Source organism: Rattus rattus, chromosome 10 (genome assembly GCF_011064425.1).
Source record: "Rattus rattus isolate New Zealand chromosome 10, Rrattus_CSIRO_v1, whole genome shotgun sequence".
Taxonomy (NCBI): domain Eukaryota; kingdom Metazoa; phylum Chordata; class Mammalia; order Rodentia; family Muridae; genus Rattus; species Rattus rattus.
Genome location: NC_046163.1, coordinates 30569456 through 30641544, shown reverse-complemented (window position 1 = coordinate 30641544; position 72089 = coordinate 30569456). Strand labels below are relative to the sequence as shown.

The 72089-nt window shown below is 42.4% G+C and overlaps 1 pseudogene; it reads right to left on the bottom strand.

The window, feature by feature from the left end:
• Nucleotides 1–40415: 40415 nt before the first annotated feature.
• On the bottom strand, nt 40416–47127 carry LOC116911623 (annotated as a pseudogene).
• Nucleotides 47128–72089: the final 24962 nt, after the last annotated feature.

Genomic DNA, 72089 nt, shown 5'->3' with positions numbered 1-72089 from the left:
CGTAGAGTTGCTTTGGTGTCGATTTCCAATTTTCTCTGGATAAATGTTATTTACAGATTCACGGCTGTCTCCAGCAGGTGTGAATGGTTCTATGTCCCGTGGAGGAGCAAAATGTCATCTCTGAGGTCTGTGTTAAAACTTCCTGATAGATCCTTTGGGGTCGGGGTGGGGAAGGATCAAAAGGTCCTGCTCACTGCAACAGTGATCTGTGTTGCCAAGGCTTCGAAGTTGAAGGGCAAGGACGCTGATGCGTGTTAGTGGGGGCACCAAAGGCTTTGCCCCTGCACTGACTAGTCTCTGCAAGGTTTGCATTAGCAGTCTGTAGATACGATTGCCATTCTCTGAGTTCTCCAGGAGTCATAACTGGGAACGACCCACTGGGATTCCTTTGTTCAGTGACATTTCTCCTCAATAATACAAAATTGTTTCCAACGGAATGCATTTTGCATTAAGTATCGCTGTTAGTTTCCAGAATGGGTCTTTCAGGTTCCGTGCTAAGCGCTACTTCACAAGGTGCTGTGTAATGACCTCACCCCAAGCTCTCATTACTCCTAAAGGGGAGCTTGGTACCCGGCAGGCAAGTCATCTTATGCCTCAGCAGAAAAGATCTACATTTCTTAGCAAGAACTATTAGTCTTCACCTGATCTCCAAGGCCCAGCAAAGATGGGCACTCACAGTGGCTTCTCTTCCCCTAAATCAACACCCATTCATCTCCCAGCTCTGGAGTTCAGAAGTCTGAGCTGGCCTGGCTGAACTCTCAGGGTCTCTGAAAGCCAATTCAATGTGTCCAGAGAGAGACTGCTCATAAGAAATACCGTCTCCTATCTTCGCTGTTGATTATATATAGCAATACATGTCTTAACAATAGACTATAACCCTTGTCTTTTTTTTTTTCTTTTCTTTTTTTTCAGAGCTGGGGACCGAACCCAGGGCCTTGCGCTTGCTAGGCAAGCGCTCTACCACTGAGCTAAACCCCCAACCCCTATATCCCTTGTCTTGATCCTGACATCTGACACTTTAGCTATGGTGATTTGAGAAGAACCTTTTGCCATCGCATGCATTTGACGCAGCTAAATCTCAGTTTATCCCAAAGCAATCACTTTTTCTCGCCCCTGACATTTGTACGTGATGTGCTTAAACATACTCGGTTTGGCTTAAGCCGCTGTCTTGAAAGTAGGAATACTCAAATTGGGTGTTTAGCTCTTTCATCTACGAAATGATTTTGTTTTTTTTTTTTTTTTTTTTTTTTTTTTTTTTTGCTTTCACTTTTCCTCAATATTGTCCAGGTCTTTCAGGTTCCATGCTAAGCGCTACTTCACAAGGTGCTGTGTAATGACATCACCCCAAGCTCTCAATACTCCTAAAGGAGTATGCATAACTCCTTAACTGTATTTTGTTTAGCAAAAGGCTTGCTCAGCAGAAGCCTAATGAATGACACATAGCTTCTTTAAAGTTTTGTTCTTTACAGCTTTTTTATTAGCATATGCTCATTATATATAATAATAGATTTCTTTATGGTATTTCCATAAAAGCCATTTGCGTGTCCCTCCCATTCTACTACAACATAACTTTGTTGTTGTTGTTGTTGTGTGTATATGTGTGTATGCATGTGCACATGTGCCACAGTGTGCATGTGAGGTCCAGGGACAATTTTTGAGAATTGTCACCTTTGACCTTGTTGAGGCCTGGCCTCCCTTGTTCCTGCTATTATCTAGTTAGATGCTCCAGGCTAGCTGGTTCCCAAGGTTCCAGTCAATTTTTTCCTCTACTACCCAGGTCACCATAGGAGTGCTGGGATTACCAGGGAACTTCACTGTGTTGGCTTTTTTACATGGATTCTGAGAATTGAATTTAGGTCATCAAACTTATATAGTGAGTGCTTTTACCCCCAACCCAGCCATCTCCCTGTACACCATTCTTGAACTCTTTTTCCTAAGCCATTGCTCATCTGAGACATTCACATGGGGAATGTAACCTCGTCATAAGCCTGTAATGTAACCTGAATGGAACGTCTGTGTGAGCCCTGTTCTTTCTTCCCATCAGTTCACTGGGTACCTGGTCCAATATGGAAATGTGTATTATAGCCATAATCTTTAAGCAGGAACATGAACCATCCATTAAGTCTCAATTTTGTATTCAAAGTTCTGTGTGGTAAATATTGTCCTTTCTATTCTTACAAGCTAGATATGTAAAATTCAGGGTGCAAATTGACTTGTTCAAGGTCACACAAGATAGAAGTCAGCACTGGAACTCAAGCCTTCTTGACTAAATTCAGTGCTATTTCTACAGCACTGCAGCTGAGCCATAAGAAGAGGGTAAGCCCCACAGAATGAGCGGCTGACATCTCAGACAAAAGGAATGACTTTAGTTTTAGACAGTCTCCTTTCTCGCATTGTTCTGATTACAAATTTTAACCCTAGAATCCAAATAGAATATTGTTAGCATATTGAGGCAGTCTTGCTCAACTGGCAGTGTTTGCCCTAGAGAGTAGATAGCTCACTTAAGAAAGTTATTTACAGGGGTTGGGGATTTAGCTCAGTGGTAGAGAGCTTGCCTAGCAAGCGCAAGGCCCTGGGTTCGGTCCCCAGCTCTGAAAAAGAAGAAGAAGAAGAAGAAGAAGAAGAAGAAGAAGAAGAAGAAGAAGAAGAAGAAGAAGAAGAAGAAGAAGAAGAAGAAGAAGAAGAAGAAGAAGAAAAAGAAGAAGAAAAGAAAGTTATTTACAGCAGAGACCATCTGTAATACTCTCTTACAGTTAAGGGTCAACCCCTTTAACTACCCCTCACTGGCCTTGACCATTTACAGCTTTAGTGCTGTGACTCACTAACTAGCACCAGAAGTTGAAAACGGGGACCTCTCTTATAGGGCTCTCAGCTGAAGCTCTTTAAGACTATGTCTTTGCGACTTTGTGGCCCTCCTTTTTCCAGAAAAATCAGTTGAAGAACTTCACACAAAGATTTCTATACTCATCAAGGAATCAGTTCATCGTTAGGGTTGTCTCTTTTTCCCACGCCAAATCAATAATTCATGCACTAGTCCTGGAAATAGCTGATTTAAAAGCAACATTGTATGGTGGCTAAAAGGTATGGGTGTGAGACCAGCCTACCAAATGGAGATCTAGGTCCTGCCATTAGCAGCTGGGAGATCTTGGCAAACAATTTAGCTAAGAGGTGGAGAAGATAACCGGATCCACCTAATAGGTTCCCACCTATTAGGGATCATGGGGTTCCTGTAAGTGCTGATAAATTATTGAATGCAAAACACTTGAACATTATCTGCCACTGTGCTACACTCTTTTTTTTTTTTTTTTTTTTGGTTCTTTTTTTCGGAGCTGGGGACTGAACCCAGGGCCTTGCGCTTCCTAGGTAAGCGCTCTACCACTGAGCTAAATCCCCAGCCCCTGTGCTACACTCTTAAATGTGTCCTCCATGATGTCTGCCCTGGAGAACCTGGGAATATGGTACAATATCCCTCCTGTGTTCATGCACAGTTGATTTTAAGGTAGGGAGATTACCTGGGAGAGGTCACTTTAATCACGGGAGCACATTTAAAAGCAGAATGTTTCCTTCTGTTGCTGGCCGAAGAGGAAATCAAAAATTCACAGCTTGAGAAAGACTTGAAGTGCTGTTGGTAGCTTTGGAAATGGATGGGCCAATTGAGAAGGAATTCGAGGATCCCTCAGAGGCAAATAGAGACCCAGGCTGGACAGCCAGCAAAGAGATAGAAATAACAATTCTAGAATAGCAAGGAACTAAGTTGGGCTAGCATCCTGGATTAGCCTAGAAGCCACCTCTTCCCAGATCCTCTGGATAAGTGCCCAGCTAGCTGATCTCCCACCCTTTGTCTCATGGGACTGTGAGTCAAGAGCCTAGACTGTTGAACTACAGAGCTACCAGATACTGAACGGGTGTTGACCTAAGCCACTGAGCTTACTGTAAATAGTCATGCGGCAATCAAAGACTGACATCACTACAAAGAAGTTCTTAATAAATAATCACTATCATTTTACATCTATTATTAAACGCCTTAAACAGATGACATAGTGCATGAGGGACCAGGAACACAAGATTGGACAAGCCATGAGAGAGCAGGCTATGGGTAGTTTATAGTCAGGGGGAGTCATTAGCCCATGTGTGAATTTCAGAATCTATGAACAACCACTGTTAGACCTTGCACACACTCATTCTTCCCTTTCTTTTATTTCTTTTATTATACATGCTTCTTTTGTAGGATAGCTTTCATTTATCCTTTGATGATTTCATACATGTATAACCACGCATAAGTGCTTAATTTTTAATTCTTTCATTTTTAGCCAGTGGGTAGGCTATGTTCAACCACCAAGGGTAATCTCTAGCCACAGAGAACTGGAAATTGATTTATTGTTTTCTCTGTGTATAACCATTAGGCTGTCTGAAAAGCTCCTGGTGTGTAGGCACAGAGGTTGTAAGCTATATAACGGGAGTGTCTGTTTCTAACAAAGGATCTATACAACCCTTTATCTCCTAGGATGCACCACCTGGCGTCCTCAACAGCCCTGAGCACCGAGCAAGTCCCAGTTTAATCAAACTGGAATACAAAAGGAGCAATGGGGTCTCAGTGTGAGATCCCTTGAAGTTATTCCAAGGGAAAGGGACCTTTTGTTACAGAGACAGCTCATTTTAGAGTTCAGTGGCCTGTGACACTTTACCAGCTGGCAGCTCAGCAGGGACTTTCTGATGCTTTCCTAGACTTGAAAGTCAGTTTTTGGTAGGAAGAGCAGTGAGGCTATCATTAAGGAAAACTTGGTGGGAGAACCGTGGGAGCAAAGGAGAGACTGGGGAAGAGTTATGGAAGCAATTTCATGACTTATTCAAATGCTTGCCGACTTCATTCTTCTTTTTTCCCCCTTTGTCTCTGCTTCATGATAAGATTAGCAGATGTTTGTATGTTTAATTGAGGTAGTTGTGACGATATTGTTGGTTTTTAATTTAACATTCATTTTAAAGGCTCTTAGATTGGCTCTGGGTGGGTGGAGGAAGTTATTCATTACCCAAAGACATTCTGAAGCAGCTAGTTGCTTCCCTGGGTTGGAAACGGTCTTTCTCTTGCTGTGAGCCCCTCCCGTGGAAAGAGGTGAGCCATTGCAGAAGCCATTTCAGTTTCCAAATCAATCGGATACAAAGAAGCCCAGGATGTAAAACTGATACAGATCTTGGAGTCATCAGGTCTAAGCCACCAAAGCTGCACAGGTAGGCAGGACACACGTGACTTCACTGTGGGAGGTCAACACTTAAGTAGGAAGCACTCTCCGGAGCAGGCTGGGTCTGAGGGATTGTCTTGGAATCACCCTCTACCACTTCCCACAATGGGACCTTAAACAAGATGCCTGACTTCCTACTTCCTGATTTCTTCAACTAGTAATGAAGGTGAAGTAACCTCCTTCATTAAAGATTAAAAGGAATAACCAACGTAAACTGACTCTGTGTAACTTCCGTGACATCAATTACTACAAGAAATAGTGTGAGCAGATACTTGTTAGCCTACAGGTTGGAGGGTAGAGGAAGGGCAGGTCTTAGACTGAGTTGCTTAACTCTGGATCCCATGCCCAACCACCTTCTTGGTATTTCCTCCCACCTATCTAGTGGGCATTTTAGATTTAGCAGATTGCCAGCAAATCTCCCAGTCTCTCTCTCACACCTGTTCCAAGTCTCAATTTCAAATAGTTGGCAATTCTATCTCATTAGGACTGGAACCAAGGACAAAGGCTGAGTGCTTATTAACATAGCAAAGCAGACTCTGGACCCTCCAGGGCAGTTTCTCCCTGTTCCAGAGTCCTGGTCCTCACTGCTTCTCACTCTGCCCTCTACCCTCTGTTATGCCCAAAGCACAGGGACCCCAAAGACCACTGAGGAGCCAATTCTGATGCAAACACACAAGTGTCTTTATTACAATAGAGCTTTCTTTTGAGGAAGGACACTTACTGTCACCATTGCATCGGGTCAGAAGTGAGAGTTCTGAGTCTAGGGGTGCAGGGTATTTATTGTGGTTACAGCAAGTGCGAGGAATTTCCATACAGGTCAGCAAGTTTTAAAAACTACCTTTCCTGGGCATATACCCAAAAGATGCTCCAACATACAACAAAGACACCTGCTCCACTATGTTTATAGCAGCCTTATTTATAATAGCCAGAAGCTGGAAAGAACCCAGATGCCCTCCAACAGAGGAATGGATACAGAAAATATCTTACATCTACCCAATGGAGTCCAACTCAGCTATCAAAAACAATGACTTCACGAAATTCATAGGCAAATGGATGGAACTAGAAAATATCATCCTGAGTAAGGTAACCCAATCACAAAAAAACACACATGGTATCCACTCACTGATAAGTGGATATTAGCCCAAAAGCTTGCATTACCCAAGATTCAATCCACAGATCACATGAAGCTCAAGAAGAAGGATGACCAAAATGCAGATGCTTCATTCCTTCTTAAAAGGGGGAACAAAAATATTCATAGGAAGGGATATGGAGGCAAAGTTTAGAGCAGAGACTGGAGGAACGGCCATTCAGAACCTGCCCCACATGTGGCCACTATATATACAACCACCAAAACTAGATAAGATGGATGAAGCTAAGAAGTTCATGTTGATAGGAACTGGATATAGATCTCTCCTAAGAGATACAGCCAGAGCATGTCAAGTACAGAGGCGAATGCTAGTAGCAAACCACTGAACTGAGAACGAGACCCCTGTTGGAAGAATTAGAGAAAGGACTGAAAGAGCTGAAGGGGCTTGCAACCCCATAAGAACAACAATGCCAACCAACCAGAGCTCCCAGGGACTAAACCACTACTCAAAGACTACACATGGACTGACCCAGGGCTCCAGCTGTATATGTAGCAGAGGATGGCCTTGTTGAGCACCAGTGGAAGGAGAAGCCCTTGGTTCTGCCAAGATTGGACCCCCTCCCCCCAATGTAGGGGTGTCGGTGGAGGGCGGGAAGTGGGGGTGGATAGGGAGGGGAACACCCTTATAGAAGAAGGGAAAGGGGAGGAGATAGGGGTCTTATGTCCGGGAAACTGGGAAAGGGAATAACATTTGAAATGTAATTTAAAAAATATCCAGTAAAAGAAAAGGAATCCTTTGAAAAAAAAAAAAAAAAAACTAAAAACTAAAAAACCCCTGCATTCCTGGCGTAATCTGCAGGAACCAAACATGGGGCAAAACCACCTGACAACAGGATGGTCAGGTCACCTGTTCTCTGCAGGGTGTCTCAGGTTATCTCCACGTACCTTGACTCTGCTGCTGTAGCCTGGCTCATTGTTGATAAGGGGCGGAGGCGGGTGGAGGGGGAGGAAGAGGGGGAGGGGAAGGGGGAGGGGGAGTTGCCATAGAATGTTTGCTCACATAGACTTTGTGGTTTTCTTCCTGGAGTTGGAGTTTAGACCTGGGTTAGATCTTGCACAAAATGGAGCTTCTCAAAGATGGAGTTGGTTAGGCTTTACACCTCAACCTCTCCAACCCCTGAGAATCACTGTCCTTCCCCCAGCTGCTCTTCCCCACAAAACCCAGCCATTTTAGCTACATGCCCCTCCTCCCTTTTTATTATTGGTTATTTTATTTACATTTCAAATGTTATCCCCCTTCCCGGTTAAACCCCTATCCCCTCCCTATCCCTCCTGCTTCTCTGAGGGTGCTCCCCCATGCACCCATCCCCTCCTGCCTCAGTACCCTACCATTTCCCTAAGCCGGGTCATTGAGCCTCCATAGGACCAAGGGCTCCCTTCCCATTGATGCCAGGTAACTGCTACATATGCATCTGGAGCCTACATGGCTCTTTTTAGTCTTGGTACTCTTGGGCTTGTGGCCTCTTAGGCCCCCTTTCTTCTCTCTTCTGTTCCTCTCACTGCCCTCTTTCTTGTGGCCTGGTTCACTTTAGACTCTTCTAGATGCCTCTACCTGTGCTCTTCCTTACATCTACAATAAAATCCTCAACCCCTGCTCAGCAGTCATGTTCTCGTTATATTGTGTTGTGCTGTGTTATATTTGTATTATATTATATTGTATTGCATTGCATTGTACTGTTTTGTGTTTATTTTCATTCATATTCATTCTTCCAGTTGTGATGACCAAAAACTTAATTCTTCTTGATTTTTCACTCTCTGACCCCATTCGTTGTGTCTGGAAATTCCATTGACTCCAGCTTCAGAGTGTGGCTCGAATCTAACCACTTCTTAACATCTCCACTGTCTCTAGCACACGCTGTCTCCTGTGTTCTTTCAGTGAAGAAATCAGGGTGATTTTGTTGAATTACAAAGTAGCTCAAATCTCTCTGACTCAAAACTTTCTGGTAGACTCTCCACCCCTGGGCCAACAATGGCATAGTAAATGGTGGCGATGTAGGTGGTTAAAGGATTTACCAAAACATGAGCAGACAAAGAGATGCTATTGAGATACACTGCAAGAACGTAGTGGAGAAGTTCCCAGTGTGCTGCTGAGAAGGGCTGGCAGTTCATCTAGGGCAGTTGAAGGGATCTTTTTTCTTTTCTTTTCTTTTCTTTTTTTTTTGGAGCTGGGGACTGAACCCAGGGCCTTGCACTTGCTAGGCAAACGCTCTACCACTGAGCTAAATCCTCAAACCAGTTGAAGGGATCTTACCTGGTCTAGTGTTATGGGACATTTGTAGGGTGTCTGTATTTAGGCAGACAGGTGCATGTCTAATTATTATTGAATAATAATTTGTTTTCCTTGAGGTTCATCATCATTACATAAGATGTCATGAGTCATTACATGTCATTAGTCATCAGGTCTGAGTAAGACATGATGGGTCAGGCTCCAAATGTCCTTGTTAAAATATAGGAATTTTGATATTTTTTGGAGGGAGGGCATTTTTCCCCCTGTACCCATCTCAGTAAGTCAGAGCCTCATAGTGGTCTACAACAGTGACACTTGGGCATTGTATACAGAGTCTGTAAACTCTTTTAGGTCAATGACACCACTGGACACATGTCTACTTTGCCTGACATCCTTAACACACACTGCTTTGCTGGCACCTGTGCAAGCCTAAGCTTGATCCAACAGGCAGTCTTGACACTCGCACTTATGAATGCCCCCCTTTCCCTGGATGCTTGTTAGTACTTGATGTTATTATCATTGCAGTTTAAAAGCCATTGGGTGAAGATGATGCACACTTTCTGCTCTAATCACTTATTTATAATTAACTAGTCACTCCCTAGTTTTGGCTCGTACGTGTGTGTGTGTGTGTGTGTGTGTGTGTGTGTGTGTGTGTGTGTAAGACAGACTATCATCATTCATTTTTCCTTTATTTAATCACTTTAAAACACAGTAGCAACATGTAGTAACTGACCTAAGAATTGTCTTTCTTTGTCTATAAAGACATTAAACAGTATGTTTTTGCTGCATATATTTTTCTTATATTTTATAATTTTTTTGAAGTTTGAAATTTCATTTGGTTGAACATGTTAGTTCTTCACTTTTTTTGTATTTTCTGTTATGTTCGGGTTTAAAATTTGTCCTTCTTTCTGAGCACGTCCAACCTTTTGTCATTGCAGTATGGTATCCATCTACAAATCTATGCTCAAAGAACCACACAAAGGAGTGACAAAGGAAAAAATTCATTAAAAAAAAAACCCTCACAATGTTTCATCAGATTCCATTTACAGTGATGACCTCAGACAGTTGCCTGTAGGTTGTAGGTTGGGCATATCTGAAAGTTTAGACTTTTAATTTCCATTGCTTAAACTTTTAAATTTACAATAAATTTTCACTTTCACAAATGTTGTAATAATGCAGAAGTCCTACATACTTTTTAACCCTAGTTCTCCAAATGCTCACATGTTACTTATAATGATGTAGCTGTCAAAACTAAAAAAATTATGATTGGTGTGGTGTTGCTAACCGAACAATTGGCTCTATCTGAACTCCGTGACTTTCTACGACTGTTCAGTGTCTGTTCCATGATTTGATTCAGGAGCCTGGATATTATTTAGCTGCAGTACCTCCTAAGTTCCTTGTGATCTATGGCATTGGTGATTTGGAATAAATACACTTCATTTTGTAGAATGCCCCTCAACTTGGGTTATTCAGTCCCTTTTCTAATGAGTATGACGAAGTAACAGAGTCCTGGTGAGACTATATCAGAAAGAGGGAAAACGTAGTAACATTTTAACACTAGGCCACTATACCTGGTAGATTCCTTCAGTTGTGCATATGGCTTTCAATGAGGACACACAGACTTTCTGCCCTCTCAAATGTATTGTTTTCCAGGGGTTGAAACTGTATTTAGTAATATGGACAATGGATCTTCTATGGTTTTTCCAAAAGGCCACCTTTAATCCCAACACTCTGGAGGCAGAGGTGGGCAGAAATCACCAAGTTCAAGGTCAGTCTAATCTACTGAGTGAGTTGTAGGCCAGCCTGCACTATACAGTAAGACTCCATCTCAAAACAGAAACAAAAGAACAAGGAAAGGAAGGAAGGAAGAAAGGAAGAAAGGAAGAAAGGAAGAAAGGAAGAAAGGAAGAAAACAGAACTGTCCTCCTCAGTAGATGAAATCAATACGTTTTATGACTGGTCATATTGATGGTGATATCTTGGTTAATAGAGTATGTGCTGGATTTCTGTACTGTAAAGGTACTATTTTTTTTCCTGAAATTTATGAATTCTTGGAGAATACATTTTTGAGAACTTGTAACTATCCCACTGTTTCCTCTAACGTTTGCCATTAATTTAGCGTACACGTGTAGATCTTGCTGAATATAATTGATGTCATTATGTTTCAGTAGTTTTGCTGTTTATCTGTTGCTTTTCTACTGTTCTTAAGCAAGATTCTTCATTAAAAAAAAAAGACCCATCCTTTCTCCTTAGTTAGCAGCTAATTAGTGTAGATTCATTAATGTTTATTTTATTTTGTGGGTTATAGACGCCTGCAACTATGTTTTGTTGCTCAAAGTGGTCCAGCTTAGAACCATTGGCTCATAAATATTTTCTACATGCTCCATTCTTTCTATTTATTTGCTTCCTATTATTATTTATGTGTATGTGCATATGTGTGTGGATGAAAGAGGGTGTCGTCAGATCCTGTGGCGCTAGAGTTACAGGCAGTTACAGATGTCTGGCATGAAGACTGGGAATTAAACTTGGACCCTCTTCAAGAACAGCAAACCCTCTTAACTGCTGAGCCCTCTCTCCTGCCTTTCATCTTTTTTTTTTTTTAATCTAGCAGTACTCTTTGTTTTTCATCACTGGTTTTTTATTCTGTCCGGTAGGCTGGTAGAGAGAGATAGAGGGTTAAGTGACATCTCACTGAGACTATAATATCTTTTAGGGTTATATGGTCTTCTGACTCACTTGAATGAAGGGGGATTTGCTTTGGGATAGTAGAGAACCCTGAGTCACAGGGTTGATCATTTGCTGTGACAACATGCAGTCCCATGACAACAGCAGGTTTAGTACATGTCATTGCAATGGTTCTGCAATGAATGCCCCATGGGAGAGATGGGAATCTCGTTTCCAGTCCAGCCCTATTTCTGTGTGCCTAAGGAGGCTTACGGCTGACTGTAACACTTCTAAGGATATGCCATCTGCTTGTCTCTCAGCTCCGTGGCTTGTAAAACACAAGGAAGGAAAGAATTGTGGAATCTTGACCCTGAGAAGTTTATTAAAGGGATCTTTTTCTGTCCCATTCTCCCCGGGGAAGGCAGAGCTATTGTCCTGCAATGAGCACTCAATGCCTTGTCAAACGGGTGTCCCTTAAGAGTCTTGGCACTGGTTTGCCTCTGTGGTATCTTAGCTCCCAGTGGCTCCCTTCCAGTTGCCACCTGATCCATCTGGCTGAGCAGCCTCTAAGTCCTGTGCTCCTATCCGTGACTAAAGTCCTTCTCTTTCTGGATTAGCCTTCAGGGATCACAGGAGAGTTTGACTACTTCCTTCCTTAGGCAATGCACTATTATTGCCAACCACAGGGACCTTGGCGTAATGTCGTGCAGGAACTTGGGAAAGGTGTGTGTGTGTGTGTGTGTGTGTGTGTGTGTGTGTGTGTTCAGGAATGTGAGTACCCAGGTTGGCCAATTAATGGGAAGAAAGACAGTCTTTAAAGACACTACTAAACGTTTAAATACTCTGGCCTTTTCTACATCTGTGCTAGGCCATTTCCAGACGGTGGATTCAGGTTAAATCAAGAAGGTTTTTTTTTTTTCTGATAGTAAGGATTGATAAAATAAGCAAGTGAGATACTGCCTAGGAAATCATGTGTGTGAACATGGCTGGCCTCAAAGGCATTCTCCATAGGTTCTTTCTTACTGTGGGGTATCTCCTCTATATTATTTATTCCTTCAGTGGCCTGTCTGTAATTTGGAAGATGAATGTAGTTGAGCCGTTCCAAATGGATACACTATTTATTTAAGCTAGTGGTGACTTGGGCCAGCTTGACAGTTCAGACCCTTGATCAAGAGTAAATCTGTAAGTTTATAAAGCTAAGAGAAGCTCTGATACCCAGGGCAGGCAGAGAACATGCACAGTGAGAGGCAGATTTTCAGTCCCCCTGGCTACCATTGTTTGTTTTTGGTTCCTTTTTTTAAATCTAATGAAGAAGTTGTATTTAAAGCCAATTACCCAGAAAAAAATGTATTATTTCAAAATATATTCACTAATCCCGTTGTTATGCATTTGGGTGCAGTGCCAGTGTCACTAGGACGATAGTCATAAGCAAAATGACTTTGACCCAATTGAGTTTAAGGTCTACCTCAAAGCTATCCAGCAGAAAAAGAATGTGAGGCCAGATAGGGGTGGGCTTGCCTGTGATCCTAGCACATTGAAGGCTGAGGCAGGAGGACTCAGAGTTTGGGACAAGCCTGGACTCCTAGCAAGACACTGTCTTGCTTTCACTAATGATAAAAAGAAATTAAATGTTAGCCTAAGTGTAACCATAACAAAGCAAAACTAAAAGCTTAATTTAATTTCATTTAACTCAATTTAGCTAAAATACGCTATTGACATGTAACTCAATAATACTAAAACAACTGAGACATTTTTATTTTCTTTTTAGCCTAACTTGGTAATAATAAATTTGGTATGGCATTAGCACCTTTGACACAGCTCAGCTTGGGTCAGCCACATGTTAAGTTCTCAGGGCTATTTGCTGCACTGGGAAAGGCATGTCTGCGAACGCCTCCATAATCATACAAGCCAACATTTGGATTTTAATGGCGAGAAATGGAACTTATGGGATGCGTTAGAGAAAGCCAGCTTTGAGCAAAGGGAAAGCAAATTCTTGGGAACAGCATGGGCGAAATCTAGGAGTTGGAAAATCAGGGGGAGTAAAGGCAGTGTGCTGAGTTTCTGGGTGGGGGGGATGGGAAGAAGAGAGGTACCAAGACAGGAAGAGGGGAACAATCCAGGAGAAATGTGGTTTCAGAAAAACAAAAAGGTTTTACTGTAGCTGTTGGTGTCTGGTACAAACAGAGACATGGGGAAGAAACAATAGAGAGGGCTAGATACTAGCTTTAGTGGCGTATGAAATGGGCGAGCTACACCAAGTCACACTGTTTGTGAATGTTCTAATGTTCGAGCTTCTCGGGGTTCACATGTTAGGGAGCTGGAGCTGCCATTGAAGTAGGAGCTGGGAAAAAATGGCCAAATAAATTGGGTGGGGGAGGAAAGACATAGCAAACATAAACTGTGTCCTAAAAAGATCAAAGGTTAGGAAGAAGACTGTATTCAGTGGTGGCAGGGGTGAGGGGACAGGAAAAAGTATTGAAGAGTTAAAGATGCTGATGTGAAGTGGTGTGTGTGCATGTGTGTGTGCGTGTGTGCATGTGCATGCGTGCGTGCGTGCGTGCGTGCGTGTGTGTGTGTGTGTGTGTGTGTGTGTGTGTGTGTGTGATGCGTATGCATAGGGAACTGAAATCAGAACACCTTCAGTAATAGGTGAGCCCCAGCATCCTTAGTCGCCTGCTAGCAGCCTAATAGGTGGTAAATAAACCAGGTTTACTGTAGAGACGACGGGCCCAGCATTAAACAGTTGCCGTTTTACCATTTCGTTTATACACTGTGTACAAAGTTCCTGTCAGTGACAGTTACATATGTTATTGTATATAAGGTATAGTCCAGATCCTAAGGACCTCTCCCTAGCCTGTGCCATGTGAGTTCTTGTGAATACTTTCTGTGATATTTGCACAATGGCCAAAACTAGCTAAGGGCACCTTTCTTGGAATGTTATCACCATGGCCAAGAAATGTGTGACGACACTTCTACACGCTAAGGATTTTGGAGGGAATAATCCAGAGATTTAAAAGAGGTTCTGGAAAATAGGCCCATTCCTTAAAGGACCGCAGCACTGTACTGAGTCAGGAGAGAAGCCATGTCTGTCTGGAGGCTGTGGAGAAAGCCTCCTGCTGTGTTATTTCCCTTACTCTTGCCACCTGGCATGTGTGTTCTAGTCAACAACCGTACTTAAAACACACACACACACACACACACACACACACACACACACGTACAAATATTTAGACCATCTTTTCTTTTTGCCTTTACCTGGCACAGAACATCCATTGTTTTGTCTTTCTGTGTCTGACAATTGCAGTTAGCACAGTGTCTTCCGACTCTCAACACTGCAGCCAATAATATGATTTCCTTCTTTATGGCTGAATACTACTCCTTCGTGCCCACGTATCGATTCTCTGTAGTTAGCCATTCGTAGCTGTCTGGACAGGTTCCACATCCTACTGTAGTAAATCGTGCTGCAGCAATGCACAGAATGGAGGTCCCTGGCACGCTGGGTTTAGTTCCTTCAACAATCTTGGATTTTCAGCGCGGAGATTGATTTGCTGAGACCCGTGAGAAAGGCTGATTCATGACTTCCTGGAGCGTGTGTTTCCCGGGAGCTCACCTGGAATGCTGAGACAGCAAGAGGCTTTCACAGCCACCTTGAACACTGACTTGGCAGTCGCTGAGGTGGGCAGCAAGGTTGCTCACACACCCAACTGAGACGGACCGCTGCAATTTGAAAGGTGCAAGCCTGTCTGACAGACTGGAACCCTCCACGCAAGGGAGGATGGGCAGGGTTCTCCAGTGCTGTCCAGTAGGGGGCCTGCTTCTCAGGGACAGCTGATTTATGAAGGATACTTAATGTCTGCTTTCCCTCCCCACGGCAGGCATCAGGGGTTAAGAATAGTAGGTGCGTGGGTCATAAAGACGGTCCCGTATATGATGGGGTGACCACAAGCCAGGACTGAAGGAACGACTCTTAATCTAGGCTTGTTAAAAAACAGCTGTACGTCTACATTTATTATGTCGATTAAAGGGAGATGAAGAGCTGTGCTCAGTGTTTCTTGAGTAATATAGACATTTAAAGAAGCAGGTATATTAATAGAAATATGACTAGATCTTTCATTGTACGGTGTCCTGGATGACAGAGCTCTTGAAGCCTTGCGTGGGGGATGGCAGGGGAGGTGGGGAGCTGGGTTTGGTCTGAGGCGTTGACACTGGAGGACAGGAGTAGTTTGCATTTTCTTCTAAGAATGATGGGAAGAAGCTGGGGACATTTTGTGTTGTTCTTCAGGAGCATATTTACAAGATGTGACGTGTGTTCTTTATGAGCTCTCTTTGGCTGCATTGGGACTGACCAAGAGGAGTCTAGAGAAAAAAATAGATTCTGATTCTGGTCATGAAGCTGCTGCTAAGACTTGACTCTCAAGTGACCAAGCAATAAACAGAAAGAGCTCACAGAGACATGAAAGGATCAGGCCAGCCACGCAGGAAAGAGCCCCTTCAGCCACATTTCTTGCTGGCTTGGTAACGCAGCCCGAATCAAAGGAAATAGATCATACCAAAAGCTTCTTTGTAGTTTTGTTTAAAGGGAAGCCATGCTTGGGAACAGGCTCGGTGAATGTGGAGAGCATTCTGATGAGCAGGCTCGCCCCTTTTCTGAGGGCAGGCATGGTTCCGGGTGAGTGGTCCAAACTTGCTGCTCCCTCCCCCCCCACAAGCCTTCCCAGTTTTCTGGGGAACTCCCTCCCCTGAGAGGAGGCGGCAAGGACCCTTGAAGCTGACCCTTCATCCCATGGAGACAGACTTCCTCTTCCTGTGGGCTGTTTTTTCTTCTTCCCCCGGCTCCACACCTGCTCTCCTCTGATCCAGGGCCTCCACCGGGTAGCTGAGGCCTCGTGCTGCTTACAATTAGAGGGACTTTCAGCAGCTGCTTGCATGTGATCCTTTCTCCCTTTGAAGTCATTTAATGATTAAGCCTTCCCTGGTTTTGACCTGTCCGGTGACTGAAGGAACCATTGTGCCTCCGTACCCTGAAGGTACAGAGGCTTTGGACTCAACGTTTGTGTTTGATCCCAGCTCTATCCTCCAGAGCTGGGGTGGGCTAGCTCACCTGACCTGAGTCTCTGACTGACCCGGACATTTTTCGAAGAGCAGCGTCCACTCTGGTGCGGATCCAGATGTATCACTTAGCTGTAGGTTGGCGGTTTTCCCTTGGTCTGTTTGAACACTAGTTGATTAGCAGCTTCTGGATTTGGGCTTTGAATGCTGAACCCAATCTGTCACTCTGCTTCCCTTAGCAAGACTTGCCTCTCAAGCCACGATCTCTCTTTTAGTGAAGTCCTGGATGTCTGGCTGGTCGTTCTCTGTTGAACTCTCCTCTTTTATGGATATGACACCAACAGACAGCAAACTTCCAGATCCTATCAGTCCTGAGACCTGATACTCATGGAAAAAAATGGTTCTCAAGTCATATTCCAGTGCTACTATGAAATAAACTTTACAATTTTAACAGATTTTGAAAAGTAATTCATATTTTAAAGGTCTTCTCTCTCTCTCCCTCTCTCTCTCTCTCTCTCTCTCACACACACACACACACACACACACACACACACACACACACACAATGTACTTGGTAGTGAAACCCCTAGATAAAATCTCCTACTATTAATTGTTCTATTGCTGCACAAAAACCATGAAACCATGTTTGACTTTATGTAGAATGTTAAAATCTGGGCTTGAGCAAGTGTTTGGGTGCTCTCCTTAAACCAGCAGAGCAATGTTTTCATGTGTTAGTTACTTGGGAGTCCACAGGCTTTCTTCCATCAACTGTGGAGACATCTGCTTCCCTTAAAGAGGAGAGGGAGAGAGAGGCATGTGAACATCAGGGGCACTTCGGAGGCAATGGATATTGGATTTTATGCAAATATGTTTTTTGGTTTGAGCCATGAGATGTTTGAATGCCTAGTTCACAGTCCGTTACCGGGACAACCAGTGTAGAATCAAACAAAAGGCAGGTGTAGGACACACAAGCACTTTGGCCTCATTACCTGCTGTTTAACAGTCCTCCTGGGTTTGCACTTCTACGTGTGATTAAGCTGGAAGGGAAGTTGTAATTGGAAAAAGGTCATCTAGGAGTGGCCAGTGGGTTAGTGTCCAGACATTCTGACAAATCAGGCAAGCAATCCCAAGGCCAGTATTCTTTTCCCAAGCAGTCCTTTGAGGGTGCATGTGTGAACCATGTAAGGTACAGGCCCCTCCCCAGCTCCTCCAACCTTCTTATGCTCTTGCAACCTACCCAGAACACCTTGGAAGGTCACTCTTCCAATGAGCACTTGCTCTATACCACTGGCAAGATCATGGTTTACTAATGTGTCCACAGACCAAACTGTTACAGCACAGCTCTTTTCAATTCTCTCTCACAAGAATGTTCTACAACCTCCCCCTCCCCGCCTTTTTTAAGGACACGATGTCTATTGGAGATCTATGTGTAAAATTTGGGGTTCTATAATCTGGATAGACAGATAGTTCAGAGTAATGAGAAGGTAGACCGCAGGGGCATGTGATATAATGGCATGGAAAAATGGTATCTGAGTATTTGATGGCAGAACCATTCTACTGTGGAGACAGAGAAAATCCTCACCAGGGCAGGGAACTGGCTCAGACACCTACAGGCTGAACGGTGTGGGATTTCTGTGGGGTGATTCAGCACCCCTGCCCAAGTCCTTCAACCCTTTGATCTGTCTGGCTTCATTAATAATTGATGAAATTTTATAAAGTTCTACCATTTATGAAATTAGCAAAAAACAAACAAACAAACAAAAACAAAGCCCCCAAACCCCAAACCAAACCATCACCACCACTAACAAGCAATTAATCAAACCAAACCAAACCAAACCAAACCAGACCAGACCAAACTAAAAAGCTGACTTTAATGCTAAAACACAATGCTAATGGAGGTGTGAAAAACTAGGTACGTTCATATGCTGTTCTACATTGCCCCAGTGATTCTGGAGGCCATCTTGCCCAAGTAGAAACAGGGCAATGTGGTTGATATCGTCTCCTTGTTCTGTTACTTCCCACATTATAGATAGAACTGTAGGAACTGATAAAATCACAAGAATTTATTCTAAGAGAGTGATAGGTTACCTGTTGGGTAATCAAGAAAATCACTGTCAAGAGACTTATCTATTTCATGACAGTGTTTTAAGCGCGTTGGAGAACTCTTCTAAGTGATGGATGCTGTGGCTGGTGACTGAGCCTCTTCTGGGAGTGGAAGAGTAGAGTCCATTAAAGTAAGCTGCACATAGCGTTCCTTTATTCCCGTCAACTTCTGTTGATGGAGGTGATGGGAGATCACAGAATTAACAGAGATCTTGGAAGATACTTAGACCACCAGGGACTAGAACCTCCTCTAAACAAGTTGACCACTCTTGGAAGAACTCCTTATCTAATTTGTTGGAGAGCTATTGAGAGGGTTTTTATATTAGAATAAAATCAACTTTTGCCAATCAATTTAACCTTAGCCTTCAGAGTATGGGCAGCATAATTATGATTTCTATTTAAAGTGTATGTGTGTGTGTGTGTGTGTGTGTGTGTGTGTGTGTGTGTGTCTCAGATATTTAACATATAATTTTCCTCCTGGAATTATCTCAGTTTGTGATGTTAAAGATCTGCAGAAGGGAGGCTAGGGACATAATTAAGTTGGTAGAGTGCTGGCCTCCAATCTATGAAGTCTTGGGTTTAACCCTCAGTACTGAATAAAATGGCAGCATGTTTGTACTCTGGAGATAAAGGCAGGAGGATTAAGGTCATTTTCAGCTACTTCATGGGTTCAAGGCCAGTCTGGCCTATGTGAGACTAAGACAAAAAGAAAAAAAAAGATAAAAAAATGTAAAATATGTATCTATTTTTTAAATTAAAAATACTTTGATAAAGCTCATGCTTTTATCGTGAGTGTGTACACGTGTTCACGGCATGTGTATTTGTGAGTGTAGGTTCGTACATATATGTATGTGTGTGTGTGTAAGTTTATGTGGAGCCAGAGGCCAATGCCAAGTCTTTCCTTACTTTTAGCATTAGTTCTTGAGACAGAGTCTCTCACCTTTGCGTCTGTAAGATTGGTTAAGAGCAATGAGACAGAGACTCGGTCCTTAAAACTCACAATGTAACATCCATTAGCATAAATGACATAAGCATTTGTTCCTTCCATTCACTAAGTTACTAATCACCAGGGTCTCCTATAGCTCAGTATCCCAGCCTGGCCTCAAACTCAAGATCAATGATGATTCAGCCTTGCTTGGGGATCAAAGCCAGGGCTTCATGGGTGCTAGACCAGCAGTTTACCAACAGCAGTTATCATAACCTCTCCTCTCCATCAGTAAGCTTTTTAAAAACACAGCCACCATAACCATTCTATCCCCGGTAATTTGGAAAAGTTGGAGCACTTGCAGCTGCAGAGTTGTAGGTAAACAGATATTTGGCTTAGAACATACCATCGAACAATTTCCCAAAGTTGTTATACCAATTTGTATTCTTTTTTTAAAAAAAGAAATCACTTCAAAATGTGTGTGTGTGTGTGTGTGTGTGTGTGTGTGTGTGTGTGTGTGTGTACATGTGCCCATGCTCCTGGAATACCCTAGGCCTAAACGACAACAAAACATTTATGCAAATATAATTTAAAGAGGGGGCCAGGTTCCAGCCCCAGCAGGCAGCAGAACTTGGCACTTCAGCTACAGACTTCTGGATTTAGAGTCAAGAAGGATAAAGGCTATGAAATCTTGCTTCATGGCTAAGGAAAGCAGCTAGGGCCAGGTGTATGTCAGGGGATTCTCTGCATGGAGGCCTGGGGAGGCCATTGTGTGGAGTTGTGAAGGTAAAGCCTAGATCGTGTGGGAGACCCAAGATGTTGAAGATGCCAGAGCTGTGGTGTACCTGCCAAGGAGAGCTGCTAACAGGGAGTGGAAGCAGCCCAAGAGACTGCGAAGTATGTTACAGTCAGCCAAAATGAAAGGAGTTGGAGATCTAAAGAGTGATTTGATATCAGACGTGGAAATGCAGAATTTGGTGTTTGTGCTGCTGGGTTTGTTCTTGCTTCGGCCCAGTATTTCCACACTATGTCCCCTTTCCACCATTTTGAAATGGTAATGTATGCTTTGTGCCATTTTATATTGGAAGTGTGTGATCTGCTTTTAATTTTGATTTTTATTAGAGGTTACAGTTCAGCGACTGCTTTGAGTCTCAGAAGGGACTTTAAACTTCGAGACAGTATTGAGACTGTGAAAGATCAGGGGGACTTTTGAGGATGCATTGAATGCATTTTGTATTATGATATGGAGACAAAACTCTGGAGGCCAGGGAGTGGAAGTGATAGTTTGGATGAGAATGGCCCTCATAGGCTCATATGTTTGAATCCTTGGCCTTCAGTTAGTGGAACTATTTGGTAAGGATGAGGGGGCGTGGCCTTGTTAGAGGAAGTATATCATTGGGCTTCAAAGTTTCAAAAGCCCATGCCAGGCCCAATCATCTTTCTCTCTGCCTGAGAATCAGTGTGTAAAATTGTCAGCTACTGCTCCAGTGATATACTGTCTGCTTCCTACCATGACGATCGTGGACTAGCCTTCTACCACTTTAAGCAAGCCTCTAATTAAATGCTTTCTTTTATAAGTTGGATTGGTAATGGTGTCTTTTTACAGCAATAGAACAATAATGAAGACATATGTTTTTTGCATGTGCCTACCCCCAGTGAGCTGGCATAGGTCTGACCCACCTCCTAGAAAGAAGACTGTAAAGTAGGAATTCGAGGGCCCCATAAATGTCACCTCTTACTATCTCAAGGAGCAGATTGTCTCTTGTGACTTTAATAGTGACACCCATTTTTCTGCCTTTGATGCTGAGGCTGGCATTGCCCTCAAAGACCATTGTTAAGCCAATTTTCAAATATGACAATAGATTTGGTATAGGAACAGTTTAATAGACCTTCTTATCCACACAACTTCCAAGGAATGAGAACTGTTCATAGCAAGAACACAAAGACAGAGAGAATCCCTCCATAGCTGGGAGTCCCTGTTTCAGGTCAATGTCCAACACGCTGAGAATCTCCTTTCCTTAGCTTCTAATACAAATACTCTTTAGAAGGAGAGGCATATTTAGGAACCCCTGTCTTGTAATTTACTATCAGGAAAGCATTGGGCTGTGCTTGACTTTCTTCAAAAAGTCCAAGACAAGATTCCATAATTTACTTAAGAGAAAAGACAGTGTCAGGTGGTGAGGCTATTGAACAAATGGCACAGATAAAAGGCTTGGTGGACCTGCAGCAAGAGAAGGAAATGCCCTTCTAGGGTTGATGCCAGAAAAGGTTTTCTGAAGCTGTGTTGACTGAGAGCAAATCTGGAAGCTTCGTGTTCTGAAAAAGAGCATGAGGTAGTTAAGCTCTGTGGAGGACTTTCCAACTAAAGCGTCTGCCATAGCTAGGGCCCAGGCCTTATTAGTATTTCTTAGTGACTTGGAGTTGCAGTCCATTGGTGATTGAGGGAAGAGCAGAGTGTACAAGCTAACTACGCAGTCTGAGTTGGGCTGATTGAGGACTTTATTTGTGGTTCTAGGAATGTGGTACGGGATAGAGAGCAAAGTAATGGTCAATCTGGGGAATCATTGTCTGAGTCTGACTTGGGGAAGAGAGACTGTGAGAGCCCAAAGCGAGACAGGGACAAGAGGACCACTTCTAACTCTTCTCTCACAATGCACTGGCAGCTGAAGTGGCTGGAAGCTACTGACCCTGTTCCTCCTCTGAGTCCTCTATGCGGGTGACAGTGAGTGGGACATCATCTCTCAGTAGCCGCACTTGTGATTGTCCATTGGCTAGAATAACACATGATCAGACTAGAACACACCTGGGGATAAAGTGTTCCTCCCTGGAGAATCTGTTACCCGGGACCACCACGAACTCCAGGCTGATCGTCTTCCTCTCCTGTAGCAGAGGGGGACAGATGGTGGTTGGTGTGAAGAGAAGCCATTATGTCTGGTTGCAGTCTGGTCATTCCTCAAGGGAGCGGACACCAGTGCTGCTGCTGTGGCTGCTGTGGTAATGTGACAGGGCTGCTGACTCACTATGAACTTCTGTGAGGCTAACCAAGATCTGACATTTTAATATGGCTTTGATGCTCTCAGCTTCTAAGTCACTAGAAATGCAGTTCTGGGAAAATTCATGAGTGTATTTCTTTGAACGGTATCTTCATCTGGGAAGGCAGGGAGAGAGGGAGAGAGGGAGGGGGGAGAGAGGGAGAGAAGGAGAGAGGGAGAGAGGGAGAGAGGGAGAAAGGGAGAATTTGCTTCTCCACAATTCCCTGATTTGTAGAGGACTATTTACTTCCCATCACTTACGAACATCATGCTGTCTCATTCTATACATCTTTAATGCTCACACCTCCAAAATTTACCATTCAGAAAACACTGTCAAATAGATAACTTAAAATTTTCCTTTCTGTTAGAAACGTGTCTATTAGTTATTGCTCAAAGACACATTGCATAAAGGAACTTTTTTAAACTCACAAATAATTTCTTGTGAATCCTTTCACGTCGATGGGCAGGGAAGCACCAACATTCTAAAGTTGTTGGGATACAGACAGGTGAATTAACTGGCTCATGGCCATGCCTGTAGTAAATGATAAATGTGGGCCAAAAACTCCAGCCTCCTACTTTAAAACCAAGGCAGACGGCCTGGTGTGTATTAGATCTGTGAGAACGAAGGCTTTGTTTCTTTGTCAAGTGTAAAGGAAGAAAAATATTCCATGATTTTCCTTCTTGTTAAAAAAATACATTACTTTTATTTTCAATAACATTCAGGAATTTAGAATATAGTCTTTAAAAATTAAAAAAAAAACACCCATGTGTTATAGCTGTCATCTGCACGTAGTCTGTGCACCGTGTTCATGCCTGGTATGCTGCAGAGGTCAGAAAAGGACTTAGATCTCCTGGAACTAGAGTTAGAGACAGCTATGAACCTCCACATGGGTCTAGGAATTGAACCTGGGTCCTTGGGAAGAAGAGCCATTGCTCTTAACCATAGAGACATCTTTCCTATCCAAGAATATATTCTTAAAAGTGCAAACAAAGCAAATCTTCAGTCCTGCTGTACTTTATGGAAGTAACTGCTGTTAGGAGTCTGGTATGTATTTTTTCCTAAAAATTAAAAAAAAAAAAAAACTCAGTGGTATTTTTATGTCATTGTAAAAGTAGTACGTGGCCATTACAGGAGCCAAAAGGGAAAAAAAAATCTCATTATCATGCTACTTGGAGACAAAGTTAATATTTCACTGTAGTTCCTATTAACCTTTATCAGGCATGCTTTTACAATTATGCATGTCTTACATAACTGAAGTTTTAGTGCATGTATAATTGACTGCTTTTTAAAAATTTACATATCAGGAACATTTTCTCATGCTAATAAGTTTTTGGAATGATATTTTAAAGGTAGCATATTTCTTTAATTAGGGGTGGCACAGTCATTTAGTTAACCATTTACTACGTTACTGGAAGTTTCCAATGTTAGTATAATTGTAAATGATGTTGAGGTGTGTTATCTTTTTTTTTTTTTTTTTTTTTTTTTCATAAGGAAGGAATGCTTCTTGGGCTCGAATTTCACACATTCCCTTTATTTACCTCACCGAGCATGTTGGTAGAAGTCCGGTACTGTGTTAATTATCAAATCTAATCATCTGGGGAGACCCCCCATCTCCTGGCCACTGGGCCGTTTGTACCAAATGAGTATTGGAGGAAGCAGTGGTAACGAGCATAGCTCCTTGGCCATTCATTAATGCCATCTGCTCAGCAAAACACTAATGAGCTGCACTTCTGACCCAGGAGGAGCGCTTTTAATTACAGATCTTTCTTGGTGTCTTTGCTCGATTCCACCAGTCTGCCAGAGCCTTTGAACACACTGTCTGTGCTTTGCAGCCGTGGACGAGCGCTCTGGCTTTGAGCTGATTTGAGCATTACAGTAGAAAGGGCGTGATAAAAGGGCAAATATCCCTCTGAGCTTTGGTTTTCACACCGAAGCTGTGATAAATGAGGTAGAGGTTGAAGGCTCCCATAGTTACTTGACTAATAGACCAATCACAAAAGATCTAAGCAATGAACGGTTGCCCAAAGCTTATGAGGGCTATCAAAAACATAAATACAAAGGACCTAAATAGCAATCAAAGGCATTGACTAATAATTAAAATATCACAGCATTCTGAGCTATAAAATCCACTATTTTCCAATGAAATATCCAATGTCATCATGGTATACTGCTGGCATACATAGTATACAAATGGATTCATTTGTGAAAAGCTTACTTGCCCATGAGGTTGAAAATAGATGCTATCTGGTCAACTGAGGAGTAAATATTAAATATGTCTCAAGAGCTGCCTTCTCTGTGAGGCAAGATTTATGTTTAGCAAAATATGTTTAAAAAAAAGAATTATCATGGTAGGACTCCAGCATTCTAGCAATGTTTAGTAATAAATGTTAGCTTCTGTTAGTGATAGGATTATGATTGCTGGGAGGGAGGAAATTATCAACAGTGTCACACAAGAGTCAGAAACATTTTGTCAAATTCCCGCTCCATAAGTTGACTGATGTGCTAACACCATGGTTATAGAAAGAAATGACTGTACACGTAGGCAGCTCACAATGGTCTATAACTCTAGTTCTAGATGTCAAATCTGACATCCTCTTTTGGTCCCATCAGGCATTACAGGGAGAACACCCATACACATAAAATCAAAATAAATACATTTTTATGAAAATAAGGAGACTGTTAATGGTTATATAAAAGAGTGTATTTTGGAAGCATGGTTCAGAAAAACCAATTTGGCCAGAGGAATTTGAAGATATGTTTTCTATTATTGAGACATTTGCATTTCTGACATAGTTGATCAGGGGGTGAAGCACAAGGCTCCTCCTGGTCTTCATGGTTCCTAGCTGCCTTGTCTAATAGCCAGGTCTTATAGGGTAAAGGAAAAATACAACTCCCAGTACACAAGACTTATGTAGTCTTAGTGTTTGATTCAGTTAAGGTTCTGAGTTCATAGATAATGAAAGCTTGCTTTTATCAAATTAAACAGAATAGAAAGCCACAGTTCCTACTGATACCAACACAGGACATGGTTTGCTCCCACTGGGAATGCAGCCATTTCTGCCTCTGGGAATGCACTTCATATGGTTACTGTCACCACCATTGATAGAACAGACTCTGCTGTCCTTGCTTCTGGGAATCACTTGATTCCAAAGTGACGTATTCACTCTTTAGGTCTAAGGGTCATGCAGAAAAATGACTCCAAACATTTTGTCACTTTTTAACATATACAGAAACCCCCTCTGACTTAATCCCAAATATGAAATGTGTTTGCTGACACCATAACTGATCAGAATAAGGTCAGATCTTTCTGAGGATATGGGCAAAGGCAAGACAGTGAATCTCAATGACATGCGTATGTTAACTTGTACTGTTGTATTGTTTTGATAGAAAGTCAAGGCCAGGTAGTCAAGAAGTTAGATGTGAAGTAATCAAGGAATCTGCACTTGTGTCTTGGAGCTGGGCCTCTCCTGATGGCCAGAATGCTTCTGTGGTTAAAGCAACCTTACAACTTCCTGTGAGCCTCCTGTGAGGCTCTTCCTGCTAGATCAGAGAACGCAGGCCCCTCAGGGCTTTCCTGATTGAGTCACATGCACACCAATGAAAAGTCTGTATTGACTCAGGGAAAGGAAGCAGATCAGTATCTTCCTCAGCCATCCTCAGAGAGGCTTCGTCCTGCAGCAGATGAGACAGAATACAGAAACCCATAGCCAGACATTATGCACAGTGAGAGACCTAGAAACAGCCCTAAACAGGATGTCTCCACCAAATTGCTCCCCTCAGGGATCAGGGAACTCTAACGAAGAGGAGGCAGAAAGAGAGTAATAGCCAGAAGAAGGGATGGAGGACACCAAACAAAGAAGGCCTTGTAAATCCACACGACAGACGCACATATGAACTCATAGAGACGGGGGGGGGGGGGCGGCATGCACAAGGCCCACCTGGGTCTTCACAGTTGGGTTCCAAGAACTGAAAGGAAAAAAATGGACTCCCTGACGCTATCTCTAATTGATAACCACTTGCAAATGATAGTGTACTTTTCTCCAAGAGAGTCTCACTGGGGAAACAAACTATTCTTAAGGGGGTGGGCTGCATGCCTAGCAGTAGATGCCAACAGAAAATAAACTCAATGGCATCTTTGGAAGTTCCTTGTCTCATAATGTCATGTTAGGCCCTTTTCTCTTTTAATTTTATTGTTGTTTTACTCATATGTTTTTCTTCTTCCCTCTTGTTACTTTTGAGTATATATATTGATTTCCAGCTTAGTGTTTTTATGGGATTCCTGAGTGTGCGAATAAATGGATCTCTATTCTTGTGCATTCACTTGGGCTTTTTTTCTTCTGTTTGTTCTGTTCTGTTCCAATGTATTAGTTTTTGAAAGATCTGTTTCTAATAAAAGAAAAAAATAGGAGGACAAAAAGAAATCAAAAAGGAAAGAAAAGTCTGAATCCTCAAAAGAAGTTTACTTATATGATCTCCTGCAAGACAGTCTTGCCTTCCTAACTCTGGGCTTTTAAAAGATTCAGAAATACCCTAAAAGGGAGACCCCGGTACTTCATGATTTGAGGATGGGGACAGAGGTCACCTTTTCCCACGAATATGCCATTAGTCTCAAAAGTACTCATTGAGATTTAAAAAATCCAGGAAGGCACCTCAGTGTGCTGCTATCCGTGCTTACTCTCCCTTTCAATATTTCTCTGGAGTAGATTTTGATATACTAAATAAACTTTTACTTCAAACTATCTAGGCTCCTCAGTTGAATTCTTCCCTTAAAGAAGAAAAGAAGTAGGAGAAACCTTTGCATTGTAACAAAGTGAGTTCCTAATTAAGAGCAACATTCTGATGGAGATAGACATAGTGACCGAAGCATTCAGCTCAACAACACTGTAGACAGAATAAAGGAGAAGAGAATAAAGATCTATATCAACTCATTGGTCCAGCGAGCAAATCACATCCTGCTTTGTGGTCAATGGTACCCATGGAGTCAGCTAGCTCCCAAGTATCTCCTGGCTCATCTAGGAGGTAATGTTTTCTGTGTTACAAATTATGATTGGCTGGGCAGATTCAAGGTAGTTTTATTATAAGTTTAAGTTGAGTTCATATGTATTTTATTTCCTATCAATGTGGTAATTTGCTTATGCAGCCCTGCAAACACTGGGATGCAGTGGGAGAAGGTTCTGCCATCTGGTCTACCTCCCCATTGAGGTCTTTCAGTGAGGATTGATCTAGGCCGCAGGTATTTTCACCACTTGAGTCTATGCTGAGTTATGTCCTTTCTCCAAACCTTACCCACAAATCTCTAATCTCACTCACAAATGGTCTAATATTAGACTAAACCATCAGCACATTCCAATAATTCTTGACTGATTAGAACTCAGCACCACCACTGTTGACAAGCAAATTGACTAAAGAGATCTCTAGGTTTTACTCACAAGGCTTCCCTTCTTTGTTTTCCAAGAGAAGTATTACCCAATGTGTGTGAAACATTCTAGTATCCTTCCAGCAGGTGCTAGAATATCTTATGGTACCTTTTCTAAGCCTCTGTGGTGACTGCTTTGCAGGCCAGTCTCTTTGGTTCAGTGTCCCTTAAGGAGGGGTGATGGAAGTAGCTGTGCAGGGAGTATGAACCACTTGTTTACAAAATTACAAAATGTGCTTCCAGAATGAGTTTGTACTTTGGCCTGTAGATAAACTCTTCCCTCTAAGATTAATACACAACAGGGTACACTCAGTGGTGAGGCAGCTGAGATAACCCACTCATGATGGTCTGCTGGTATCTCATGACCTGACCGCTGGTCTTTATCAAACTTCTGTAGTTAGGTGTTTCTTGTGAGGGGAACAATGACTTGCTGAAAAGGGCATGACTTTTATCCAAAACCTTAGGGGCTTCTGGGAGATTTTTGTATTATCACTTGTCTGGGATCGACTTAGCACTCTTACTCACTCATCCCGTATATCTGAGTTACAGTTTGTCCTGATGAGTCATAAAGGTTGGAAACAAGGCTGGTGGAGCTGTGGTTCCTAGAGGTGGGGGAGTTTTGTTGATTAGGGGCTCACTCGAAGTTGCAGCACAGTAGCATACAGATATAGAAAAGCTACTTTCCAAGTCCATAGATGCCCAGACCACTTTTGTCTTCTTATCAGTGGGAAGAATACAAAGTTAGTGCCTGCAAATCTCTCCATATCACTGCGTCCTCAGAAACTAATGTCATAAATCCTGACATCAATTTGGATTCCACTTCCCCACTCCCCTTTTCTGCACATTATCTTACTATGGCATTCATTTTTATTTTTGGTCACAACCACGTTTGGTAGTTTTGTAAACAACTGATTCATACTGTGTACAGCTACTTCTGACCTGCCGCCACACCTCCTAAAGCCGCACTGAATCAAGGAGACTAACCTGCAAATAGTTGACACAAAGGCTTAGAGAAAGAACTGTAAGATATTTTAGTACCTGCTGGAGAGGATACAGGACTGTTTCACATCCACTGGGTAACGCTTCTCTTGGAAAAGCGACAGATGAGATCAATCCTGTAGGATTTCCTCAAAGGATCAATTCTAGCCCAGGTCCTGAAGGTTGGCGTGGCTAAGAAGAGCGATGGAAATGTATTACCACACCCACCGGGAGAAAGCAGGGGTTTGGTGTCTGTGTACTGGTTAAACATAAAAGCATTTTTTTTTCTTGATTAGTGGCTGTCTATCACCAAGTGCAGGCCATGTTTGTTTGCTCAAGTGAAATGGCTACCTCTGGAACAATAGGTACGGTTGAATGCCAGCTTCTGCTTCTCATCTGCTGCTGTTCTGTCAGATGCGTCTGCCTGGGGCACTCTAAAGAGGCAAGTTAGAGAGGGATGAAAGATGTGCTACATTTGTGGTTCAAGTCTTTGATGGTGGAACAAGGGTTTGTATTAGTCATGGGAATTCCAGAGATTTGCTTGATATTTCCACAATAATTCTCCACAGTTCAAGGAGCTATGTAATGTGAGAATCAGCCAAGGCCCATATAGACATATTCTAACTATACATTAAGACCCCATAAAATCACCACACTGCAGCTTAGGAGTTACCTTGGGCAGCTGAACATATTGGATATTATTAGCGTCAGTTATAAATTCTATGGCACACAGACCAGTGAGATGGCTTAGCAGGTAAAGGTACTTGCTGTGTTTTAACAACCCGAGTTTGATCCCTAGGACCTATGGGAGAACGGACTAACCATAGTTGCCCTTTGACCTCTCTCACGGTCTGTGGTATATATGTACCTGTAAAACACACACACACACACACACACACACACACACACACACACATACACACACACACACAAATAAATAAATAAATAAATAAATAAATAAATAAATAAATAAATAAATAAATACATTGTGTATCATAGGGTGAGTTTCCAGGAATTAAGAGTAGAGAGGCATTTTCAGTAAAAGTCTAACAGGCTGAAGATTACCTTTTCCTTTTTCCGATTCACTACTTACCTTGACAGAAGCTTCCTATCCAGTGCTTCCCCTTGGGGAAGGATGTAGGGGGATGGATATGTAATGCCTGCTTTCATGTTGCTGCATGTCTCTTCTTCAAAAGTGGCTTTTTTCTCCTTCCAGAACTGGAAATGCCTCAGGCCACACCACTTGATGAGGAGAGTGGATTCTGAATTACCGTGGCTCAGACTGACAGATCTAGAATTTTATTTTTTAATTATAAAAATCTAGTAGGACCTTGAACTATCACTATTTCAATGCAAGGGGCTTGAATTTAGTTCCTGGCATGATCAAGGAAAGGCAGATGATCCTATTGTTAAGTTACTATATATCTGCTACCTTGAACTTGGTTATTAAACACTAACATTTATGACTCTAAAAGGCCGACATTTCTTACGACGTCAGGGAAGTGTGCTTCTATTGTATCAATTTCTGGCCTTCGGAAAATAACCAGTGAGCTCTCATAAGACTTCTAAACAATGAGGAAGTTTTATTAAAGGGGGGGGGGCTGAAGGCTTCTCTTAGCCTCAGTAGGGGCTAGATCTGATATAGTGTGAACCATCTGAATCTTCCAAGGTATCTGTATTCTAAACCTTTGGGACTCTGACTTTTTTTTTTTTTTTTTTATCATCACCATCCTTAGTTTTATCCAAGGAATTTTCCTAGACTTTCAATCTCATCACATTGCAACTTGGTAACATCTGAGGGAAATCTTTGGGTTGCTCTGGTGGAGGTGGCACTGTGAGGAATGTCATAGCCCACAGTAGGAGATTCTCCTAGGAGATATGCACGGAGGTAACTGATCATTTGTAGCTGTAACAAGTCATTTGGGATTTTATACACATCTTTCTGTATTGAGCATTCTTCTCATCGGTGTAGCCAAATACCCAACAGGAAGCAGTGTAGGAAAGGAAACTCACAATCTGGGAGAACACAGCCCATCGTGCTAGCAGAAGCCATGGCAGGAGGTGTTTGGATAGCAACAGGAGTTTGATGTAGCTTGTCATATTCTTGTGTAGTCAAAAAGAAGTAGGTGACCAAAAGTGGGTCCAGGCTCAGAAACCCCAAGGCCCACCCCTAGTTGTTCACTTCCTTTAGCTAGATCCTTCCTCCAGGCCCAAGTAGGGCCAAGAGTAACATATTACCCTTTGGGGGACATTCTGACTGCAATATTTTCTTTCCTTTTGGGCTGTTCAATGCCAGAAAAAATAGTTACTTCATGTTTACTGTCCTTGTGGTACCCCTCTCCTTCATGTGATTCTGGCTGTTTCAGAGCTTTTCTACAAGGAATTCCCCATGTAAGTGACCATGAGAATTCCATTCATTAATATCAACGGGGTTGTTATTTTGTTCAATCAGTCAGACCAGATTCTAATTTCTAAGTTGCCCCATTACCGTAAGTGTCCATACTTGGAGAGTGAGCATACCTCATATAACTACATACTTTAGGGTGTACAGGAATCGTATATCCGCCAAGGACATCTACATCCCAATTGCTAAGATCTATGAGTGAATTAGATTACTCAGCAAAGGGGAGTTAGAATTGCAACTGAAATTAAGATTGCTAGTAAACGTACCTAGAGTAAGTAGATTATCCAGACGGACTCTCCAGGATTCACAAAGGTGGAAAGGGAATGTAAAAGAAAGGAGACAATGGAGGAGAAATGGTTAGAGAGATATATCCTGTTGGTTTCCAAAGCGAAGGAAGAAACCTCTCATGTGTGGCCAAAGTGGGGACCCTAGATTCTCCTGGAGAACTCTCCAAAATGAACTTGGCTCTCATGACATCTGAGTTTTGGGCCCAGGCTTCCTCAACTGAAAGAGTATTAGTGAGTGTTGATCTTTATTACTCCATCTGTGCTCAGCTGCTAAGAGGGCAGTGGTCAGAAAACTAAGGCAGGGTTTTAGTTTCAAACAGTAGAAAATAAATGGCCATTTTAATTAGAAGATTGTTGTTAAAAAAGGTCTCTCTAGCTCATGGACTGGCCATGAGGGCTGGGGTAAGATAAGTGTTGCACAATACACATTAGAGTCACACCATGGTTTGCCCTCAGGCTTGCTTCACTGAGTTGTGGATACTTCTACATGGGAGTGGTCACGGTACCCTCTTCTGTTTGGACCAACACTGGATGTTAATATTAAACAGTGTGACTAGACCTATAGCCCCCTTCCCTTCTTGGATGTAGATGCTGCCCATGTCACCCTCTTGAGACACAGCTTTGTCTTTACTTCTTTGGGTCCAAATGAAACCTGGTTTTCTTTTCTTTTTTAGCGTTCTCAGGTGCCTTTTCAAAATTTTTTATTTTTAGTCATTTTATTAAACAAACAGTAACTGTACACATTTGAGTTACAATTTTATGTTTTAGTGTATGTTTATTTTGATTATAGGGATATGAATTTATATAATCATTGTGGAGAACTGTACGAAGATTGTTAAATATAAAACTACCATATATTTGACATCTCACCTCTGGGTACGTATGCAAAAGAAATGAAATTAGTGTGTCAAAGAGACACCTTTCTCATTGTAATGCTATTCACAAGAATGAAAATTTAAAAGCAACCTGCACATCTGTCAATAGGTGAGGTATGGTCCACATATCTTAAAGGGGATATTAGAGCAGCTTTCAAAATGCAAGGACACTCCTTTGTGACAACATGGATCTGTAGGATATTATGAGTCACGAACTTCTAATAAACACCAGGAGTCTGTGTGACTTGAGTTTCCATTTGTACTGTAGCTACAATGGACTTTGAAAGTGACTATCTGCTGTGTGACAAAATGTTTCCTGGGCAGAAGCAACATACATGTCTACTCACCCAGACAGGGATCATATGACATACCAAAGTATTGCTATCACCTGTACTGGCTGCTTTTTTTGTGTCAACTTGACACAAGCTAGAGCTCATCACAGAGAAAAAAAGCTTCAATTGAAGGAGGAAATGCCTCCATGAGATCCAGCTGTTGTAAATTTTCTCAATTAGTGATCAATGGGGGAGGGCCCAAGCTCGTTGTGGGTGGTGTCATCCTGGGCTGGTAATCCTGGGTTCTTTAAGACAGCAGAGGGAACCAGCCGAGGGAGCAAGCCAGTAAGCAGCACCCCTCTGTGGCCTCTTCATGAGCTCCTGCCAGCAGGTTCCTGTCCTGCTTGAGTTCTTGTCCTGACTTCCTCGAATGATGGACTATGATGAAAGTGTAAGCCAAACAAACCCTTTCCTTTTCAACTTGCTTTTGGTCACGGTGTTTTGTTGCAGCAATAGAAACCCTAAGACATCACCAAAGTCCAACTTTGTGAACCAATGAGATTTATTGGAGTTACTTACAAGAGTATGGGTGAGAGCTTACTTACAGGAGCAGAAATGACTGTAAGACAGCTGCATCATCAAAGCCCATCCCAGCACGGGTGACAGCTCACAAAGCTGGGAACCTGGAACACACTGTACAGTCTGCAATCAGCTCAGCAGGTTAGAGAGTATCCTTTCCAAGTGACTCAGTTGGTCTAAACCTCTTTCAGGCAGCTTGGCTGGTGTCTGTTTTTTTCTGGCTGGTGTCTGGCCTCAGAGTCTTCTTTGTAGTTTGACTTAGCTCTTCTGAGAAGGACTCTTGGCTTGATTGCTTACTCTGGCAGGGACCGGCCTAGTGAATCTGATCAGTTTCAGGGACTTCCTGAAGCTATTTTGAGTTGTTTACCTTCCTGCTTAAGCAGTTTCCCTGCATGATGGAATGGTTCTGTCTCAAAGGAAACTGTTACAGAACACTATCTGGTGCAGTTGTCTTCCTTTTTTTAAAACTATTTTTATGTGTGTATATGTATTTTTCTAAGTATGCGAGCACCTGAAGCTGCCAGAAGAGGGAGTGGGAGACGGAGATACAGGTATGTGTGAGTTGTGTGTCATAAGTGCTAGGAACTGAACTCAGGACCTCTAAAAGAGCAGCAATCCCTTTTAAACACTGAACCCTTTCCATCCCCATGACTTTTCAAATGCCTGTCTTGTTGAATGGGCTTATACTTTACTGCTGAAGTGATAGATTGCTCATACATAAGGTGTTTCAGATGTCAAGTCAGTGAAACAAATGACACAGTCTGCCGTCATACCTGCATCCTAGATGATGAGGGATTATCTGTCTCTGAGGGTATATTTCAGTCTCTGAAAGGGACTGTCATCAGCCCCTCGAGCCAATTCTGTCATCAAAGGAATGGGGGAAAAGGGAAGAAGGGTCAGGTGATAAGCCACAGTAGGAACACCATTAGCCACAGCTAGACACACAGGCAGGGTTATAACCAGTACTGCAAAGTCAGGAGACTCGAAGGTAAGAATCCTGCTCTTGGTGTCGGGTTAGTTTCCTGCCTCTTACTGGTTTTATGATTTTCTGTTCTGTTGTGTAAGAATAGTAACTATTTTATGAAATTGTGATTAATATATGAGCAATACCTTTAATGAACTTGGGAGAGTGTCTGGTAGGAAATAACAGCCAATATTAGTATATTAGTACAATTCAGATACACAAGGAACTTGGACTCACTTTCGTGTAACTGGTCTTGTTTTACTAATGCTGTGGCAGATGTGGATTGTGTGACAAGACTAAAAATGCCAAACAATAACTATTTAAATAGCTTTTTAAAAGTTTTTTAAAGGTTTTAAAAAGTGTCATTTATTTATGCTCATTCATTCATTCATTCATTCATTCAAGAATGACTGTGTGTATGTGTGCATGCACATGTCTATGTGTCCACATGACATGGCATGAGTGTGGCGGTCAGAAGACAACTGGTAGGAATCCAATCTTTCCTTTCCCCATGGAGGTCCTGGGGATCCAACATAGGTCATCAGACTCGGTTTCAGGATCCATCAAATAGACTTTTAAGGATATGAATGAAAAATTTTTAAGATCCAAACCTCTGGATATATGTATGTGTATATATATATATATATATATATATATATATATATATATATATATAGTATATGTATAAATTATAGTATATGTGTGTGTTTATCCTTAAGTTATGCTGTATTCACTCTATGTAGAAAATCTTTATCATGGCTTGTTAATAAGATAATGTATAAGACTCATACATACTTAGTAACATAAATTTTCTAGTTTTTGCTCATGAAAATTTATAACTAATTTCTCAGAGATCCTATGATGATTTTTGGCATGCGGGGGGGAGGGAGGGAGAGAGAGTTAAGTGTTTTGCATGTGTGAAATGGCATATTTTAGTGTGAAAAATCTTTAAGAGAGATAGCAGATATGTCAAGATAAAGCTGAAGAGGCTTGCCCATGCAGGAAAATGTCACACGTAAACAGTTTGGCTTGGAATTGCAAAATCTTTTTCTTACAGCTCTTTTGAACTAACCAAGGACTACCTCCCCAATCCCTATGTGCTAAGAAGACTTACACAGGTCCTCAAAGGCTGTGTGAATCCACTGCCTTCTCTGCTCTGATGAGTATGGAGAATTGTCCCATGTTAACTGTTTCTCCTGGAAGTAAGTCAAATGCTTGAGGGACATTTGAGGATTTAGATGACTAAAATGGTTTTCAGTTTTTGAGCACATTCTTTTTTTGCAGAGGATGTTCTTTAAAAACTTAAAAATCATGTATTTGAGATATAGTATTTTCAGTGTATTAAGGTGTCATCTTATTTAGAACTCCCAAGAAAATATCTTGAGCAAATATCATCCTGGGAGTCATTGTTAAGTTTAGTTACTTTTATACCCTTTTGTCATAAATATACAATGCAGAGATCTATGAGTTGTGGGCAGCCCAGCTCCAACGGCTGTATCTACACCACAGCCCCTGCATCTATGGCTCAGGGAACATTGAGGATGGGTGGGCAGAAAGATTGGAAAAGCCAGACTACTAGGAAGTCTACTATGAAACAGCCTTCTAGAAATGGTGGCATAAACAATATGGAAGAATGACAGTATCAATGGGCATGTTAACATAGGAGAGGAAAAATTTGCAGGGTCCCTTCTCTACCCCAAGAACTATAGGCAACTGGAAGGAGAGGGAGAATTAGCCTTCCCAGAGATATGACCCGTTACTGGTTGTCCAACGTGGAGTGTTCAGCCTTGAAAACACACACACACACACACACACACACACACACACACACACACACCCCAAAATGGACACAGCACGTTGTACTTATATATATTTGCATATATATACATACATACATACATACATACATACATATGTATGCATTAATAAGAATAAATAAAGAAAGCTATCTACTTGAGAGTTGGGGTATGGGAGAGTAGCTGGGAGGGGTTGGAGGGAGAAAATGATTTAGGAAGTGAGGCGACCATTTCAATTAACATATTTTAAAAGAGTCATTTGTTGCTGTCAAGCTGTGCGAAAATAGGATGAATTGACTTTTTCTGTGATTGGAAATATTCTTTTGATCTTTGTTTTTTCTGATCCAGTTGGGACATGCGGGTAGTCTCTGCAAACAACATGGCCAGCAGAGTGTGGGTCGGTGAGAGGAGGGAAGGAAATCTGGTCCAACACAATTTAGAGTTTGACTCCAGGTGGTTTGTTTTAGGCATACTTAAGAGCTGTCAATTTGTTGAAAAAATTTCCTGGTGATAATAAACTCAATCCCAAGGACACAATCAATTTAAGGCATGGCTACATCCAAGTCTTTGTAAAGTACGTGTGACATCTTCCACAAAGAAAGGTTCTATAGAATCCATAGAGCAGGCTCAAAGAAAACAATGCACACACTTAGGGGAGGATAACGCTTTCAATTGACTGAGATAAACAGACTCAAGGTAAGGGTCTGGGGTCCAGAGGAAGCCTTTGTGTCCTGGACTCACAGAGATCACCAGGCCATTAACCACCTCTGTTCCCAGCCTTCTGGGTGGAAATGTAATTATATAGGCTCTCCCTTGGAAGACAACCCAGTGTGTTTAACTTCCTGGTTTCCCAAGTGCTTATCTGTGAGCACAAAGGCCTACAGGTCTCCTGCAGAGACAGCCTTTTGTCCAAGAAAGGTTAAGACAAAAAGTATTTTTGGATAGTGTCATTAAGAACTATGGATTCTGTTTTGCTTCAACTGTCTTTATTTTGTTCTTCCCTTAGAAAGGAATTCCATAGCATCTTGATTTTATTGACTAGACTGAAAGTTCTAGTCTAGGGGCCAAGAGAATTGTTCTGTGCAACGTTTTAGATGTATGGACACAGGAAGTAGATGAGGAGGACGTGCGTCTTGACCCACAGGGCTCACGGACCCTGCATTGGGTGCGTGTATGTTCCCTGTGTGTATCCTGTGGTTTGCATGACCGTGTCTAAGAAGACCAAGGCTGTGAGGCTGAAAGACTTGCCTGTAAATATTTACCTTGTTACTGGCTTGGAGTATACACTGGACACTGGAATCTGGTTATCAATCCAATGCGCCATTTGAACTTAGAGAATATTTAGAAAGACCCCAAGATTCTGAAATAACAAATCTACAAGTACATAAATTATAGAGAACAATATTTGTCTTTTACAGCAGAATTTTAAATTTGAGAACATATGTCAAAAGAATCCCTTAAATCTTTGTCAAGTACAAATTCGATTTGAAGCAGATTTGAAGAAGTGGACTTTATTAAAGTTCATTTATCCTCATCATCACCAATGCCACAATCTCAGAAATCACTTTCACAGTGTACAAATGCTTCAATTGACTTATATAAAATAGTAATTACTATTATTACTATGTATTTATTAATTTTATATTTGAGATATAAAGTAGTATAATTTTATATTTGAGTATAAGTAGTTCAGGCTGTTCCAGAACTTACTATGTAGCCCAAGGTAGCCTTATACGTGTAGCAATCTTCTTGTCTGAGCCTCCCAGATGCTTAGATTACTGGCAAGAGCCACATGTCTAGCTTTATTAACTTTATCTTGCGTGTGTGCGTGCGTGTGTGCATACACACACAGGTGTGTGTTGTACATGTGCACACACAGGTGGGCACGTGTTGGTGTTGAGGTCAGAGATCAACCTTAGAATCACTCTTCTTGGACACAGGGTCTCTTTGACCTATGACTCTCTGATTAGGCTAGGGTGGTGGCCATCAAATCCAGGTCATTTACCTATCTCTAATTCCAATGCTAGAACTGGGTTCTGGGCATCAAACTCAGTTCCTTGTGCTTATGTGACAAGGACTTTGCCACCTGAGTCACTGAGCCAGCCTTTACTCACTTCATCTTTAACGCATTGTTGTTTCTATTGTTAATCTCATTTTATGTGGAGTAGACTAAGGTATCAGGAAATAGAGCAAGGTCACCTAGTGTAGGGGGCAGAGCTTGCTGGCTCTGACCATACAGTGGTTAAGTTCAGCTACAGTCATTTGCTGTACTGTCCTGTGAGCAGGGCACGTACAGGTTGTTCTTGTTTTATCTCTGTTGTTCTTGGTTTTGCTGGTTTGCTTGTTCTTACTGCTGCTGTTGACACAGCCCTCTTTACCCAAGCATGTGTCTCAAAGCCACGAGAAGCACTTTACAGTTGAACCTAGGGATATCTCATGATGAGATACGATGTTTCTCAAGGTATTGGGCAAAAATCAAGATAGATTTTCCTTTTACCTAAAATGGATCAGAATTTTTACCAACCATGTCTTGACTACTCAGTTTGAACCTTCAAGTTGAACAATGAGGCCTAGGAACGATGTGCTATGACCTCCAGGCAAATGTTCAACTACTTGGGCCTTTGCTAGCCACACATCTTGTTTCTGATTCCGGCGACTTCCATTGCGAATCTGTCTTTCCTGTGTTACCCATTCAGTTTGAGAGACTCTGTTTGGAAACAAATAATTGTGTTTAATTCCATTTAATTATTCTTTTGCTCAATGATTAAAAATGAGAAGAGGGGAGGTGCAGAGTTGAACGCTCACCCATGGGTGTGATGTGGATGGAGGGCGAGTGAAGGAGGATGGGGTCCCGCAGAAGCAGACCAATTGTAGGAGTTGCCTCTTGTACCGTGTACCATGCACTCTCTGATTATTTTCTGCTGATTCTTCTGATCATCCTTGGGAGCCAACCCTGTTTTATTCCCCTTCTGTCGGTGAGGAAGTAGAAGAGTAGAGGGAGTAACCAAAGCTACATGGCAGGCAGAGCAGAGCTTGGCATTGGATCCACTTGTAACGAGGGAGTGCTTTCCTGAGCTGGTGCCTGTCAGATGCCCGTGGGTGGATTCTGTAGAGATGCCCATGAACCTGCTTAAAAAACCCAAGTGCGGGATCCTTACCGAGAGGGGACGGCAGGGATAATCATGGAGCAGAGTGGCTCTGAGTTAGAGATCAATTGAAAGGAAGACAGTGACAACCGTTCACTCTGGATGAATTTAGGGGGGTGATATACTTCATGACAGAGAGGGCAAAGACCTGCTGGGACTCTGGTGTCCAGACGCAGGAAAGCATTAGTCACCCATCACAGATGAGTTTATTGTGGTCTTACCTAGACTCATGAGGATTGGCTATTAGATTGCAGTCTTAGGACTTCTCAGAATAGCTTAGGGCTGGATAAAATTTAGTCGTCAGTTAAGTCATGTGACATGGAGGTGGTGGTGACATGGAGGTGGTGGTATAATCTAAGCACCTCAGAGACCAAGGCAGGAGAATTGTGAATTTCAGGCTAGCCTGGGCTACATAGCAAGAAGACTCTGTCTTGGGAAACAAACCAACAGTGAAAGAAAAAGATATAAGGAAATAGCACACAGAATGTGCTAAACAAGGAATTAGCACACAGAATATGCTTAAGAAGCTACCCATGGAGGAAAACAGTTCTGGAAATTGAGGCATTCTCACTAAAAGGTTTTTAAAATTAAAATTTAAAGGGTAAAGGGTTTTGTGGCCCGTCCATTCCTGTGAGTTGGTTCGAACTCACCCTTCTCCTCTACTACTCCCTCTCATCCCCTTCCTCTCTCTAAAGAGTCTCCAGTCTGCTTTCATGGCACATGCATTGCTCTAGTAGTTTTGATGACATCGCACTGCGACTTAGACTATACCCACAAAGCTGTCTGTCTCCAGTCCTATGACCCAGCGAGGGCAAACATAGCAGGTCAGGTTACCTGTTTTATTCATGGTTGTCCAGACACTGCAGCTTCGTCTTGCAAACTGATCATGCATGAGCTTCCAAGGAAGGTCCTCTCCTGGTGCTTCCTGGGAAATCCCTGTCATGGCTTGTTAAAAGCCGGGCCCTACCCCCAACTGGGACATAGGCTGTGCTGCCTGCGTCTTAAAAGGCAGCAAACCAAATGGGAGGAAGAAAGGATGTGCTTGGCTGGATTCTGTTTCGTTAAGACTTTTTTTTTAAAGTCTTGAATTTCAGCCCCCATCTCTTATTAAACTAACCACAGATTGTTCTGTTTGCTTAGGCCGCTTTTCCATACTCAGCTTAGGGCATTAATCAAAAACAGCACCAAAGTCACATTTTTCCATAGGTCCTGGGTCCTGTGTTTTATTCTTTGAAAGACCGTCTTCCTATCTGAAAGTCTGGGAGCTTGGTGTCACTAAGAACCAACTGAAAACAACTTTCCCTTACTCCTTGTCACTCTTCCTGTTGGTAAGCGCCATCTTGGTTCAGAGTCCCAGGAGTCATGGTAGTTTCATCAATGACCACCAGTGTGAACCTGGGCACAGCGCTCGAATCCTCAGCCTCCTTTCTGTGAATGGCGGGCCCTGTCTTAGGGTTGCAGAGATGAAGGGACGGAGGTCTTCTATATTCTGCATATTTCTGGAATTCAGTGGAATACCACCGAATACTCACATACATTTGCATCTTCCTTATCCTTCTTACTTCTTCCCCCCTCTGCTGCTGCAAGGAGGGGCCCCAGAACAACCGTGTTCAGTCCGTGCAGCCCCTTCACTGGAGTCTGGACATTTTCTTTGACTCCCCAATACAATGCTTTGAGGTTGTGCCCAATGGAACATTTGCATATTTCTTCCAAATACTTCTTTTTTGTTAATTGCTCATTTCTCTGCTGTTTAGATAAAGTTCAAGGGATGTTATATCAAAAAAACAAAAACAAAACCAAAACCAAACAACAAGCAATAAGGGAAGACGGTCAACCTGGTACTGAGTGGAAACTAGCATGTCTTTGTGTCTAGAGGCTGGGAAGTTTTTTGATCTATCGACCACTGTTGGACGCTGAAGCGGTTCTGAGAATGAAGGCTCTTTCGGAGCTGGATGAGCGCACAGCTGTATTCTATGATCATACTTGATGTGCTTCCTTCAAGGCAGAGGTGAGACAGATTACGAAGTATGGGTGACTCTTAGTCTCCACAGAAAAACCACCTATGAATGAGGGCAAGGTGTTTATCCCCGTATAAGGAGAGCAAATCATTCTCTCGCTTTAGCCTTGTGGGTTCTTAGTTTTTGTCTTTGAGTCAGGGTCTCATGTAGTCCAGGCTGGACTTGAACTTGTTATGCAGCAAAAGCTGTCCTTCAACTGCTGATTCTTGTTCCTCTATACCCAGGGTGTAGGGGTTACAGTTCTGTTGATCACTATACCTGGCTAATAGTTTTTACTTTTATTTTTTTTTTAATAAAAAAAGCAATGATTTACTTACCCCAACACCCCAAACCTGACTTCATCCTGGGTCTCAATGGTTGGTTGCTTGGGAGTTAGGTAATTGTAAAGAAAGAGTTAGGTTCCTGCCTAGCTGCTTTTAGCCCTAGTAGCCAATGTTTTCCTCACTTTATAGTGAGGTTCCAGATCACATCAGAGATGAATGGTCATGGCATAGCTGAGAGACCTGGCATTATGGAATGAATGGGGACCCCTTCTAAACTATGGTACCAACCCCACCGCTGGTAGCATTTTTAGATGTAATCAAGTTAAGTGAGTGCACACTGAATTATGATGAACCTTAACCCAATGACTGGAGTCCATGTAAGGAGAGCAAACTTTGTTAGAGACGCAAATAGGGAGAGGACACCATGTGACAATGGAGATAGACTGGAGCGCTACACCCAGGTGAAAGCCAGAGCCCTAGGGTTTGCCTGCACGTGAAAGAAACTAAAATTAGAGACGTGCCACACAGAATCTCAGTCCGTATCTACAGGGGCAAGCAACATTTTTCACACCTTGATTTACATGTCTATCTTCCAGGACTAGGCAAATATTTTAAGTTGCCTTAAGCCACTCAGTGTGTGGACATTTGTTACAGCATGCAAGGACACTAATATACCCATCAATCTTCAGCTGTGAGAGATGAGTGTGCCTGGCCTATTTAGACGTGAGTTCAGCAAGCGCTGTCATGCACTCTGTAATAGGACGTTTTTGTCTCTCCAGCATGCGTGTGCTTGGTCTCTGGGTGTTGAGCCTCCTCCCATGGGAAGCTCCTGGTCTTCTGGATTTACTGGTCACTTGCTTTCTAGTTTACATTGGATTCTCTTGACTGGCTCCTTCATTGGTGGTTATTTCGAACCGAGACAGAAACTAAGAAAAGCTTTTAGAAAACAATTCTTGGCTCCATTTAGCTGATATAATTTTAATTTGCAATTTTCTTGTCAGGAGGAGTACCAAGAAGTTGTTAAAAAGTCATTATCCAGCAATTTCATGACAGTGTCATTTTATACTGATGGGGTAATTTCTCCCTTCAGAAAGAGCTATTTCTTGAGTAATTATTTTGGGTACTAAGTGACAGGCTCAGACTATTTTGGGACTCTGTGGCCTTGTCTCCTGACTTGCGTTTACCTTGAAGATAGCGTGTGTGGCGGGTATCACCGGTGAGTCACTCTTCTTCCAGCAATTCTCGGTGATGTTCCTGTCTTCAGCAGACGGCAGAATGTGACAGGGATGGCTCAGGAGACTGGCTACTGTGTGGTTCTTATGTAAGACGAGCAGAGAGGATTGCTCTTGATTGCTTCTTACTAAGAATTCTTTGGCTCTGGCTAGATGTGACACACACACACACACACACACACACACATACAGAGTGGGGAAGAATGAAAGAGAGGGAGAGAGGAAGAAGGAGAAGAGGGAGGAGAATGCTTAGGAAATTCGTTAGATATGAAATATACAATAGCTAAGTCTGACAGTTTTATTTAGAGTTTCCAACTTAAAGTCACCCAGTCAAACCAACACAGATTTAACGGAAGTAGGCTTCATTGCAGGCTCCTACAATGCAGCTTTCATGATTACTTGGTAATTTCTATGAAAAGGAATAAAGGGGATAGAAGGAGAGCTGTTAGAACACTCAAAATTGCCCCAAACACCACATTTTCAGGATAATGACAAGTGAATTAAAAGAACGCTCAAGTATTCCAACTTCCATCTTGTTCCCACCTTGCCCCAGCATGAGCCTCACTAAGAGTCTACTCACTTTCACCTCACCATTGTATAGCCTGGATTCTTTTGTAAACCTCATTGCTGGTATTCGAGAGAGGAGGGCTCCCTAGATCCCTCCTATTCTTTTGGGGATCTGGGGTGGAAACTGAGGGAGATGCTTAGTGTCAAGGGCCGAGTTGGAATAGGGACCCCTCAGCAGCCAAGAGCCTCTCTCTTGCTCTTGCTAGGGTGGGTGGTCCAGGGTTTCTTGCTCCTTGGAGGCCATGACGTCCACCACCCTGTTGCTGTAGCCGTATTCATTGTCATACTAGGAAATGAACTTTACAAAGTTGTCATTGAGAGCAATGCTAGCTCCAGCATCAAAGGTGGAAGAGTGGGAGTTGCTGGTGAAGTTGCAGGAGACAACCTGGTCCTCAGCGTAGCCCAGGATGCCCTTTAGTGGGCCCTCGGTTGCCTGCTTCAACACCTTCTTGATGTCATTATACGTGGAAGCTTTCTCTAGGAGGCTTGTCAGATCTACGACAGATATACTGCTGGTAGAAACACAAAAGGCCATGCCAATTGTTCTTATTCAGCTCTGGATGACCTTGCCTATGGCCTTGGCAGCACTAGTGGATGGAGGGATGATGTTCTGGGCATCCTCATGGCCATCATGCCACAGCTTTCTAGAGGGGCCATCCACAGTCTTGTGGGTGGCATTGATGGCATGGACTGTGGTCATGAATCCTTCCACGATACCAAAGTTGTCATGAATAACCTTAGCTGGGGTGGGCACTAAATAGTTGTTAGTGCAGGAAGCATTCCAGACAATTTTAAGTTGTCGTACTTCTGGTTCACACCCATCACAAACACAGGGGCATCAGCAGAAGGGGCAAACATAATAACCCTTTTGGCCCCACTCTTCAAGTGGGCTCCAGCCTGCTCCATGGTGGTAAAGACACCAGTAGACCACACAACATAATCAGCAACGGTATCACCTCATTTGATGTTGGTAGGATCTCGCTCCTGGAAGATGGCGATGGCCTTCCTGTTGATGACCAGCTTCCCATTTTGAGTCTTGACTGTGCTGTTAAATTTGTCATAGGTAGAGTCATACTGGAACACGTAGACCACATGTCAATGATGACAATAATCTCCACTTTGCCAGATGAGCTGGCAGCCCTGGTAACCAGGTACCTTATATGGTTGAATCCACTCGCTTCATGTCAACATCATGTCTAAGGGATGCATGAGAGGATGAGTCTGTCTCTGGAACAGGGAGAAGCAGAGATCCATGACCTGGATTCTTATTTCAAAATGTCCACAGTGTCTGTTTTAGGCCCATATCTTCTGGCACTAACAATTTTTGATGTTTAAGGGATGGAGATGCTGTTTTCATAGCACGGACTCGAGCAGGTACAGTTCCCCTTAAAAACAAGGCCAGTATGAGCAGTGCTTACTGTGATCAACAAGGGTGCCAATGGTTCTTTCATGAGATGACCCTCAACTCCACTTTACACAAAGAAATTTACATAGATATGTTCAATTCATTGTCCTAGAACATGTGAAAGTACAACAAAACAGGAAGAAGGTTCCAGTGCACAGGTCCCAGTTCATATCACATGTTGATAGCTGGAAGAAAAAAAAATCTATATTTACAAAGAAAATTCATGGGTGGAGAGATGGCTCTGCCATTAAAGGCTAGGCTCACAACCAAAAATACAAAGAAAATGTAGATAAAATCTTAGGCTGTACCATTCTAATAATTGATGGGCTTGTTTTTTATTTTATTTTGATTTATTTATTTTGCAGACCTGGGGCTTATCCCCATTAGCCATGCATGCCACTGCTAAACTCTATCATGAATGGAGTAGGTTTATGTATTTTAGCCAGGACACAATTTAATGACTTCACTGTTACTTACAACATTTTTTAGAACTCTTTATTGTTGTTTTGTTTTGGGACCTGATTTCACTTCACAGGCTGACCTCCAACTGCTTCTCTTTCTACATTGACTCCAGAGTTCTGTGATCACTACCCACTACTGTGCCAGGGTTTTTAGTGGTTTTTAAATCATAGAGAAAACCTCAAGCCAAAGTGCTCAAACCACCCTTTCCCCCCTCTGATAATGGTATTTTTCAGAAATGATTTTCCCTGCTGTCAGAGTGTGATAAAAGGCTTGACTTTACTGTTTGACCCAAGAGTTACCTGGGACATGCAGAGCAAAAATACGTGTTTCATTAAACTAACAGGAAAAGCAAGGCAATCCTTTAAATCAGCAGTTTGTCTCTATAAAGTACAGATGTGCCAGGACCACAAAATCAACTCACTGTGAATTTTGCCTTTTTCTTTGTTTATTCTGAGGTGGAAACTGTTGGTTTCAGTCTGTTAGATCTCATCGGTTAGAACAATTAAGGATTTTATCAACTGCAAGGAGAGGACCCCAAAGATATCATTTATTGGCTCATTGACTGCATTCATAGAAAACAATAGATGGAATTGTAAAAGTCTTGCACATTCAATTAATGAGACGTTCCATTTAATGAAAATAATATCAACGTAACTCTTTTCATTTACAAAATAGTTTCATTTAATTCATGCACTAATCCTATAAGATAGCCAGGCTGTTGATATACACACATGTGCACACACACACACACACACACACACACACACCACTCTATGCCTACTCGTATATGTTATTTTCTATTGTATAGAAAATACAAATAAAATTCTCTGACTTATTAAACTGTTGGCCTCTGTCTCAACAACCTGTTGTTGTTGTTGTTGTTTGCTTTTTTATTTATTTATTTTTTTGCTATAGTTTTCCTTTTTACGTTTTGAGACGGGGTCTCATGTGTTCAAGGTTGGCCTTGAACTCACCAAGTAACTGAGGATGACCTTGAATGTCTGATCCTTCTGTGTTGGGGATTGGTTCTAATGCTTTGAATTAATCCAACCCCCCAAATCGGGAATCTGCATTTCCAATCTGCTGAATGTCCTTGTCTCCATTTGGTTTTTGATTGACCAATAAAGAGCCAATGGCCAATGGCTGGGTAGAGAATGAGAGGCAAAACTTTTAGATTTTCAAGGGCTAGGAACTGGAAGATAAGAAAGAGGGGGAGATCACCATGCCTCAGAGGGAGACAGGTCAGATTTAGAGCTGCAGCAGAAATTTCATCCAAAATGTAGGTGGAAAGGAAAATGGGCCTATGGGAGGGGCTGCCCAGAAGGCAATAGGGCAGCAAAGATAGAACAGATATAGTAGGTGTTGAGCCAGGAGTACTGGAGGAAAATGTATGCTAGCCAGGTGGTGGATTAGACCTGCCCAGCCTTTGAGCTAGTCAAGGCATATTAAAATTAATGTGTGTGTGTGTGTGTGTGTGTGTGTGTGTGTGTGTGTGTGTGATTCTTGAATCCAGATAGCTCCTGGGAGGGTGTGCGAGTGTGACAGATGGGAGCCAAAGTGGTATAGCCAATTCGCCACTACACTTCTGGCTTTTCCTCCTGCATGCTGTTACAGACAGACATGTACCCATGTATGCTGTCGATTCAGTGCTGAGGATTGAACACGTGACATTGTGTATGCTGGACAAATACTCTACCAACTGAGCTACATCCTTACGCTCTTCCTTCTAACATGTTTGAGAAGGTTCACCACTCCATAGCTGTCTTTATTCCTTGCTGCAAGCCTAGGAAACCCGATTTAGTCTATGTGTGTAGGAAACTTCCTTTTAATGGTGTAGTCCTTGTAGCCATATCCACTAGATACTAGTCTGTATTTACTATTCTTTTTGTAGTTTCTGATCTGTGTGTGGGTAAGCTTCACCATTCTTCCAGTTAGCCTTTGAAATAGTCACCCATGTCTTCTGTGACAATGCAGTTGGCTTTCATCCCTTGTGATTGTCCCCCCATCTGTTTCTTCTGGAAAAGGTTTACACTCACTAAGGCGGTGCCTATGACCACCTTCGCTTTGATTGTCGACATTCCATCATGATTTCAGCCTTTTAATCCATTCTCCTCTCCCACCTTCTACACCTACCCTGTACTCTCCCTCCCTGTGGGTGACCGTGCCCTCCTAGGGATCTAAGGGCTGGGAACAAACTAAACAAGAAGTGCTTCTCCTCTTATCTCCTTTCTAGATTATATGGAAGAGGTGTGCCTCTCCTCTTCAAGTCTGGCCTTGTTCATGATCTTGCCCCTTCCTGCCTTTTGGAGAGCACAAGCTTGCTCCTTAACGTTCTCCTTTGCCTGATGTTTCCACTGTTTAGGATCTCCATACATTCTTAGATGTTTCCAGTCTTTAAAGGGCCTGGCTATGGGCTGTGTACTCTCCAGCCAGCATCCATTTCTGAGAGGAAGGGTCTAAAAATGTTCCAACCATTTCCTCATTTCTAAAACATCCTCAGGACTGGTATCACTGTCAGCCACAGTACACGCACGTGTCTCACAGCTATGGGGTTAATACTTCCCAGCACTGTTGACTGCCAACCTGCCCCTTACTTGGTTTTCCTTTTACCTGCCCTCTTCTGGGTTGTGATTGGCACCTTCTTCTTTCCTTCCTACTCCCCAGATCATTGTAGCTGCTCCCTCCTCTTCTCTGCTACTCCCCTTTTGTTCCCTTCTTTTTTTCTCCTTTCTCTTTGAGTCTTCCAATTGGCTTACAACTTAGAACTCTTTTTGGCCCCTGTAGTACAAAATGTCAGACACAGTTCACCTGCCAGGTGTCTCCTAGGGTCATGGACACAGTTCTTGCTTTCAGCTCTCCCCGATAGCTACCTAGGGGTATGTATGTGAAGACAAGTGACTGAGAGTGGTTACCTGAGAGATCACCTTGAAACTGGACCTAATTTCCGAGAAAAAAGCTAATAAACTTGCAGCTATGATACTTTAACCTTTATCAGTGACAGATAACTGGAGACACACCTTGTACTGGGTTGGAGTACATTAGGATTGCCACAACAATATGGTTGGGAAGTGCTAATAGGTGAGTCCCTGAGAGGCTGTTGGATTGTTCTGGATTGAATATTAATGGTCTGAGAGTTATTTCCTGGAGAGCTTGATTCAAAAAAGTAATTTTAATACCCTAAATTCATTTACTTATCTATTATCTCACAAATAGGTTAAAAACTCTAAATCTATAAATATTTTGAATTATGTTATGGAGTCAAGCAGTGAGAAAAAGCATTTTCTGAATCTTGATAGTTTTAAATATTCTAGAGTCCTGTACTATAAGGGACAGTCTCTGAGTGAGGAAGGCATTGCAAGTGTAGAGACCTTTTCAGGATGAGGTCGTTGCAAAAGCACATTTCTTGGGAGCAAAGATCACCCACAGTTCCTGGAGCTGCTTGGTCAGTCTTGAAATTTAGCAAAACATTAGAACCGTGTGAGGTTTAGGGTAGCTTTAGTGCTGAAATATTACATCTGGAAGATACCTCATGAGGACGTTAAATGTAACTAAGTTTTCACGACCTCAGTGAGGGTAAAATCTGAACGACGAGATCACTCTTTCTTCTACATAGAAATGATAAGGAAGCGGATCCTCTTTAAATTTGTCTCTATAATGATTGAAGCAAATGTGTTAATCATGGTAAATTATTAAATTGGATTCAACCTTAACATTCACGAGGCTAAAGCCTAGGTTAAATTTTTACACCACCCTGGTACACAGTCACTAAAGTTATCACCCCGACTGTCTCTTCCTATCAGTATTGACTAATTTTAGCTCACCTCAGGAAGAGTTCGAAAACTCCAATCAGCAAGTGTGAGTGGCTTTCTCTTAGCCCCACAGATTTGAAACTTTGCAGAGGGGTGGAGCTGCCCTGTAAACGTCTCTCGGAAGTGTTTTGTATGTGACAGATATGTGACAAGAAAGAGCTTGGAAGGGTTTGCCTTATCAATAAGTAAAACATTTGTAAGAAACATGTATGCCCAAAAATAATTCATACCTGTTAACCTCTAAATGACCCCTACCATTTGTCTAGCATAGTCTAGATAGGACTCAGTATACATTATTCAGTAAGAGGAAAATAGTGAATATTTGTGGCTTTGGGATTGCTGAGGCTTTTGGGTTCTTTGCACACAACTCTGCTCTTGTGGTATAAAACTGGTCACAGAGAAGGAGATCTGTGACTGCATTCCCATCAAAGGAATATACGAAATTGGGAAGATTCTGCCTGCAGGCTCCAGTTTACTGAGCCGTACATACATACATACATACATACATACATACATACATACATACATACTACACACACATACATATTACATACATATATACATACATGCATACATACACATTACATACATATATACATACACATTATATACATATATACATACATGTATACATACATACACACACATTCATACACACAGCAAGCTATTGTATTTTAGGGGATCATTTCTTCTGATAACTAAGATATTTTTCAATCGAATATTGGGGTTCTCTGGAAATCCCCTGTTTCCTCTAAGTCATGGAATTCACAATTACCCAAAGGAGACAAAGATTGGATCTTGGGTAGAAAAACCACCTTTAGCTGTTCCAATAGCATGTGGACCTCCAAAGTTCATCTCTTACCTGACAAAATATCATTTGCATGTGGAATTTGGAACGGGTAAAAATGTCTATAACTTATCCTTAGAGGGCAAGAATGAAAAACAGGAACAATGTGGCTCTCAAACGTGGCCTTTTGTCTGTGCTTGGGCCATTTTTCAACTTTGTACTCTGCAGATAACTGACTACTGCAAATGTAAACAGTTCTTATCTCCACTCGCAGTGCCGTCTGCCCACTGGATAGGCAGTCTCGTTCTGTCCCCAGAAGAAAGCCAGGTTCTGTCCCTGGGCAAATGTCCTCAACACTCACTTCTTCCATGTACATTTATGGTTCTTTAATTTCTCCATGGAAGGACCGAGGACAGCTGATTGACTCTGTTATAAACCGGACACAAAGCTAGCTGGTTCTCTAGTTCTAACTCTGCCATGCATTTTTAGTTTTTGGTGGTAGATAAATGCACAAAAATATATATTCAATGGCGAACATGAAGTTCCTGTGAAGCACCATTGCTTCACATGCCTTCTCTAACTGCATAAACGGTCATTGAGACGCGTAGATTTTAGATCCGGTTAGTAGTGGTGTGTGATGATTTTCAATGTCTAAATTTTTTTAAAAATAAAGGTTTAAAACATTTTTCTCTCTCAATTTATTGTAACGTGCTTTCTTTAAATAGTCATACATTAGACATGCATCTTTGACATGTGTTTATTTTGAATATATATAAAAAAGACTTAACTGTTTTTCCGTTTCAAAATATAATTTGACAATTCCCACTGGTATATAACAGCCACTTTTAAACTTGATAATAATATTTAAAAAATATTTGCAAGTACTCACGTATTATGAGGCTGAAAGCTGTTTCACTAAATGAATAGACCACGTTAGAAATTTATTTCGGGAGAACAGTAAATGCTTTTTATGAGTAAAGTAGATTATTCTCTTAAAAATATATAAAACACGGGAAGTCCTGAAATGTGTCAAAAGCCTGTTACTTAATTTTTCTTGGCATTGTGCTTGTTTGCTTTTAGCTCCATGTTGACTCTTTGGAGGACATGGGCCAGTAGACATAAAGGCCAGGGCTATTTTCACGACTGTTTGTTGGCAGGAGGTTGCCAGTGTCCGCTCCTGTGAATCTGAAGATCATTTTGGGAGAAGCACTAAGCCCTGGCCTCATGCGAAGTGCACATGAGGGTTAGGACATCCAGTACGTTTGACACTTGGCTCGCACTGCCCACTCAGGACTCTGTCTGGCTACAATTTTATTTCAGGAACACGGAATCACTACTGTTTCTCAGAGCCTTCCTTCCACCCTGCCAGTTCCTCCCAGCCCTCCCTTCCCCTCCTACAAGGCCAATAGCTTCTAGCTCTTACTCCGTCTTATTTTTATGAAGTTGAGAACCTAAGCCATTTTGGAAGGGAGTCTTTCTTCTCGACTTTGAACTACCCTGGAAATCATGCTCAGCTCTTGTTAAGCCTGACTTTTTCTCTCCCCTGCCCTTGTTTTCTTACAACTGCCCAGTGAGTGGCTGTGAGGAAACAGGGGTTGCTCTCAGCTGGCCCGGAATTCTCTGTAGACTCGTCTTGAACTTGTGACTCTTCTGCCCTTGAAAATCCTTTTCAAGAGGCCATGTAAATAAATGTTTCATCCAAAGAAGAGAAGATGAACAGCAGAACATTATTGGTTTTTTGCAAAAGTGGATCTTAGCTCTAGGCATAGAGAAACGAACATTTTCTCTGTTGTCTCGTGAGACAAACCCTTATGGCGCAGCAGCCATGGTGAGGCATATCTAACCAAAAATATATATTTTTCTTATTCTTATTCTGTATAAAAAATTACTATATAACACTTCCGAAACCCAAATGATGCTGAGTCAAATGCACAGGAAGATAACATAGATTTCTGATTTTTAAGCGAAGAACATTTCGATGTTTTAACTTTTAGAAAAAAACATTTAATTTTTTGAGAAACCTTCACATGTTCTTCCATGGTGGCCCTATAAGCCCCTTGAAGACACATGAGGCCCATTCCCTGAAGATCCCTGACTGCCAGATTTCACCCACAAAACACTCTGCTCTGATGGCAGGACCCAGCCCCTGCCCTACAGAGTAAAAAGCCCATGCTGAGGACTTGAAATCCCACCAATCCCCACCCTGGAAAGCCCCATCTCCTAAGAAATTCTATATAAACTTTGTCCTCTGCTGGTTCTCGCCTGAGCAGAGGCAGCCACCCTCCCGGGTCCTGCCCTCCCTTCTTATGTGAAGTGTGTTGTGCAGTGTGACGTCAGGATATTCCTCAGCTCCCATCTGCCAGGATACCTTTCCATCTGTAACCCTCACAGGCTGTACCACTGACATCCCCACCAACACGATACAAAGGCTGCATTTTCTCTACTTCCTCACCTGTTCTTTTTAATATAGTCCTTTCTGGTAAGGGCCACCCTTAATGGGCTGAGGTGGTGTGGCATTCTGGTTTGGGTTTGTGTTTTCCTGTGATTAGGGACGTTGAACTCCTCCCTCACTTTTTTTTTTTTTTTTCAAATACCTGCTGTCCGTTTTGTATGCATTTTGAGAAACCTTTACTTAGGTAAACATTTGTATGCCTATTTTTTGAAGATGCCACATTCAAAAATGATGAGTGGTTTTTAAGAATGCTATTTTAACTATTCTTTTTCCTTTTCTTTTTCTTTTTGCTGTTGAGTTTTTTTAGATTTCTGTATGTTCTGGATGTCAACCTATACTAGTTACTTTCTTCTCTGCTGCTATGCAATCCTTGTTGAAACAACTTAAGGAAGGAAGGTTTGTGTTGGCTCACGGTTTGAAGGTGCGGTCCATCATGACAGGAAGGTCATGGCTGTAGGAACACGAGGCAGCTGGTCACATCGTCTGTAGTCAGGAAGCAGGGGTGGGGGGGGGAGAGAGAGAGAGAGAGAGAGAGAGAGAGAGAGAGAGAGAGAGAGAGAGAGGTGCCCCTGCCTACTTCCTCCTTTTTTTATTCAGTCTGGGACCCCAGCCCTTGTGAATGTGCCACCCATATTTGTCGTAAATCTTCCCTCTTCCCTTAACTGGGGAAACACTGCCATAGACACATTTAGAGGCACATTTGCATGGTGATTGTAAATCCAGTCATGCTGCCTATCAGGATGAAAGATCACATAGTGCCTATCCCATAATGGCTTTCTGGGTCATTTCAGCTCTCTGCTCTTTCCTTTTTCTCTCTGCTGAGAAGAAACTTTTTAATTTGATGTGCTTTTTGTTCCTTGTGTTTTTGGGTTATAAGAAATTTTGAGTGTGGAGGTTGCTGCTTGTGTCAGCCTGTAGAACACACTGATAGGCATAGGAACTTTTTCTCTCTCTCTCTCACAGCCTTCAGATAAACGTTGGGGATAGTTTGGAGAATTATCCAGTTGATGGCTGTGAGAAGGTTCTGTAAGATATTATGTAATACATCCTTGTTGGAAGACAAGACCTGCCACAATGACTCACCACAAAAGTCCTCTAACATCTAAAGGAGAGGAGACACTTAAAGAGATACACAGCGTCATTTGTGACTAACATCTCTGGGGATGAGTAGGTGTTAGTTGACTGAAGTGATTGCAACACAGTAGGTAAATCTTCCCAGATGTCAGACTGAGGGTAAGTTTGCAGACAGAAAACTTAAGGTCTTCTCCTACCTTAAGCCTCAGCCCAGGGTCCATCTGAGGATGGTCTGTTGGAGACCCAGTGAAGACACCAAGCAACCCAGAGTGCTAACATGTATTTAAATCAGGGATATTAGAAATCCATGTGGGCCTCAGGATGACCTCAGTGACCAGGACATGGGTGCGTCCTTGAGCTTTGGAGCTCAACTCTCTACTGTGACAAAGTCCAGACTCACTTGTTATCCCCCTTTGGTCATTTCATTACTGATATACTTATAATTTATCCCAACAGACTAACCTTCTCTTCATCCACGCACACATTCTGTGTGTATCCAGGGCATGAAACCCACAACTCGGGTTACCCTTTATCCAACAGCTTGACTTCCATTTCAAACCCTCATCTATCAAGACTTTAGTAAAACTAGGGTTTTCCTGTATCTCAGTATGGTGTCTCAGGCACGACACGGTATCAGCTGGGGAGCCCACATTTCTTCTGGAATTCTCTAGTCAATATGTCCTTCCCTCCCCACAGCTCGTGGCCTGTAGAGTCATTTTGCAGAAGAACTGTCCTCTCTCATTCTACCTCTCAGCTCTTTATTTCTGCGAAGCTAACTTTTTTTAAAGTGAAAAAGCCAGAATGTGACTACTTTTTTGTATTTTCTTTTGCTGCTAAGTACTTTCCCTAAGGCAAAAAAAAAAAAAAAAAAAAAAAAAAAAAAAAAAAAAAGAAACCAGCCTAGCAAGCTGAATGCAGGAAATGGTGAAGCAGTGGGTGTGGGAAGGATCATACGTGAAAGTTCATCCATTAATGCATTAATGTTCAGGCTGTACTTTTTTAAAAGGCAGATCCTCCTCGTGTTCTCTGACCTGGCCTTTCTAACTTCCTTTGTCTATATCAGTGGTTCTCAACTTGTGGGTCGTGACCCTTTGGGGGTAACATATAAGCTATCTACGTTATGATTCACAACAGTAGCAAAATAACTGTTATAAAGAAGCAACCAAGATAATTTTATGACTGGGGATTACCACAACAAGTATTAAGGGGTCACAGCTATGGGAAGGTTGAGAACTACTGGTTTAAATCCCACTTCTTCCAGCACTGACTCATGTTTCCTGGTATAAACCATATGATTTATGCCGCATCCTTTAATGATAAACCATTTACAATTGCAATAGCACAGAAGTATCCTTGATAGGAATTTGTCTAGCCCCAAAGTTCTCACACTCTATTTTTCTTTACTGTGACAAAATACCAAAGGCAATCAACTTAAAGGAAGGAAAGGTTTCTGTTTGCTCATGGTTTTAGAGGTCCAAGTCATGGGGTCAGGCTCTTGTGCTCTTGGCCTTGCATCATTTCATGAATGCCTGGCAGAAGAGGACAGTTTTTCCTGACGCTAGAAAGCAGACAGGGTGGGTGGAGAAAGGGTCTCGATATACTCTCCAATAGCACGTCTTCACTGGTTTAACTTGTTCCCCGAGGGTCCACCTCTTAAAGGTGTCACCATCTCTAGTGGTGGAACAGGTTGGGGATTCAGTATTCAACATGGACTTCTGGGGGAGTGTGGGAGATATAAACTCTAACAAGCCTTAAGTGGAAACTTGTTTATAATGCTGGTCCTCAGGGGACTCTGAAGACCTATTGAGTCAGACTCTCTGGGACTGGGTACAATTCCTCTATAGGTATGTGACATACTTTTCCAGTTTGAGAACTAATGGCTTATTGATGGTAGGAAAAGCTGCCTAACGGAAGTAGTATTTGAAAGCTTGTTGACTGAGCTTGACTATCTCCAAATAATGAGGCATTCATAACTCTATAAAGCAGTACAGCTGATGTTGGAAACCCTTGACCTTGATTCTAACCTAACATTCACACCTTTAGACATTGCCTAGAATTATCTTGCTGGAACCACAGGGGACGAGTCAAGTTCTTTCTATGCGATTCAACATTCCTATTGTTTGCTTTTCCTACTGGGGTGGAAGTGGCATGACTTTTGAGTTCCTTCATTGATTGCATGGGTAGCTGGCCATCTATATTATTAGTCTTTAAAGTGCTTTGCATATCAAGTGTAGTACTGGCCTACAAGCTAAAGTGTCTACCAACTGCTCGCCTCTAAGCACTACACAGTGACTACTGTGGTCTTGCTGAGATAATTAGGGTAGTTACATTGTTAAAAATAGGTACTTCGTACAAAGCCTCTTGCTATCTGTAGTTACTTGCTGCTTTCTCCTCCTTCTTGATCTATTTTTTGTGTATATGTTATACCTCCAAGGTCAGTTCCTTCAAAATGTCTGTGCCAACTTATATCTTCTGCCATTTTCTTTTATATCATTATTATATATCCATGAGTAAACTCCTACCTAGCTTTTCTGATCTTTGGGATGGGGGGGGTGTATATCTTTTATAACAAGAAGAAACTTGCTATGAGAGGTCAAAAGATCTTGGGTGGGATATACCAGAAGTAAGAGCCTATGTGGTCACAGGGAGACTGAGTCAGAGTTGCTCAAATCATTGCCATGAAGTGTCTACACAGAGACCCTAGTATCCCCACTGCAAACCTTAAGCCTGTAGGTGTTGAGAAGCTTACCCAAGTAGTAACTTGACTTCATCTATCTCCAGGACATCTGCTTCTTACTTCTACCCACCCATAAACTGAGATATGCCCATGACTTTTGTTCTCTTCAACATGAAATCTACTAAAGGAGCCTGCATGGACTAAGGATTAGGATAAATTCTTCAGTGAGGAGGATACTGGCAATCAGCAGAAGGGACTAAAAAGAGCCCTGAGTTTTCCTGGTCTCCTGTAAGATGGAGATATAACCCTCAGGAAGACAATGGTGGTGTGAAGTAACATGTGTGATATATGGACCTCTAGGCGATATAACCCACAGGGTCATGGTGCCCGTGTGATATAAACACGGGACGGGAATGGGTGTGATGTAATCACAGGAGAATGATGATTGTACGGTGTGGCCACAGGAAGGTGATGGCTGTGATGTAATATAAGAAGTAATAGCTCTGCTGTAGCCCACAGGAAGATGACAACTACATGGTGTAACCATAGCAAAGTAATGGTGGAGGGAGACATCTGTGAGGGAGCCCACAGGTGGGTGATGGCTGGGATATAATCACAAGTGGTCAATGGCTGTGTGATTCAAACTACATTCTTCCTACACTTCCGAAAATAAGAAACCAGGGTTTTCAACAGGATTGCCTGATACTGCAGATTACAGTGTGGCTCTCTTGAGGATTGTTTTTTCTGTTCAAACCAAGCGTTTCAGGCATTAGCGAGTGGTTCTGTCTGTAAGGATGGATTTGTTCTAGGCTATATCCCCTGTGTCCTCATGGTCTGTTCTTTGTGAGTCCTAGGATTTCTGACTGTTTTCTGGAACCCGAGCTTTGGCCTTTGCTTTCTTGGTATTATAATTAAAACGAATCCACTCAACTTCTACTGCATGAGACAGGTGAGGAAGCCAGGGCCAAGGAGATAAGGCAGGTTATGAAGTAGAGAACTCGCTTTTAAATGTCACAGCTATGTATTAAGTGGGGCTCAAAGGACCCCAGAAGCTGGTGGGCACAGTACTTGCAGAGTGACCACACAGACATTTGGTGTGGCCTAGGAGTGACAAGCTGTTGTCCAGTTGGTTGATGTGAATTCACATCCAGGTCTAGGCTATACACTGGTACACGTGGTGGCAGGCTGGCTGTCCGGTTCCCATCCCGCCTTTGCTCTGGAGCTGCCGCCCTCACCAGCGACTCTACTTCCAATTCCACAAAGCTGTCTCAGTCTTAGTTTGTGAACCTAAGAACTGACACAAGACCGTTTCTTTTCTCTCCCCTAAATGATCTGCATGTGGCAGAGAGCAAGCTTCACAGAGTTCACATTTCTGGCTCCTGCTTCAAAAAGCTGCCACTTTCTTGCTGCATCTCTCGCTCACCCTCCGTCCCTTTTCTTAAAGCCCCACTTTTTTTTTTTTTTTGACTTTTCTTCTCAGGTCCTCTTCCCTACTTCCTCCCCACCCCCTGCCACCCCCACTTCTCTGACAAATTCTGGGGAATCAACCTTTTGCTTGTGTTGGAGACTTTGATCAACAGAAGACAAAGGAGATGGATTTCTGGTTTCCCAACTTCTTCTCTAGCTAACAGGAAACAGTGCATTGAAATAAATTCCAGGACAGTATACGCCCATGCTCCCTTCTGTCATCTCTCCTTCTGTGCTGCCCAGTCTCCAAGTCTGCTCTTATTCCCCATCCTGCCTCTCCCTCCTCCTCCTCCTCCTCCTCCTCCTCCACCTCCACCTCCTCCTCCTCCTCCTCCCCCTCCCCCTCCCCCCTCCCTCCCCCCCTCCTCCCCCTCCTAAATCAGTGAGGATTAGGTTAACCATTTTTCCTTAGACACCGGAAGGGTGTCTTTAAGGCTCACTGTATCATATATGCAAACTTTTGATATATGATCAGCTACCCCAGAGGCCTTCCTTCCAACTTACTGAGTGCTTAGAAAAACACGCGTTTCAGCGTTTGCCATTTTCTTTTAACGTGATAGGATTTCTAGGACTTCATCAAGCATATACTGTATGTGTTGCTTCTAATCTTTACACTGTCATTTCCTCAGCATTAATCCATAGACGACTCGGTCCGGTTAAGTGAGGACAAGTCCAAAGCGAAATATCTATGGATATTATCTGACTATAAATAATCTAACTCGGAATGCTTTTGTGCTCTCTGTGAACTAATAACAAAGGGCACATTTCAGAGTCTTTTTGTTTTCCCCAAAAGGAGCTGTGTCAGTCACCCTAAGTTAAAACACCAGATTAAAAGCCAGAGTACTAACTTAGAGAGGCGGTGGCCCCTTGGAAGGAAACAGCCACAGTCAGATGCACTTGGTATCATCTAGGGTTAGGATTTCTATTGCTGGGATAAAACACCACGACCGAAAGCAACGTGGGCAGAAAGGGTTTACTTCTTACACAGTGCATTGTTGAGGGAAGCCAGGGCAGAAACTCAAGCAGGGCAGGAACCTGGAGGCAAAATGGAAGCAGAGGCGGTGGAGGGCTGCTGCCTACTGCTTGGTCTCCATGGCTTGCTCAGTAGGCCTTCTTATACACCCCAGGACCACCAGTCCACATCGAGTGAACCCTCCCCCATCAATTATCCATCAAGAGAATGTATCCCAGGCTCGCTCACCAGGCCAACCTGGAGAGGGCATTTCCTTAATTGGGGTTCCCTCTTTCAGACTGATTCTAGCTCGTGTCAGGTTGACGTGAAACCAGCCGGCCCAGGCATGAATTCCAAAAAATTACTGTGAAAGTCAACTAAAACAGAACAAATGGAAACCCAAAATCAAAACGAAACCAAGCCAACTAAAAATGTTTTAGTTAGGAAACTTCCCCGTGTTACATAATTTTAAAGTTCAGACTTTTTCTTCCTAAATTTAGTTGCTTCATTTAAAAAACACAGATAACCTTATAGACATTCAAGTTTATTGGACAAAACATATGCGGGTCTACAGGCCAAAGGTCATTTATTAGGAGCAGAAAGCAGTTCAAATGCTCCTTCTGGTTGGCGTTACACATTTATTCACTGTGTACTTACTGTAATTGTAGAGGCGTCCATGAAAAATATTTTTATTAAAATTGAAATCTTAAAAATAGCATCATAAGTTTTCCAGTCAACTTAATTCAAAAGGTATTAAAGTTAGGGCTGGAGAGATGGTTCAGTCATTAAAGGCTGGGCTTACAACTGAAAAGATAAAAGACGATAAAACTAATTGTTGACTTTTTTTTTTTTTTTTTTTTTTTTTTTTTTTTTGGTATCTCAACATTGATTAGATCATCCTGCTGCGTTCATTTTAATTTGCCATGCCATGAAAATGTGCTCTTGTTATAATGGTCGATAGTGACGATTTATTGTTGAATTGAGACAATAGATTATAAGATTCTTTCATATGAATTGAACATGGTCATGTGATTCTCGGATGAACCATTGCTGACATGCGTGTACAGTAATGGTATTTCATCCCATATGGACATGTTACATACATACTAAGCAGTGGTTGCTACAAGCCCCTGGGATTAACTCTAACTCCATCAAAACAGTGCCGGGAACACAGCTGACATCGTAAGTGATCTCACCGGAGCAGTTCATGAGTTCTATTATAAGAGCTTAGTGTTGTTAGTGATGCTGCCTGCGTCACTCGTGACTGAGGATAAACTGACCGCTGGCGAGAAATGCTAGCCCTGCCTACGTGCAGAGCTCCATGCTCTTCCTTAGTATAGCCTATGTCCATGAAAGGAGAAAGCTTTGGGCAAACATTTGATCTTCCGTTAGGGGAATCTAACAGGTGAAAACTGAGAGCAGCTCTGAGACAACACTCAGCCGATCTGTTCATTTTCAGCAGTTTTTTTAAAAAAAAAAACATGGGGATATCCATGGAGAACACCGCCCTTTAACTAAATGAACATACTCTCTCCTCTCTGGGGAAATCCATAATTAATATAACGAAGGCTTAGAGATGCCATGGGTCTGTTTTAATTGAGTTTTTGCCTAGCTTTTCTCAGACCAAGTTGACAATGAAAACTGAAAAAAATATATATACTACCTCAAAATAGGCTATAAAGTTATAGGCTGTAATATTGGCCTTTCATGGGCTTTGTCTAGAGAAATGTTGATTTGCAGAAAAATTGAAACTCTGCTAATTTTTTGTCCTTTACATTGGGTATTTAAAACAAATAGTTTGAGCAAAGAACCTCCCAGTTTACCTTTCCATATGTACTTCAGTGTAGCAGAAGTTTAGCACATAAAAACTAGACATACTTCTGTTTAATTAAGATAATATTTATATTTCCATGCTTATTACTTATAAGTTATGAAGAGAACAAAGATGAATCAAGGGTCTAACATCATAGAGTGGGTGCATGTTAGGATAAATCTGATGTTATTAAGCCTTGCTCAAGTCTTATTTGACAGTTCTGAGCATGCTAACATTTGTCTCTACTGTATTTTCAGAGATAATTTCCACCTTGTATTTCTTATCTATTATATATAAAAAATTATCCCCAAATTTAATAGCTCAAACAATAAACCTTATTATTTCACGTTGTGAAGGCCAGGAGCTGGGGCATGGTTTAGTTGGCTCCTCTGGCCCATGGCCTGTCATAGGGCTGCACCCTAAGTATTGACAGCAACTGTCGTTACTTCAGGCTCAACAGGGAGGCTCCTTTCCCAAGTTCATGCAAGTGCTTATTGGCAGGATTTAGTTGCTTGTGACCATTGCAGAGGGGCCTTGAGTAGCTTCCCAGCCACTGGCAGGGAGGCTCACTCCGTCCTTCCTCACTGGGACCTTCTCCTAAGGCAGCTTAACATCATGGCCGCTGGCTTTCATCATGTAAACAGGTGGGGGAACAAGAAAGGGTTGGTAAGATGGAAGCCGGCCTTACGTAACCACGTCTCCAATGACTATCCCATCGTATTTGTCACTTTTTGTTTGTTAGATACAGGTTGCTAGGAAGCCCACACTTAAGGCATATGTGACTCGAGGCTGTGGAGAGCAGGAAGTAAGGGCATCATCTTAGAAGCTGCTCAGTGTACATATTAGCCACTGGTAGGAAGAATAAGGATGCTCCACGGAATGCGTCAGTGTTTGGGAGAGGCTGAATGCAGTCTGTCTAATCCTGCGATTATTAAGTCCACACACTGAAGTCTGATAAAATGGTTGCCGATGCGCCTGTGTAGTTCATGTAAAAGAGAAGACTGTGTTTGTCTAGAAAGTACTCGTTGACACCTCTACACGGCAAGAAGATGTAGAGAAGGAAAGAGTCAATATTTAGTGTCCAGGTCAGCGCCACCCAATGGAGTTGTAGAGCCGGTCGGTCAGGTAGAGTCAATTATACCTAGGTGTCCTAAAGCACCCACGGAAGTCCGGATTACATTCAATTGCAATGCAGAACATTGCAAATGCAATGTTTTAAAGAACACGAACTTGTTTCCAAGAAACAAATTATCTCAAAATGTTGTGGCTTCAAACAATAAACATTTGTGGCTCCCAGAAACCGAGTCTGAATGGGGAAGAGGTTTGGCCAGGGTAATTTATCTGGCTCAGGATAATTCATAAAGTTTCACTTAAAATTTCCTTAAGGACTTCAGAAATCTGAAGGCTTCAGAGTGGCAGGACTCACCTCCAAGATGGTACATGCATGGCTGTTAGCAGGAGGCCTTGAGCCCCTGCCCCATTCACTTCTCTCTAGGAGTGCTCCCATCTCCACATGCCGTGACATCTGGCTTCCCTTAGAGAGACTGAACCAAGAGGAAGAAATGAGAGGAAGTCACATAATCTTTTATGATTTATTCTGGAAAAGTACATAGTTATTTTGGGCACGTGGTATTCACTCAATTTAGCCGTTTGGTTCAGTCCATCCTCAAGGGTGAGGGAGTAATGACATGTAAGGTCTAAAAGGCAAAGTGTCAAAGAATTCTCAGACAAAGCTCTGAGTCGTACATTTCTTAACAAAATGAACATCTAGACCACAGTGGAGACCTAAGCTGTGCATCCCATCACACGGCAGAGAGACTGCAGATAAAGAAAAAAACGAGTGGGGTTGGGGATTTAGCTCAGTGGTAGAGCGCTTGCCTAGGAAACGCAAGGCCCTGGGTTCGGTCCCCAGCTCCGAAAAAAAAAAAAAGAACCAAAAAAAAAGAAAGAAAGAAAGAAAGAAAAAAACCGAGTTCTATGACTCTCAAAAGACGCTCTAATGTGGATGTTTTCACCAGGACTAAGTAATGAATAACGAATGAGAATTCTTAAAAGACAAAACAAAAACATCAGCTTCTGAGCTTAACAAACCCTGTTGTTGATCAGAAACATGTTTTAAGAATAAAATGATTTTTTTTAAACGGACAAGTAAATTATTTTCAGATATTAAAAACTAATTACAAGGCTAGGGTTTGACTTGGGGGATACTGATTTTTTTTCTTTTTCTTTTTCTTTTTTCCCTTTTTAAAAAAAAAAGATTAATTTATTTATTCTATATGAGTACACTGTAGCTATTTTCAGACACACCAGAAGAGGGCATCAGATCTCATTACAGATGGTTGTGAGCCACCATGTGGTTGCTGGGAATTGAACTCAGGACCTCTAGAAGAGCAGTGGATGCTCTTAACCACTGAGCCATCTCTCCAACCTACATTATGAATTTTTTTTCTTTTTTTTTCCTTTTTCTTTTTCTTTTTTTCCCTTTTGCTTTTCTTTTCTTTTTTTAGGTCAGATATCAAAGCAGCAGCTGGGCTGGAGGTATAGGCTTGTAATTTAGCTCTTAGAGCTGAGGCAGAACTGAGCACAAGTTAAGGTCCAGCTTGGGCTTCCTGGTGAGTTCGAGGCCAGCCTGGGTAATTTAACGAGACCATTTCAAAACAAAACAAAATCAAAATTGTAAATGTAAGCCCATCGTGCCTCTGTGGGGAAAGGGAGAAAAGGGTACAGGAGACCAGCTTTCTAGTTTATGCTCACAATAAATAGTTAGCTCTGAAGAGTTAGATGAATCAAAATGATTTACAATGTAATTTCTTCATTTTAAGTTCAGATTAAACTCAGATCAACCTGAATTCAGATCTCCAGAACCCACATTAAACAAACAGAAAAAGATGTGGCACACTCCAGTAACTTCAGAGCTGAGAGTCTAGGAGGAGGGGAAATAGGAGGAGGGGAATGAGGAGGAAGGGAAGGAGGAGGAAGGGAAAGAGGAGGAGGAGGAAGAAGAGGAGGAGGGGAAGGAGGAGGAGAAGGAGGAGGAAGAGGAGGGGGAGGAAGAGGAGGAGGAGGGAGGAGGGAGGAGGAGGAGGAGGAGGAGGAGGAGGAGGAGGAGGAGGAGGAGGAGGAGGAGGAGGAGGAGGAGGGCGGCAGGAGATGGCAGGTTTTCTGGCTGCCGGCTGAGGTGAACAATGGAGAGGCCCAGCTCTCTCCATGAGGGACCTCATGGGAATAAGACTGTCATGTCTGTATGCCTGGGCCTGGGAACCTTTGAACACACAGGGGGAGTGGGGGAGTACACATACAGTTTACATACTTCTTTAACTCCAACCCATCATTCTGCTACCTGCATTTTCAAGAGTCTTGTAGGAATTGCCATGTATAAACAGAGGTCAAATAAAAGCAACTATGGATCTGAAGTTGAATTTACACTAATTGGCAAGCTGCTACCTTCCAGGAGTTCTTAGCATGGAAATCAGTCTTTATGCCACTCATCTTGACTCCTGAAATGGAGCAAAGAAGGAGAATGAGTGAGTGATTATAAGAAAAGCATGCAGAAAAGTGCCATGCTCCTCACTTCTCTCCCTACTTCCCTTCTTCCCTCCCTGCCTTCCCTCCTCCCTTTCCTCTCTCCCTTCCATCCTTCTCCCTGTCTCCTCTCCGTCTCCCTCCCTCCCTCCCCTCCCTCCTTCTCCCTGTCTCCTCTCCCTGTCTCCCTCCCTCCCTCCCTCCCTTTCTCCCTCCTCCCCTCCCCTCCTTCCTTTTCCCCATCTCCTTTCCCTCCTTCTGTTCATGTGTCCCTCCCTCCTTCCCACCCCCTTCTTCCTCTCCTTCCCTTCCTTTCTCTTACACTCACTCACTGTAGGTTGGGGTTGTGTCTGAAGTCTGCAGTGGCCTTGGCTTTAGCCGACCTTCCCAGAAAGTGCATACTCTACACAGAGAGCTTCTTTTCCTTAGCCAAGCACTTTGAAGACATCTCTACTCCTGAGAAGACTTGGGACTGTGTAGAAATAGTTTAGTTTATTACATCTGACTAGTTTTTCTTGGCTTTTACCTCTCATGAGCAGGTATGGTCCCCACTACAAATAATTGTTTTATCTCAAATGTCAATATGGCTTCCAGCAGAAAGCCATTTCTCACATCTTTCCAAGTTCTACCTCCAGTTTAGATTGTAAAGCCTTGGGAAGAGGAGACATATTCATCTGACTAGCTGTCTTAACCTCAGTGTCTGCAAGAGACATTTATATGTAGTGTCCATCAAATATTTATTGAAAAGGGAGGTGCCATTTATAAAGACACAATTGATCGGCTAACATTAAGATAGCTATAATAAAATGCTACTGAACAGAGTGCAATTTCCTTAGGTTTTGAGTTGCCTGATATTCGGATCCTGAATGTACTTTTTGAGTCAGAGATCTGTTTTTATCCTGTAAAGTATGATATTTAAGGCTGAGGGAAATCAGTTGTCAGTGACTCACCTTCTGCTTTGATTGACTGTAAAACTGGGGATAGATACAAATTTTCCTTGTAATAGAACTTTCCAGAAAGCAGATTGCTGTCAGCATGCAAATATCTGACTTAAATACACAATCTAGTCTAACAATTATGAAAATATTGTTGATATATAATTTTACACCATGGAAAATGTTTAAGAAGACTTTCTTGCCAATATTTCCCAAAAGATTTTCATCTTTGTCTTTTTCCTTTATTATTTCATATGTTCTATTGATTAGCGTTGAAAACAGTCATTCTCAGGCCAAGTGTCGATTTTTACATTCCAATTATTCATACCAAGGAATAATTTTTTAAAGTTAAAATGTAATTACATCATTTTCTTTCTTTTCCTTCTTCTAACCCCTCCCATAGCTGTTGTGTTAGGTTTTGCTACCTCTCCTTAAGCTCTGGGTACAGGCCTTGCTACCAGACCCCTGTCCAGGTTCCCTTGGATTTATGGATAAAACACAGACAAACACACACACACACACACACACACACACACACACACACACTCATTGCTCAATTTCAACCTCATTGGCTCAATTGCTGAGTACTTTCTAATCTACCACAGCAAGTGTGTCCTTCCCAATACTCTTAGCTCAGGATCCTAAATCTGCCCCTAGCTTTTGTTGCTCAGTTACATTTAGTCCCAGTTCAACATCCTAACCTCCTGTCTGGAGAAGAGGTCTAAGTGTGCTCTGCCCAAGATCTCACATGGCTGGTCACCTTTTCTCACTCTCCTGCAGGGACCCAGAAGTCCTGCCTCTTTCCTTCCACCCAGTAATCGGCCCCTAACATCTTTATTAATAGATCAAGAACCAATTGGGGAACAGGACCTTAGCATCAGCACCACCAGGTACATATAGTTCCCCAACCTTGTTTATTCTGTAATGATTGTTTTTTCTAATTATTGTTATACACACATATGTGCATAAATATATAAATACAACTTGCTCAGTCTGACCAGGACTGACCAGTTACCATTGCATGATTAACTGGGGTGGTGATGAGGGGCTCATCCCTGGAGAAGGCTATTTCTTCCACTGTCAGCATTTCTTAGATGCCTGTAGTTCTTTGTTAGGGGTGAGGATTCATGGTCTCTCTCCCTTGCATGTAGGCTTATTTATTGGTGTTGTTTATTTATTGGTTATTGGGCAGCCATATGCTAAGGTATCATGGATGGGGCTTCTTGGTCATTCCTATGAAACAAAATTTCATGCCAGATTTCTTAGTCTTAGAGCTCTTACATTCTTTCCATTGCCCTTTCTGCAACATTCCCCAAGGCTTAGAGGTGCAGAAACTGTGTTGTAGATTTATTCCCTCGGGCTGGACTCCCCATGATCTCTGAATTTTCACCAGAGGTGGTTTTCTGTAATGGTTCCATCTATTGCAAAGAGAAAAGATTCTTCGATGAGGAGCGAGGGCTACACTTATTTGTAGGTATAAGGGTAAGTATTCAGAAACTAATTAGGAAGTCTGTTGGTATAGTAGAGTGGTAGTAAAAGGTTCCGTCTAAGGCCCATGTCTGTAAAAGATTCATGACCTACAAGTTGGATTTCTAGTACCAGGTGTGATTTCCTTTTTATTTAGCAGACCAATTAGACTGTTGTTGATTAACACCAAGACAGGAGCTCTACCATCGAACCCTTAGGGATATCCCTCCATGCTGATCTTTGTTGTGGATCATTGGTATCACAGTTGGGTAGGACTATTGCTGCTTTCCTCTCTTAGGAGTGTACATAGTACTCTCCAGTACTTTGAAAGCTAGTCCTAAAAGTAGCTGTTACACCAGATACAGTGTGACCCCTTCAAGTCTTATGTTCAAACTGAACGGTGTCTTCCGCAATAGGGGCTTACCTTTAACCTCTAGGAGGCATCCTAGGAAAATGACAATCACCTGTATTGTTTTGGGAGTCTCCTGGACTGGAGAGGGGGTTTCTCATGCCTGTTTCTGGGATCTTTCATTGGGTAGACTGTGGCTCTTGGTGGGAGTAATGTCAGCTCAAGTGTTATAACTTCATTTAAACTACACACACACACACACCACACATGTAAATAAATAAAATAAATATATATACATGCATACACACACACACACACACACACACACACACACGCACACATGTGTTATATGTTTTGTTAAATGTTTTCTTCTGGGCCAAGCATAGTCAAACCATCACAGAGGAGAAAGGGGGCATAAGACTACTTTTTGCTGATTGGGGCATCAAGTTCCTTGGGGCAAGCCCAATCTTTGTTCGCAGGATATCTCCAATCATCAATCCAGCAATCCAGCAAACCAACAAACCAGCAAACTATCAATCAACCAGCAATCCAGCAAACCAGCAAACCAACAAACCACCAATCCAGCAATCCAGCAATCCAGCAATCCAGCAATCCAGCAATCCAGCAATAGCAAATGCAGCAGCAGGAACCGCCAGCAGGAAAGCAGCAGCCACCACATGCCCTCCTGGGGCTCTTGCATTTATAGCCTCTCAAGAGTTCCCAGAATTCCAAACAAACTCTCTGCAGCTGGCAAAAATCATACCCCTCCTAGAGCTCAAGGCAATTTTTGTTAGCAGCTGTGGACAATCTGAAGCAGCCCTATATCCCACACCTGGGACTAAAGCAAAACATATTTACATAACATAACAGATTTTAGAGAAACCAAAATTCTCACTATACCTCCTCCTCCTTTTCCTTTGTAATTTTTTTTTTTTTTTTTTTTTTTTGTATTAGAAACTGTTTTAATGGCAGGGGCTGATGAGTTCCACAGAGCCATCTTTGAGGCTGGAGTTTCTATCATGTCCCTGATCAAATCTGTTGAGGTTTGGTCTGTCTATTACAATGCTAAGTGCTGACCCCCAGACCTGGAGTCTGCACATAGACTCTAAGTGACCCTGTCCCCAAGTTATTTCTGATTGGTAAATAAAGATTCCAACAGCCAATAGCTGGGAAGAAGAGACATAGGTGGGGTTTAGGTTTCCTGGACTTGGGGTCAGAGGAGGACCACGAGGAGAAGAAGGTACTGGAGGAGGAAGGGAAGCCACCATGGGTTAGGTGAGCCATAAAATGTGACCCTAAGGACTGGCCAATTGGAGTTAAGAGCAGCCCAGATGTAACATAGTAAGTAAAAATTCGAGGTTATCGATAGGAAAGTAGAGTGAAATAGCATAGAGGAGAGAGATCTGCACAGCTCTTGTGCTGTCTAAGGCTTGTTGTAAATATAAAGGTTGTGTGTGTCTTTTATCCAGGAACTAAATGGTCAAAGGCGAGGTAGAAACTCCAGTCGGGATTTAATGTTTCTACAGCAAAGTCTTTTTTTCTAATTTCCCTTTAAAATGTAGTACTGAGTCCTTCAAAACTCATGGGAGCCAAATAAAGAGAGCCCCATATCTCACAGAAACACCTCTGGCATGGTGGCGATGACCATTACCTATTCACAGGTCAGCATCTGCCTGTGTAAGTTCACTTTGCCAGCTGCAGAGCAGTGAGTCTCATCGGAATCTCTCCTGGGCATCCCCCTGCCTCTTCACAAGCAGAATCGGTTCCTTTCGGTAATGTTTGGAAGCCCAGTCAATGGAGGTGCGGTGCGCAAAAGTGCAGCGTAGCGTAAAGGCAGCGTGTGCAAAGTGCAAAGGCAAAGTGCAGCGCAGCGTAAAGCGCAGCGTAAAGCGCAGCGTAAAGCGAAAGCGTGCGTGTGCGTGCGCGTGTGCAGCGTAAAGCGCAAAGCGTAAAAGCGCAGCGTGCAATGCGTGCGTGCTTCTGCTCTTTTTTTTTTTTCCTCTGAAAAGCCATTTGGAAATAAATCTTAAATACAGGATCTGGAGGAAGCAGGTGCTTTCAGACTGCCATCTTGGTTCTAATCAGAAAAGTGGTTTCCAGGTCAGCGGTTTCCATGGTAGGAAAAGAGTCCAAGAAACGGCCGGGGAAGCTTGAGGAAGAGTCTCTCGCTGAGGTGGCTACTGGTGCATCTGAGAGACTCTTTCCCTTGCCAGCTTTATTGGGCATAGTTGTATAAAAGAATAACCATGCATGTTTAATATCGACAGTTTATTCTGGTAAAAGAACTTTCCGATTTAATAGAAAAGAAGCAGCACCGGCCAAAATTCAACATCTTGCCTCCTGTTTTCCCTGTCACCGATGCCAGAGAAGTCGAGAATTTGGGGTGTGCTTGAATTCTTTTCTCACTAGGGCTATCTCAGAAATAAATGTTAGAATGAAACCCTGTCTTCCCCATTTTAACTGAGGGACCACGGATGACCCCCTGGGGGTATAGCCCTATCCACTGCCTCCTCTATTTGAATGCCCTCCTCAGAATCTCCTGCCCCATCTGCCTCACCACTACTGCTCCAAGGCCAGAGCTATCTGGGTCAGGAACAAGGACTCTCAGCGAGGGATGCAGGAGCCTCCATGTTTCATTGATTGATCCGAGGCAATCTTCATTAGAAAGAACAGAATGAATGCTTCTCCCAGCCCAGAGGTAAAGGAGCCAAAATGAAGGGCTAGGCATACATTGATAGAACCTGACAGTCTCAAGGAATCAAAGTACCTTAAGCTGGCCTGCTTCTGAAAGGGAGAAATATTTACCACCAAATCTTAAAACGATAGGAGCCTATACAAAACAAAACAAAACAGAAATAACAATAACAACATATGACAGAGAAGGAATGTATGTGTGGAACGTCTGGTGGCGATTTGACTTCAAGATGTCTATCTTGCACAGCGATCATTATCAAGAGCATTCTAGGGTAACCTTTCTGTCCTCCGTTTTTATCGTCAATTTAACATAACCCAGAGAGACCTGGGGAGAGAGAGAGAGAGTCTCAATTGGATGACTCCCTAGATCAAATTGGCCTGTGTCCATGTCTATAGGGAAATGTCTTGGTTCTTGATTGATGTGGGAGAGCTCAGCCCAGTGTGGGCAGTGCCAACCTCTGACAAGGTGGCCCTGGCTTATGGAAGAAAGCAAGCTGAGCATGAACTAGAGACAGCAAAGCAGCAAGCAGGTTTCCTTCCTGGTTCCTGCCTCTGCTTCTGCTTGAGTTCCTGCCCTGATTTCCCTCAGTGATAGGCTGTGGTCTGGAAGGGTAAGATGAAATTAACCCTTTCATCCCTGAACCGCTTCTGGTCAGTGTTTTATCATCGCAACAGAGAGCAAGCTAGCATCCCTTCTTAAGCCTAGTCACTTAAAAAAGAAAAGTTGTCCCTCGTTTTACAAATATGTGTGCCATGTGCACTTCAAGCCAGACAACAGGCAAGTCAGCTCTTCAAACACCAATTACCAATGTAATTATTATTGTTGTTTTTTTTATTGCCTTTGGTAACAGCTGTTATCTAATGTTCAATGTGCCCAAGCTAAGTTTTTTCTCCTAGCAGAGAGGAGACTGAGTTCATAACTTTTATTTCTGTGTTGTTTGGTCTACTCTCACCCCCTTTATTGCTCATATAAGCTTTCTTTAGTTCCTTTTATATCTTTATGGCTGGTCATCTGAATCTTGAACATCTGTGGAGAATGTAAACTTGGGGTTTTCGTTTTGCTTTTTATAGGCGGCTATGATCTTAAGGCTTGACTTGAACTTTTCCTATCTCTCCTTCAATATATCAAGTCTCCTTTCCAGGATAAAATAATGCCACCCTATGGTTTGGAAAGCCGCATGCGATGACACTGTGATCCCGAACACTTCTGAACACTGCACGTCTCAGTTTTTAGATTGATAGCTAAGAGAGGAACACATTGCTCTGAAGCCTACCTTTCTATGGTTTCAGCTGCCTAATAACAGTGGGCCTCAGACCCACTCAGGCGCTACCCCTGAACTTCATAGACACTAACTCTGGAGAAGGGAGGCTGAAGCTGAAATCTCAGGTCAGTTTGTTATCTGGAGCAAGCTTCTTAACTTTCGGACATCTCATTTCTCCTTCCGTGAAAACGGAGACTAACCTGAAGGTTAGATTAGCTATCACTGGCTCACCGATAATTCCTTTCTGCATATCAAAAGAACGGATTTGAATAAATAGAACCGGATTAATATTTCAAGTAACTGAGGTAGGGAAATGGCTGCACAAGCATTAGGACCTGATTTTGGATCTCTAGAACTTTCTATAAAGGCCAGGTACAGCAGCAGCACAATCCTGTAACCCTGAGCTGGCAAGAGCCCAGGGGCTCCCTGGCCAAATGGCCAGCTCCAAATTCAGTAGAGACTATATCTCGAGGCAGTAAAAGATACTCAAAACTGAGCTCTGGCCTCCACAGGCACATACACAGGTAAGTGCACATGTGCACACACATGCATGGAGCACAACCACATGCAAAACTGAAGAAACCCATAGCACTTTGCATTGTTAATCTTTTTTTTTTTTTTGGTTCTTTTTTTCGGAGCTGGGGACCGAACTCAGGGCCTTACGCTTCCTAGGCAAGCGCTCTACCACTGAGCTAAATCCCCAACCCCGCATTGTTAATCTTAACAAGTAAAGTCATTTCTGAAGACACTGTAACTGGTGGACCCTGCAGTGCTCAAGGCGGACTGTGTGAACTGGGAAGGAGTGGATAGTGTTCCACAATGAAACTGCTCAGTCACATTTTATTGATCTAAATACAATTCATCTCACATGCACCAGCGATTTTACCACACTGCACACGAGACAGTCAGATGAATTAGACATCAGTGCAAAGAGTAAGTACAGAAACACTTCTAGTTGCACCAAAGTCATCTTCTATAGTAAAACACTCTTCATATTGTGTACCACTTCCAATTGACTAAATGTTTGAAGTGAAGCCTAATTTATCCAGACTTCAATTTCTCAATGGAAAACATTCTCCTCATCAGAGCTGCCTGTACTTTCCCTTATCAAACACCGTTTCTAATGGCAATTTGTTGAGGAAAAACCTCCATCGGTATTCAGTCCATCTAATTATAATATTCCTTTTGAAGTCAAATGGTTCTGAAGTTTATCTTGTGATGGTTCCAAAACTGTCCCTTCCAACCAGGTTAAAGAATTAGCCTCTGCAGGAGGAGTGTGAATTCAGAGGGCCTTGGGCTCACGAGTTGTTTTATATTTGCATAGTTATACATCTGAGTAACAGCAGTGTCACCCGTAGTCACCAACTTCTCCGCCAGATGCTTCCAGGTGTCACTGTGTACTGAAGAAGGGGGTCCGATCGTAAAGTGGCCACCGATTCTCATTATGATCTTGTTCAAAAAGAAATCCCACACTGGAATCTTTTTGATCCATGGACATATAAAATCTTTCCATTTAATGGCGCCCACCATTTGAGGGTATAGAAGGACGCTCACTATTTTTATCAATATTGAGCGAATTTTAATATTTTCTAAGACACCTCGTGGGGACACCCTCAGGGGACAGTTTCTGTTCTTCAGCAGTACCTGTGTCAAGAACAAGACTTCTGACTTCTTGTAAAAAACTATTTCTCCTAGGAGGAATGGTCCCCAACAATTTAGAATACAGATTCCTCTCTATATATATAACACCAGGATTTCTTTTTTTGTATCTATAATGCTG